The sequence below is a fragment of the Chiloscyllium punctatum genome, chromosome 6 (genome assembly GCF_047496795.1).
Source record: "Chiloscyllium punctatum isolate Juve2018m chromosome 6, sChiPun1.3, whole genome shotgun sequence".
In the NCBI taxonomy this organism is placed as follows: domain Eukaryota; kingdom Metazoa; phylum Chordata; class Chondrichthyes; order Orectolobiformes; family Hemiscylliidae; genus Chiloscyllium; species Chiloscyllium punctatum.
Genome location: NC_092744.1, coordinates 34,014,630 through 34,086,718, shown reverse-complemented (window position 1 = coordinate 34,086,718; position 72,089 = coordinate 34,014,630). Strand labels below are relative to the sequence as shown.

General features: G+C 41.0%; 1 protein-coding gene across 4 annotated transcripts; it reads right to left on the bottom strand.

The window, feature by feature from the left end:
- Positions 1–22,013: 22,013 nt before the first annotated feature.
- LOC140478853 (NACHT, LRR and PYD domains-containing protein 3-like) lies at positions 22,014–58,727 on the bottom strand. 4 transcript variants are annotated; one of them, XM_072572371.1, is made up of 13 exons: positions 58,602–58,727; positions 52,104–52,165; positions 51,653–51,784; positions 51,514–51,537; positions 47,109–48,855; positions 44,506–44,592; positions 44,096–44,266; positions 41,655–41,825; positions 34,342–34,458; positions 33,924–34,094; positions 33,024–33,191; positions 25,324–25,491; positions 22,014–22,664 (listed from the first exon to the last, which is right to left on the bottom strand). In XM_072572371.1, exons 2-13 carry the CDS (start codon positions 52,126–52,128, stop codon positions 22,583–22,585), a joined length of 3,063 nt encoding a protein of 1,020 aa, XP_072428472.1. In that variant the 5' UTR covers positions 52,129–52,165; positions 58,602–58,727; the 3' UTR covers positions 22,014–22,582. The 4 variants fall into 4 exon arrangements, with proteins under 4 accessions (XP_072428472.1, XP_072428475.1, XP_072428474.1 ...); XM_072572374.1 differs by having other exon boundaries at positions 52,119–52,165; XM_072572373.1 differs by having other exon boundaries at positions 52,104–52,162.
- Between the last annotated feature and the right edge of the window lie 13,362 nt (positions 58,728–72,089).

Below are 72,089 nucleotides of genomic sequence, written 5' to 3'. Positions count from 1 at the left end.
TTGTGAAGGCATAGAACAATTTTTGAGATTTGTTTTGATTGCAATAGTTTTACAAAAGGTTTGTGGTTAATCTTCAGCACCTGAAAGTTCATTCCTATGAGGTAGTTCGTGCTCTTTTCACATCACCATGTAACTGCTAAAACACACTTCTCCATAGTTGCAATATCTTTCTGTTCAGTTTCAGTCAAAGTTCCCTGTGTAGAACAGATTGGTTTTCATGCTTTGTTAGGATACACTTGAATAAGGACTACCATGAGTTCTGTGGATGATTGATCCTGGACTGCCATCAGGAATATGCCTGGATTGATGTGCTAAACGATTGGTAGAAAGAAATCTCTCGAATCTTTTCAGGAGCTGGATTCAGTTCCTAAATCCATTACCATTGCTAGCCTTGTTTTAAAACATTGATGTGGATAAGACTGGTGAAGGTTCTGTCAGACCTTTAGTCTTATAAATTGCTTTTGTTCCTAATCGCTACACTTTAGTGCATATGGATTCCTAAATATCATAGGGTCTACCCTGTTCTGAGATTATTATTCTGTAAAAGGTATTCAGAGATAGACTTCTATATTCCATTAGAAAGTTAAATTATGTTAAATTGACATGACTTCCCCTTTACAAATTCATCATGGCTCTTTCTAATTAGTCCAAATTTCTCTAAAAATGCAGCCACATTGCTTTTTAAAATAGATTCCATTAATTTACCGAACTCTGATGTTAGACTAAGAGGGTTAAAATTTCCTGACTTCTTCTCCAAGTATATAAACCTGCTTTGACAAATTCGCAGAGGTTGAAGGATATCCAGCTGCCTATGCTAGGAAGGGGAAGGAAAATCAAAAGGTGCATAAACTCAGACTTTTTGTTAAACTTCTTTAGTGGTTTATGGCACATAATGCAGCATTATAAATTAATATAAAATTTACACTAAGGACTACACTTACAAATTGCAATATTGATCACTATAATGTGTATGTTTTAATTTGCAGCTGTTGGCTTGCTGTTCCTGAAGATTCTGCTGGGTTTTTTAGTGGACAGAATGTACTTTTTTGGGCATTCTTGCTTCCAGTCTTTTTGGTACTACTTATGAACACAGTGATCTTTGGTTTGATTATGTCCAAGATGGTTTGCAGCAAGAAAAACCTGAAAGCATACAAAGGGTGAGCTTTTTGAAATATTTTACACGTCATTTTGGGTTTATGTTGTGGCTCACAAATCAGTGGAATCTTACTAAATAATACATACAACAGTGTACATTTCCTCAATGAATGACTTTCCAGCATTGTGGAGTGTGATGATAATGACTTGTTGGAGAGCCAAGTACATTTGAAAGGCACAGCATATTAGTTAGTGAGCAAATTCTTGTGATCTTTATCTTGTCAACACCAGAACATTACTATAAAATTTGATTTTAACAAGACTCGAAACCTTCACAGAAGCTGTTTCTGTCTCTACAATCAGACAAAGATATTTCCATACATCACAATCTCCAAACATGGTCCCCACATAGTCAGTGAAATGTAGATTGATGGAATTCATGTGCCCCCAGTTTAATGTGCAACATTGAAGTTCGAGAGGACCAACAGTCATGATTAAAAATTAATTAATTACAAAGTATTCCTGAAAATTCCTTAAGAATAAAGAGATAATGTTATTAACAAGAAATTTCAATTATCTAGATTAAAACAAGTTTGAAGGCTCCAATAGATCTCTTCGGTATTATCATTGGAACCTATTGGTGCGTCACCACTGAGAGAGACTGAGACTATGATAATGTTATAGTAGTAGGGGTTGGTTAGCTCATTTGGCTGGCTCGCAATGCAGCGTGGGTTCAATTCCAGCACCAGTTTAGTTCTCATGAAGGACTCTCTTTCTCAATCTTTCTTCTTGCCAGAGATATGGTGACTCTCATGTTAAACCAATGCTAATGAGAGAGCAGCCCTCTGCGACTATGATAACTTGACATCACACCTGCAGCAGCTGAATAGGTGTCCATTCTCATCTCATTGTCCAGTTCCTGATCTGTAGCCTCACAGTTACAGTGCCTCAGATTCAGGTTTGTTTCAAAAGTGAGGATGTCCATCTCAACCACCAAATTGGGCAGCAAACTCCAGGCACCCACCATCCTCTGAGTGAAAATGTTTTGTTTCATGTGCTCTCTAATCCTTTCACCAATCAACTTACATCTGTGTCCCTGGCCTTTCCACTGTGGGAAGCAGGTATTTCCTGTCCACTCTACAAGGTTATAACCCAACCAGTTCATTTGAAATCACAAGCTTTGGGAGCGCTGCTCCTTTCTCAGGTGAAGTTGCTTCACCTAAGAAAGGAGCAGCGCTCCCAAAGCTGGTGATTTCAAATAAATCTGTTGAATTCGAACCTGACATCATGTGACTTCTACCTTTGTCCACCCACATCCAACACTGGCACCTCCACATCATGGCTGTCCATTCTAAATACTTAATTATTTTAGACACTTAAATTACATCACCCCCTCAGCCTCCTCTATCGAAAGAAAACAACTCTAGTCTATTCAGTCTTTCGTCATGACTCCAATTTTCAAGAGAAGGAAACACTGCTTTTACTCCCTCTAATATTCTTACTGTAATGCAGTGACCAGAGTTGTGCACACAATGCCAGTAATGGCCTAACCAATGCCTTAGTTCCAACATTATATCTTGCTTTTTGTATTCAAACACACACCCAGTGCATGCGGAGGAATCCTTTATCTACCATCTTGTCTACCGGTTGGGCCTCCTTCAGGGGCCTGTGCATACGCACTTCAAGGTCACTCACTTCTGCTCCGCTAAACATTTTTCTGTCTATTGTGTATTCTCTTGCTTTGTTTGCCTCCCCATGTGGGTAATGCTGCATTCCTCTGGATTGAATTTTATTTGACACTTGCCCAGGAACTCAATCAAAACTATTTTAACATCTTGCAGTTGACAGGCATCCTCTTCACTGTCAGCTACCTCACCAATGATCATCAATAAATTTCCCAATCATGTCTCCCACATTTCAGACCAAATTATTAACTTATGCCAGAAAAATGCAAAACACCCCTGTAAGTCACTTTCCATTTGCAAAAGCACTCCCAGGGACTGCTATGCAGTGTTTCCTGGCACTAATGCAAGGTTGGATCAGTTTGCTGCATTTCCTTATATCTCTTTGGTTTTACTTTGACTGAACAGTTTGCATGTAGACCCTTATCAAATGCCTTACTAAAATCCATATAGCTGACATCCACTGCACCTCCCTCATCAATCCTCCTTGTTACTTCCTCAAATAGTTAATTAAGTTAGTCTTTACAAAACCATGCTGATTATCCCTGATATATGACTTTCTAAGTAACAATTAATACGATCTCTCAATAATGGTTCTGGTAATTTTCCTATCATTATTTGTTGTCCAGTTACTTCATATCAGACCTGTAGCAGTAGATGTCACTGACTGTCCCTCTTCTCACACTTTGTCTGTCTGGAGATATTTTCATCTGGATGGTTGATGGAATCTCCCTTTGTTTGGCAGCTTGTGTTTTTGAATCATTCTTAGCTGAGAAGCTGAAATGGCCACTGTTACTCATGCAAAAAAACCTAAGTTACGTTGCAAGTAAACCATAGCATTCTGAAGACAACTTATCTTCCATCTATGTTTTCAGCTTTTCTTCTGGTCACTCTCTCTCAAAGTCTGGGCCTATCTCTCTGTTATCCATTTTAAACTTGCAGTTGTAGTCAGGTGACTCATAGCAGCCATGTTTTTAGCTTCTTGTCCAGTTACAGTAAGACAAAGCTTTGTTCTGCAAAAGAGGTAATCTGTACAACCTTTTCCGAAGGATTGCAGGATCATAACACTATTGTACAATTATATCTACACTTGTTTTGGCAACATAGGTATACCAACTGCTACAAAAAGTGCTGTAACACAAAATAAATAGTTATGGCATTTCTAGGAGTTATAATATTTCAACATAAACTTAAAGGAATGTACATTCTTCTGTTTGTCTTCCAATCTTGATTATGAATTGCAAACTCAATGCAATTTCTACATATTGTCCACTGCAGGGACTTTAAGAAAACTCTTCAGAAGCATTTCGCTATGGTCTTTGCCAACACAGTGACTTTGGGCATATGTTGGATTATTGGCTATTTGATGCTGATTGAAGAAACGTACAGCATATTCAGCACCCTCTTTTGTATACTAAATTCTCTACAGGTAAGGGAGAAGAATAAGTAACTGATTACATTCTGTGTTGTAAAAAATCAGCTTAGAGAAAAGCACTAAAAATAATTTCCAACTCCAACAGCTATTCTGATGAAGTATCATCAACTCTGCATAAATGCTAAATGACTTGCTGAATTTTTACAGCATTTTATGATTCTATTTCAGGTTTTCAGCACCTTTTTAACATTATCATATTAATTGTCAAAGTTTCTTGAAACCTTTTCAAAAATGCCTAATTATTTTGAGTCTTATATTGACAACAATAATGCTTCACTTATTTAACTCCAAGCTTCCCAAAAGACCACAAAAACATAATGATATAGGAGCAGAAGCAGGCTATTCAGCCTATTGCATCCGCTCTGCTATTCAATGAGATCATGGCTGGTCTGATAATCTTGAGCTCCATTTTCCTGCCTATTCTACATAACCCATGATTCCCTTACTGTTCAAAAATCTGTCTACTTCAGCCTTGAATATGTGCAGCAACCCATCTTGAACAGCCCCTTGTGGTAAAAACTTCCACAGATTGACTACCCTCGCAGAGAAAATGATCCTCCTCATCTCAGTCCTAACTGGGTGACCCCTGACTTTGAGATTATGCCCTCTGATCCTAGACTTGCACAAAAAGAGAAACACTCTCCTGTATCTATCCTGTCAAGGCCCCTAAGAATCATTTTTGTTTCAAAGCGTCTCCTGTCATTCTTCTAAACTCCAACAAGTACAGATGCAACCTTCTCAACCTCTCCTCCTAAGGCAATCTCTTTATAATCAGGACCTACCTAACGAACCTTCTCTGGATTACCTCCAATGCCAGGATATCTTTCCGTAGATAAGCGGACCAAAATGGTTCACAATATTCTAACTCGTGCTTTGTACAGTTTTAGCAAGACTACTCTATTTTTATACACCACTTTCTTTGAAATAAAAGCCAACATTTCATTTGCCTTCCTTATACCTGCTGAAGTTGTATGCTAGATTTTTGTGGACTTATGCATGAGCACTCTCAAAACTCTGTGCTGCAGCTTTCTCTGGTATTTCCCCATTTAAATAATATTCAGCTGTTCTATTCTTCCAGCCAAGATGGATAACCTCACATTTTCCTATAATATATTCCAACTGCAAAGGTTTTGACCACTCATTTAACCTATCTGTATCCCTCTGTAGATTATTTGTGCTGTGTTCACCACTTACCCTCTTACCTATCTTTGTGTCATCAACAAGCTTGGCAATAATATATTCACTTCTCTCAAAGTCATTAATATACATCATAAATAACTGTAGTACTGCACTAGTTACAGAGTGCTATCCTGCAAATGCTCCTCTTATTTGAATTATGTTCTATTAGTTAACTAATCTTCTATCCATGCTAATAAAATACCTCCATTACCATGGGTGTATTAACGGGAAAGGTTTAAAGAAACTTTAGCGATCTGTCTTTGTGGTAAACTCCTTTCTCAGTCTACTCCAGCTAGCCTTGCCCCCATTCCTTTGAAATTGCTTCTATTTAGGTTTAGCAGTTGTTTGTAATCCAAATTCCTTCCTCTCAAACTGAGTGCTAATTCTACTACATTGTGGTCACTGTTTCCAAGGGAATCTTTTAGTTTGACCGTGTTTATTAAATCTGCCTTAATAAACATCACCAGATCAAAGATAGCCTGACCTGTGGTTGGATCCACAACATAAATGCTTTTAGGAACTGTCCTGAATACTGAATGATTCCTCATGTCTACCTCTGCCAATTTGTCTTTCCCAGTCTACATCAAAACTGAACACACTTTCTCTTCATCATAAAGTCAGAAGTGGGGATGTTTGCCAATTAATACACAATGTTCAGCACCATTCGCCACTCCTTAATCCATGTGCAAATGCAACAAAACCTACAGTATGCAGATGTGGACGGAAAAGAATACAGGGAGAACTAGCCATTTGGATACAGAACTGGATACAGAAATGCCCATTAGCCATGATTGAATGGCGGAGTGGACTCGATGGGCCGAATGGCCTTACTTCCACTCCTATGTCTTATGGTCTTATGGTCTTATGGTTCAAAGGTAGAAGACAGAGGGTGGTGGTGGAGGGTTGTTTTTCAGATTGGAGGACTGTGACCAGTGGAGTGCCACAAGGATCGGTGCTGGGCCCTCTACTTTTTGTCATTTACATAAATTATTAGGATGCGAGCATAAGAGGTACAGTTAGTAAGTTTGCAGATGACACCAAAATTGGAGGTGTAGTGGACAGCAACGAGGGTTACCTCAGATTACAACCTGGACCAGATGGGCCAATGGGCTGAGAAGTGGCAGATGGAGTTTAATTCAGATAAATGTGAGGAGCTGCATTTTGGGAAAGCAAATCTGAGCAGGACTTATACACCTAATGGTAAGGTCCTAGGGAGTGTTGCTGAACAAAGAGACCTTGGAGTGCAGGTTCATAGCTCCTTGAAAGTGGAGTCGCAGATAGATAGGATAATGAAGAAGGCATTTGGTATGCTTTCCTTTATTGGCCAGAGTACTGAGTACAGGAGTCGGGAGGTCACGTTGCGGTTGTACAGGACATTGGTTAGGCCACTGTTGGAATATTGCGTGCAATTCTGGTGTCCTTCCTATCGGAAAGAAGTTGTGAAGCTTGAAAGGGTTCAGAAAAGATTTACAAGGATGTTGCCAGGGTTGGAGGATCTGAGCTATAGGGAGAGGCTGAACAGGCTGGGGCTGTTTTCCCTGGAGCATCAGAGGCTGAGGGGTGACCTTATAGAGGTTTACAAAATTATGAGGGGCAAGGATAGGATAAATAGACAAAGTCTTTACCCTGGGGTTGGGGAGTCCAGAACTAGAGGGCATAGGTTTAGGGTGAGAGGGGAAAGATATAAAAAAGCCCTAAGGGGCAACTTTTTCACACAGAGAGTGGTACGTGTATGGAATGAGCTGCCAGAGGATGTGGTGGAGGCTGGTACAATTGCAACATTTAAGAGGAATTTGGATAGTTATATGAATAGGAAGGGTTTGGAGGGATATGGGCTGGGTGCTGGCAGGTGGGACTACATTGGGTTGGGATATGTGGTTGTCATGGACGGGTTGGACCGAAGGGTCTTTTTCCATGCTGTACATCTCTATGACTCTATGACTCTATGAAACATTCATGTCCCACAAAGGTCAGGCAATGTCTATCTCCAATAATCTAACCATTGTCTTCTGAAATTCAGTGGTGTTATCACCACTGAATTCCACACTATCAACATCCTGGGGTAACCATTGACCAGAAATAAATACAGTGGCTACAGAGCAAGTCAGAGGCTAGGACTACTGCAGCAAGGAACTCACTTCCTGACTCCCCAAAGCCTGTCCACCATTTGCAAGCATAAGTCAGGAGTGTGATAGAACACTCCTCATTTGCCTGGATGGGCGCCACTCCAACAACAACTCTAGAAGCTGGACACCATTCAGGACAAAGCAGACCATTTGACTGGCACTACATGTACAAACATCTACTCCACCACCAATGACATTCAGTACCAGTAGTGTGCACTGCCAACAAGATACACTGCAGAAAATCACCAATGATCCTCATACAGCACCATTCAAACCTAAGACCACTTCCATCCAGAAGGACATGGGCAGCAGGTACCCGGAAACGCCATCACCTTGAGGTTCCCCTCCAATCCATTCATCATCCTGACTTGGAAATATATCACTGCTCTTTCACTATCTTTATATCAAAATCCTGAACTTCCCTCCTTAAATGAATTGTGGGTCAATCTACAGCACATGGATTTCTGCAGTTCAAGAAGGCAGCTCACGACCATCACTTCAAAGGCAACTAGGGACAGGCAATAAATGCTCACCCAACCAGTGACACCCACATTCCACAAATGAATAAAACAACTCGTATGGATTCTGTATCTTACAATCCAAAATAATTTCTCACTCTTGTACTTATTCCATCCTGCACCAACAAATGTATCCCATTGCATTTCCTTCCTGCCTCCCCTGAGAATTTAGTTTCAGCTTTAATCTCCTTGTAACCATCTCTTTCTAGCGGCTATAAAATCATACCCATTAACCTCTATTTGTGCCTTTAATTATTTTATTTGTTCCAAATGCAATGTACAATCAAGTAAAGAGGCAAATATTTTGCCTTTTTTAAAACATTGTTTTCTCCCTTTTACTCTATTTGCTGCTGTTTTATTCTCTGCACTCTCTGTCCCTTCTTGTCCCAATCTGGGAGTCAGTATCCAAATAACTGCCTGTAATACGGCTATATTCTTTTGCTTTGTAAGACTCCATTTCCTCTCTCCCAAACTCTCACCTCCCCTAGTTAGTGTAAAACTCTTTATACAGCCATAGTTATTTGACTCCACTGGTGAGCATAGCATCACTGCTCCTCATTTAAAAAAAACAAGTTAATAAATTAATGGGGTCAATGCACCTTCTAGGTCCAAGTACTAGCCTTATTTTCATCATGAAGTCCTTAATGAAAGCCAATCTGTTTCCTCAATGTTCCTGACTTATGACTGAACATATGTCAAAATGTATTACCTCACGTTACTGATTATGCTGCAGAATTGTAGCAAATGTGAATTGCTTCAATCCAATATAGTACCTCGATATAGATATTCACTTGCTTTGTCATATGCATTTGTGATGGAAGAGAATATGCAGTTCTAAATAAGAAACTTCTATCTTCTGTTTCTTCACAAATTTAATATTCTGTTATGGTTTGTATTTTTAGGGTGTTTTTATTTTTCTCCTGTGCTGGATGAATATGAACGAATTTAAAAATAGGATGAAGCAACCATTGAAAATATTCAAAAAGGAGAGAAGGACCATCATTTCAATGCGTCATCTTATCAGAAAAGAAAATTAAGATGCAACAAAATTAAAAAAAACATTTGAATATTTGCATATGTTGCCATGTCAGCCCTCCACGTTAAATTTGGAATCTCCATGAATTGACTAATTTCCATGGCACTGCAATGAGTGATTATGTAGCAAAATCATAAAGGTGTTAAAAATATGCAATATTTAAATTACTCTTAATTAGATATAAAAATATTTTCAATTGGGATGGAGAGATGGAGTTCAATGAGAATCAACATGTTAGGATGTTTTAAAACAAAATCTATCCTGTCCTTAAATACACTTTAATGGAATAGCTTGCTGGTCTATTCTGGAAGGCATTTAAAAGTCAACCACTTTGCTGTCAGTCTGGAATTGGATGTACAGTAGTCCAGAACAGGTGAAAGCAGCAGATAGCCTTCCATGGGATATTAGTGAACCAATTAAATTTTTACGACAAATGACAATTTCATGCTCACCATCATTGAGATTTTATTCCAGATTTTAAGTGAATTTAAAATCTTCAATCTGAAATAAGGGGATTTGAGCTTGCCCTAACAGCTTCTGGACTAGCAACCCAGAGACTTACAACGATATCACCCATCTCCCCAAACCTATGGAACACAGTCGTTGAAGTTGTCACAGAGCTGGTTTCTTTTATCTAAAAGCTGTTCCTTTTCTCAATGATACTATGTCCTTGTTTTTTATCAGAGGGGTAATAAACTGCTCTCTGTTCTGATTAGTCTGGGTTTGTTGCAGAGGTTAAAGGGTATTGAGAGGCCTTTTTGTTTATATGTAAACAGATGAGACTTCAGGCCAAAAATGGTCATGTGAGCTGCAGGGAAACAAACTCTCTCTCTCTCTTCTCTCTCTCTCTCTCTCTGCCCTCCTAACTTGAATCTGTAAGCATCTGTTCCTTTTTTTCTAACTGTGTTTCAAGAGGGTTTGCTTATTAGGACTGTTGTGTATATTGTGTATAATTAATTCCAGTTTGGACAGACTGAGTTCTGTGGAGGTTCATTATTCTGTTCTTTGTGTTTCATTCTGTAATTTTGTAAATAATTTTTTGTTTGTTTTAAAACCTGGTAATCAACCTAGCAAACTTACTCTGGGTAATGTTCACTGTACACTTACCAAAACAAATTGCAAAGTTATGGTCTGGGCTGTCTGCTTAAGAATGTCTTGAGTGGTCTGGCCTAGTCCATCGCAGACTGGGGGCTCTTTGCTAGATTTTAAACAGCGAGTGGTAGGTGCTAGTGTCTTTATTTCAGGTGTTGGTTGGTTGGGTAGACAAAGCTTGGGATAGTAATGGCTCCTTCAGTCGCTAAAAATTTTCTGGAAGTGGATGCGGTAACTTTGGAAGGTTTGCACAAAGTGAATAAGATCAAGCTGCAGGAATTAGCAGAGACATTGGAATTGGACCTGCCTGCTTCTGTAAGGAAAGCAGAGATAATTACAGCAGTAGTTCAACATTTAACCTTCCTGGAGAAACCATCAGAATCTATAGAGATGGCAAGAATTCAGTTGCAAATGAAACAGCTTGAGTTAGAGGTGAGAAATAAGGCAAGGGCAGTGGAAATGAAACAGTTTGAGTTACAATTAAAAGCAGAAGAGAGGGGGGAAAAGAGAGCAGTGTCTAGATTAGAGTGGTGCTGGAAAAGCACAACAGGTCAGACAGCATCCGAGGAGCAGGAAAATCGATGTTTCGGGCAAAATCCCGTCATCCAGCACCACCACCTAGACTCTGATCTCCAGCATCTGCAGTCCTCACTTTTGCCTAAAAAAAAGAGCAGCAGAACAGAAAGAAAAAGAGAGAAATTTTGAACTTTGAAAGCTGACACTTAAAAACGAAAGTCAGCATAAAAGATTGAAGATAAAGGCTGAGGGTAGGCTTAGTGAGGAAGAGAATGAGGATAAACAAGACCCTAGTACTCAGAAGCCTAGCGAGAAACTGTTTAAGTATGTTCAAGCATTGCCTAAATTTGATGAGAAGGATGTGGAAGCCTTTTTCATATCATTTGAAAAGGTTACTAAACAAATGCAGTGGCCAGTGGCAATGTGGGTTTTGTTGATCCAAATGAAATTCTTGGGTAGGGCTAGTGAGGTATTTGCATCACTATCAGAGGAGGTATCTGGGGAGCATGAGGAGGTGAAAAAAGCCATTTTAATTGCATATGAGCTTATATCAGAAGCATATAGACAATGTTTCAGGACTCTAAGAGGGATCCTGGTCAAACCTATATTGAGTTTGAAAGGATCAAACAGAACAATTTCAATAGATGGATAAGAGCTTTAAAAATTGAGCAAACCTATGATGCCCTTAGAGAGGTAATTATTTTGGAGGAATTCAATAATTCACTGCCTGAAGTAATGCAAACTCATCTGGAAGAGCAGAGAGTTAAAACAGCAAGGTTGGCAGCTGAAGTGGCTGATAATTATGTGTTGGTCCATAAAACACACTTTGGCTTTCAGAATCAATTTCAGTCCATGAGAGTTAGAAACTGGGGCAAAGAGAAATCCTCACGTGGAAAAGGAAAAGTCGATCTTAGTGAAGATCATAAGGATAACTTATCACAGGGTAAAAAATAAACCCTTGAGGGGGTCAAAGAAGTTAAAATACTCTGGTGTTTTCATTGTAATAAAGTGGGTCACACAAAATCATTGTGTTGGGGGGGCTAGGAGAAAGCCACATGTAGGAAAATTGGGCAAGCCTTGGAGTTTTGTTGGACTAGTAACAAAAAGCACAGGGGAAGATAGACAGCTGCCTCAGAGTGTACAAAATGATCAGAGGTTGATTAAGGAGGAATTGCCAGAAAATAAACCATTTTCATTTCTGATTAGTCTGGTTTGGTACAGAGATTAAAGGGTATTGACAGGTATTTTTGTTTATATGTAAACAGATGAGACTTCAGGCCGAAGTAGTCATGTTTTAGAAGTGACCTGTATAATGAAAGGGGAGTGGCCAGCACTCTAGCTGAGCAAGTTAGTTCAGTCTAGAACTGGTTGGGAGTTCCATTGTGTGGAAACAAACTCTCTCTCTGCCTTTCTTACGTGCACCTGTAAGCATCAGTTCCAATTTTTTTAAACTGTGCTTCAAGAGGGTTTGCTTATTAGGACTGTTATGTATAGTCAGATCAGCATAATTAAGTCTAGTTTAGATAGACTGAGTTCTGTAGGGGTTCTGTATTCTGTTCTTTGTGTTTCATTGTGCAATTTTGTGAATAAACATTTGTTTGTTTTAAAACCTGGTAGTCAACCTCACTAAATTAATCCGGATAATTTTCACCGTACACTTACCGAAGCAAATTGCAAACTTATGGTCTGGACTGCCTGCTTAAGAATGTTTTGAGTGGTCTGGCTTAGTCCATAACAAAGTTAAGAGGTGAGATGTTATTCCATTCAGCAATACAGTCAACCAGCATTGAAAACAGTAGTTTAGATCAGAGTGGTGCTAGAAAAGCACAGCAGGTCAGGCAACATCCGAGGAGCAGGAAAATCGATATTTCAGGCAAAAGCCGTCCCTAGTCTATTCTTAGGAGTGCTTGTTTACATTTATGCTTATGTCACAAAAAGAACAGTCTTGATATCTGTAGTCAGTTTGATCAATTATGTCAGGACACATGTCTGGAATAGGTGGGTCCCTCTCAGACTTGGTAAATCACTACACTAAGTCTGAAAGTTTCAACATAATTTTATTGTATTGTAGACAAGAGAACTCTGATTATTTTTGAAATATTAGAATGCAATAATATGTAGTATTCATGAAGACTTTGGTTTTGATTATGATTGAGATTGTTTTAACTTATGGCATTATATTACTCTGTAGATAATTAACTGAAATATAACTGTAAATATCTGTGTTTGACTCTTCTTTCGGTATCTGGCAAGTCGTATTATAATTTACTCATTATGTAATGGTAATCAAGCTCTCTAAAGAGCTGCCTTTATCAACCAGCAGTAACCTTTGAATTGTTTTATGTAGCATTGTTCGAATCCAGTTCATTTAGAAGTCAGATATTAACTCCTGCATCTAAAAGGGAAACTCAATTGCTTCTTTTATATGCAAGTGCTAGTGAAAGGGTTTCTGTCCCAGGTACAGTACTGATACTGGTCTTAATTTGGGCAGTATCATACAGTAAAGTCCCTTTGGCTCATTGAGTTTACACTGCCAAAAATACACTCCTGTCTATATTTGTCCCACTTTCTCACACTGGGCCCTTGGATGTGAATGTTATGATACTTCAAAGTTTTTAATCCATGTACATTTTAAAAGGTTATGAGGTTACTCACCTCAACTACCCTCCCAGACTTCTACCACCCTTCGGATGAAAAACGTTTTCCTCAAGTCCCTTCCAAACCTCCTGCATTTCATTTTGAAAATGTGGCCCCTTCTTCTTGACCCCTCAACCAAGGGGAACAACTCTTCACCCTGTCCATGCCACTCATAATCTTTTACACCTCTATCCAAAGCACCTAACCCTCTGACCTCTAAAGAAAATAACCTAAGCATATCCAGCCTCTCTTCATAACTGGAATGCTCCATCCCAGGTTGCACCCTGGTAAATCTCCTTTGCACAGTCCAGTTCAATCACATCATTCCGATAGTGTGGATTCCAGAACCGTGCACATTACTCCAGCTGTGGTTTAAACAAAATTCTGTACAACTCCGACATTACCTTCCAGTTCTAATAATTTATGCCTTGACTGATAAAGGCAAACATCCCATAACTTCCTTCATAACTACCGTATCAACTATGCTATTAATTTATTGGTAATGTGATTTTCAGACATGAACATCATCAGGGGAGATGGTTAGGGTCTCTCTTTTTGATTATTAGTGGCATTATAACTGCTCAATCCCCCAGTATCAAGGGCGTTTCCAATCTGACCGACTCCCATTTGCCAGCATTTGGTCCATAATCCCTCTAAATCCTTACTTTCATGCACTATCCAGATGCCTTTTAAATGTTGTAATTGTAAGTGCCTTCACCATTTCCTCTGGCAGTTTGTTCCATACACGCACCACACTCAGCATGAAAAAGTTACCCCTCTGGTCCTTTTTAACTCTTTCCCCTCTTGCCTCAAACCTATGACCTCTAGGTTTGGACTCCCCACCAGAGAAAAAAGACCTTGGCTATTCATTCTATACATGCCCCTCATGATGTTATAAGCCTCTATAAGGCCTCCCCTTGGTCTCCAATCCTCCAGGGGAAAAAGCCTCTAGCCTATTCAGCCTTTGTCTATTGCTTAAACCCTCCAGTCCTGGTGACATCCTTGTAAATCTTTTCTGCACCTCCTCAAGTTTAACAACATCCTTCCTATGGAAGGTAACCAGAATTGTATGCAGTGTTCCAAAAGTGGCCTCACCAATGTCCTGCACAGCTGCAACATGACATTCCAACTCTGACACTCAATTTTATGACCAATGGAAGCAAGAATGATAATAGTTTTCTTCACCACCCTGTCTACCTGCGACTCCACTTTCAAGGAACGATGAACCTGCACCCCTCGGTCTCTGTTTGGCTATACTCAGCAGGTCCTACCATTAAGTGTATAAGTCCTGCCCTGGTTTGCCTTACCGTAAAGCCATACCTCACATTTATCCATATTAATCTCCATCTGCCACTCCTTGGCCCAATGACCCATCTGATCAAGGTCCCATTATACTCAGATAATTTCCTTCACTGTCCACTATTTTGGTGTCATCTGCAAACTTACTAACCATACCTCCTGCATTCACATCCAAATCATTTATATAAATGACAAAAACCAGAGGACCCAGCACTGATCTTTGTGGCACATTACTGGTCACAGGCCTCCAGTCTGAAAGAAAACTCTCCACCACCACCCTCTGTCTCCTACTGTCAAGCTAATTTTGTATCCAATTGGCTAGCTCCCCCAGATCCCATGTGATCTAACCTTACTAATTAGTCTACCATGTGGAACCTTGTTGAATGCTTTGTTGATGTCCATATAAAAACTTTCAGTGCTCTGCCTGTGTCAAATCCTCTTTGTCAACTTGTCAAAAAACTCAATCCAGTTAGTGAGACATGATTTCCCACGCACAAAGGCATGCTGTCTATCTCTAATCAGCCCTTCCCTTTCCAAATACATGTAAATCCTATCCCTGCTCCAACAACTTACCCACCACAGGTTCATTAGTCTATAGATCCCTGGCTTTTCCTTACAGCCTTTCTTAAATAATGGCACCAAATTAGCCAATCTCCAGTTATCCAGCACCTCACCACTGGCTATCAATGATGCAAATATCTCAGCAAAGGGCCTAACAATCTCATCCCTAGCTTCTGTGTCCTTCTCCACAGTAAATGTTGATGTAGAATATTCATTTAGTATCTCACCCATCTCCTGTGGTTCCACACATAGACGGCCACATTGATCTTTAAGGCACCTTATTCCCTCACTAGTCACTGTCTTGCCCTTAATGTATTTATAGAATCTCTTTGAATTCTCCTTAGCCCTATTTGACAAAGTTATTTCATGTGCCCTTTTTGTCCTCCTGATTTCCCTCTTAAGTGTACTCCTACTGCCCTTATACTCTTTTAGAGAATCATTCATTCCTAGCTGTCTAAACCTAATATATGCCTCCTTTTTCTTGACCAGAGCCTTGATTCAAGGCATAAATCAGGAACGGGATGGAATACGCCCCTCTTGCCTGTATGAGTGCAGTTCCAACAATACTCAGTAAACTTGTCACCATCCAGGAAAACCACCCCAACCACCTGCTTCAACATTCACTCCCTTTCCCAGGGAGGCACAGTGATGGGAATGTATACCATCTAACAATGCACTGTAGAAACTTACCCAATAGGAGTTAGGATGCTCATTATAATCCAGAAACAATACATCTAACTATATGTTTTGTTAGTGGCTGATTATTTATCTTTGGAACTTCAAATGCCTTTTTGTGATTTTTAGCAATTTATTCTTGAATAGTTACCTCAACCCCGTGTCTGCGTGGGTTTCCTCCGGGTGCTCCGGTTTCCTCCCACAGTCCAAAGATGTGCAGGTCAGGTGAATTGGCCATGCTAAATTGCCCATAGTGTTAGATAAAAGGGGTGAATGTAGGGGTATGGGTGGGTTGCGCTTCGGCGGGTCGGTGTGGACTTGTTGGGACGAAGGGCCTGTTTCCACACTGTAAGTAATCTAATCAACCACCTTGTAAATACTGATGATTGTGATCTACTTACGTTAACCACACTTTGTATATATCATTAAGTGTTACTCACTAGGAAATCCTCTATATTGGTTTGCCATTGCTTTGCTTCAAATTATAAATAATTTTCAATCTGATTTTAGAAGTCATTACACATTTTAAACAAAAGTCGCAGTAAAGGGTATCGCCCAACAAGAGGCCTCCCAAACCAGATTGTTTGTTTTTGAATTTCTCTGTATTGATCTGTTCATAGATGAATTGATACCAACGAAGGAAAATCTGAGACAAGAAGCTAATCATATTTTTTTATCCTGGAATGATTGACATCAGGGGGTGATCATGCTCATTGTACATGCCTCACCAAGTGAATCATTGATTGATTGATCAATTTATTTATTGTCACATGTATTTGTTACCATCTTAAAAACACAGTAAATGCTCCAAGATAGAGGATGTAAATGCAAAATAATAAAGAAATAAAGTTAAAAGTTCAACATCACAATCTTTCTTGTAAAGTGCTTTAGTTATGGGCTTGGATCTGGGGTCTTTCTGCCTGATGACAATGTTCTGTCCAATACCAGCACAATGCAGTCAGCCAGCCTTGAGTCCCTTTGCCAAGCCACCACTGCTAGAACAGTCACCATTCTTTGACACCATTTTGCCTTCACCGACATCATCACTGCCATGTATCCATGTCTGTCTGATCTTGGCAATGCAGCAGAAGCTGCTGGGTCCTGAACCGGGCATGCCACGCCAAAGCAGCCACCATCATGCTGCCTGGTCCCGCACTTGGCATGGGCCCCAAACACATCTCCCTCTGTCGCTACTATTGGGAACACAAACTTGTCTCCGATGTGCTGGATACCTCATTGTCACCAAGGCCGTCTGAACTCTCCACTAGAAGGTAAGTAGATAAAGGGAAAAGGAAAAGAAAAATGAAAGGAAAGGTTGATGGAGCAGATGAACTCTGGGCCCCTAGGCTCAGGAACCTGAATGTTGTACTGCTTACTCCACTGCCATTTTGATCGGAAGACTCAGACTCAGAATCCAATCATGCACTACTGGACCAGTCAGATTTCAGGGAAATCATTGGTAAATCTGGTCTCAACAAAGTTGCATGGTAATGATTTCTTATTTGGTCAGGACCTGAGTCTTAATGTCAACTTGGATTTCAGAATCCTATAGTAAGACCCCTTCAAAATCCCCTCCAAAGAGTCCGTTTGACTGGCAGCTCAGCTGCACAGCTTTGCCAACTCCTTGTACCTTGTGGTGAGTGTTATCGGACTGACCAGACCCAGAGAAATCCAGAGCCAGCTCTAGATGAGAGGGAGAGCCTAAATTCTGAAACATCAGCCAACCCTCAAAGACTGAGGAACAGCCCATCCCAGCCTTATTGAATGTGTTTTAACAGCCTTTTCTGGCAAGCAGTTCTAATACAGAAGTAGGGTATAGTGAGTATAGTGAGGCCTCGAAAGTGCATACCAGAAGTAGACAGTTAATGCAGGTTTGAGACTGTTTACTTAGAGATTTAAGACAATTTACTGAAAAGTTCTATGCAGAGGTTGTTTAGCATGATGTAGTTAAAGTGCAATAGTGCAGTCTGATAATATTGTTTTTCCTTGACAAAGAGTTCAATAAAGTTATGTTGGACCTTCTTCCAACTCTTATTCCCCTTGTCTATCTCACCATGTAATGTGACTAAGTTAAAAACAGTTACTGTAAACTGGGCAAGGTTAGTCAGAGTACATTAGCCAACTTTCACTTTATAACAGAGCTGAAAGAAAGAGAGCCTTGAGAAGAGCTTACACTGCTCTTTCTCTATCTTCCCTCTCAAACAGCATGTACTCCTCTTTACTAGCTGAGAGAGGGACCACATTATTGCTTGTCAGTGAAACATTTAGTCATTGTATCCTCACAAATATTTTTTACTTTTTTTTTATTGAATAGCTATAAAACTTTGATTAATATATGATGAACATTAGGGGACTAGAGCCACAAGGTTTTCTTGCAGGAAAGATAGAGCAATTTTATGACTTATTAACCCTGAAAAAAATACAGACACTCACAAACACAGGCAATGAACTTGAAAATAAGACGTGGGGAATCTAAGAGGCAGGTAAAGGCATTTGCAATTTAAAGTTCTACAGTTGTAAAAATAGCCTGCGTCCTGACAGTTGAGCTGTGTTTTGTTTCGACGGCTGTTTGTAGACCATCTTGGCTGTTGTTCCCTAGTTCTTTTTTTATCGCAAAGCGTTTGTTTTTAAGGATAATGCAAAAGAGGTCAGAGAGAGAGAGAGAGAGAGAGAGGGTGTCTCTAGTTCTTGCTTATGACTTGCTTTTCCTTGCTTCTGCGCTGCCTCTCCAAAGCAGTTGCTGAAATATGGTTCATTGTGCATCTCAGAGACTAGGTCTTGTGGGCAGAGTCTTATATGGATCTGAGGGACATGGGCTGTGGTGAGATTGGTGGTAGAATCATGTGAGAAATGCAAATAGGCCTATTTCAATGAAAAGAACATCTCCCTCCACCTTTTATGCATCTGTTGGATGATAAGATGAATTTCTCACCGGGCAGTGGTGAGTCACCAATTCACGGGATTCTAGCTTATTAAATGCCTTATTAACAACCCAATTCACTTCTTACAATTGTGACATTTTACAAAGGAGAAAGTATGGACTGCAGATGCTGGCAATCAGAATCAAGAGTGTGGTGCTGGAAAAGACTGCAGGTCAGGCAGCATCTGAGGAGCAGGAGACTTGACGGTTTGGGCATATGTCCTTTATCAGGAATGAGGTTTGTGGCTGAGAGATAAACGGGGCTGGGGCTGAGAGATAAACAGGAGTGGGTGGGGCAGAGGGGAAGGTAGCTGGGAATGTGATAGGTAGATGAAGAGGTTGATCGGACGGAAGAGTGCAGTCATCAATGTAGCGGAGGAAGAGGTGGGGAGTGGTGCCGGTGTAATTACGGAAGATTGATTGTTCTATGTAGCCAACAAAGAGACAGGCATTGCTGGGGCCCATACGTGTGCCTATGGCTGCCCCTTTGGTCTGGAGGAAGTGGGAGGATTCGAAGGAGATGCTCTTTGTTGGCTACATAAAACAGTCGATCTTCCGTAGTTACACCGGCACCACTCCCTACCTCTTTCTCTGCTACATTGATGACTGCATTGGCGCCATCTCATGCTCCTGCGAGGAGGTTGAGCAATTCATCAATTTCACCAACATATTCCACTCTGACCTTAAATTTACCTGGACTATCTCTGACACCTCCCTCCCCTTGCTGGACCTCTCCATCTCCTTTAATGACAACCGACTTGACACTGACATTTTTACAAACCCACCGACTCCCACAGCTACCTGGATTACACCTCTTCCCATCCTACCTCTTGCAAAAATGCCATCCCGTATTCCCAATTTCTCCTCCTCTACTGTATCTGCTCCCAGGAGGACCAGTTCCACCACAGAACACACCAGATGGCCTCCTTCTTTAAAGACCGCAATTTCCCTTCCCACGTGGTTAAAGATGCCCTCCAACGCATCTCGTCCACATCCTGCATCTCCACCCTCAGACCCCACCCCTCCAACCGTAACAAGGACAGAATGCCCCTGGTGCTCACCTCCCACCCTACCAACCTTCGCATAAACCAAATCATCCGCCGACATTTCCGCCACCTCCAAAAAGACCCCACCACCAGGGATATATTTCCCTCCCCACCCCTTTCCGCCTTCCGCAAAGACCGTTCCCTCCGTGACTACCTGGTCAGGTCCACGGCCCCCTACAACCCACCCTCCAATCCTGGCACCTTCCCCTGCCACCGCAGGAACTGTAAAACCTGCGCCCACACCTCCTCCCTCACCTCCATCCAAGGCCCTAAAGGAGCCTTCCACATCCATCAAAGTTTTACTTGCACATCCACTAATATCATTTATTGTATCCGTTGCTCCTGATGCGGTCTCCTCTACATTGGGGAGACTGGACGGCTCCTAGCAGAGCACTTTAGGGAACATCTCCGGGACACCCGCACCAATCAACCACACTGCCCTGTGGCCCAACATTTCAACTCCCCCTCCCACTCTACCGAGGACATGGAGGTCCTGGGCATCCTTCATCGCCGCTCCCTCACCACCAGACGCCTGGAGGAAGAATGCCTCATCTTCCGCCTCGGAACACTTCAACCCCAGGGCATCAATGTGGACTTCAACAGTTTCCTCATTTCCCTTTCCCCCACCTCACCCTAGTTCCAAACTTCCAGCTCAGCACTGTCCCCATGACTTGTCCTACCTGCCTATCTTCTTTTCCACCTATCCACTCCACCCTCCTCCCTGACCTATCACCTTCATCTCCTCCCCCACTCACCTATTGTACTCCATGCTACTTTCTCCCCACTCCCACCCTCCTGTAGCTCATCTCTCCACGCTTCAGGCTCACTGCCTTTATTCCTGAAGGGCTTTTGCCCGAAACGTCGATTTTGCTGCTCCTCAGATGCTGCCTGAACTGCTGTGCTCTTTCAACACCACTAATCCAAAACCCTGAGTTCATCTGCCTTGCCTGTTTAGTCCTTGTGCATTGAAACAAACGCAGTTAATCAGTACCACCTTGCTCCTTGTCTGAATTAGTCCATACTGAGTGCCTCTGGCTGCCAATGCATGGTTTCAAGAATCAACCACACATCAGGCCTTTCCCCTCTTCAGAACCTTTCACTTTATCTTTGTGACAACTCTGTCTATTCTATAACATAATGTTGGGTTGTGTATACAGATCACACCAATCCTGGAAACCCTTGTTGGGAATATTGATAAGTGTGTGCAAATCAACACCTTGGAACATTACATTAAGCCAGACCTGGCTTGCTTTATTGTTTCCTTGATGCTAATGTGGCTGACTCCTGTTGTACCATTCCTGAGCATCTGCACTAGAATTCCTCAATGGCATCATCAACCATGTCTTCAATGAGTATTGCTTTATCTTATTTTTGTCTTATCACCCAGGAGACAAGCAAAAATGCTATTTGATGGGCAGAGCATGTGTGCCACATGAGACATCCAATGGATGGAAAAGCATTGACAGTCCCTAGAGACCTGGTATTGGCATTTCTTTCTACTCACAGCTTCAAAACAGCAGGTGAGTCCCAGGGAGACAGAGACAGTGATACCCTCACTGGCATTTCCACAGACACTTGGGAATCATTGGCTCATAACCTTTCAAAGTGGAGGGGGAGCATCTGGGAAGGACAAGTGAGAGGAGTGTGCCAGCGCACCAAAGCCCCAACTACCCCTTTTTGTGACCATCGCCTGCTCCAAGTGTAACAGAACTTGTACCAGCTGTATCGATCTGTACAGCCACCTACAACCTCACCCTGAGAGTGGAAGAGAACCATCCTTGTCAGCAAGGGACATCTGATGACGATGACGGTACTGACATGTGGTCTTTCTGTGGTCACTGACAAGCTGTACATTATGGGAGAAAACAAAAAATGCTGGAAATCACAGCAGACGAGCTCTGATGAAGAGTCACCTACAGTTATCTTGATTCAAAACATTAACTTGCTGACATACAGCTAATTTTATTTCTTACGTTCTTCTACTCATTCTCAATTCAGTATGAGGGAGCCATACTTCCAAATTAAATGGGAGAAACATATACGTATGTAAAAATGAAGTAATTCAGAGCTTCTAACAAAATGTCAACATTGGAAAAGATAAGAATATGATTTAATACAAAAAATCATTTAAAACAGAATTTACAATATAAAGCAAACATCAATTAATGTTATAAAATGAAACATTAACAAAGGGTGAATGCTTTTCCATCAATTTAATCATATTATTCACTGATCAAATCATCAGGCCAGCTTTCAAAATGCACTGGCTTTAATTTGTTTAGATTTAATCAAATCTAAAGACAATACAAATAAATCATTGCAAGAGTGCATAATGTCATGAGTTAACCACTCATGGTTTTATACATTCCACAATCATTCTTTACCAACATCTTTTCATTCAGACCTAATAAAAAGTGTTGAGCAAATTGTTTTTCAGTGCACAACATTCTTCCACACCTTTTATGAGATCTACAAAATCAAGAATGGGAAGTTTGGTTAATCTTCCCTTTCTAATTTGTGGTACTGTGGTTGTGTTGAGATCAGAAAACAGTTGACACATACCAGAAATCAAACTTTGGTCTTCCCTGAATTGTATGGTTTAGACACTCATGAGGTTATCTTGCTCAACCAATATTTAAAGAAAGAAAAATGATGTCACATCTTTGTACAATTGCAATGAGTTTGCAACTTTTACATTTATAAATGATTTATACATCTTTCCATTGTAATTCCATTATTGTACAGAACAAAAGGCTTTAAGTGCATTACTTATGGAGATCATCCTTTTTCATCTTCAGGTCCTCTAGAGTTTTGTATCCTTTTGCTGAAAACCGATTCTTCTCCATCCTTTACCAGAAATGTGAAATATGGTTAGTAATTACATTTATAAATAGAAGACATTTTGCAATGCAACAGGTATGTTATCTTAGGGATGACATTCCATGGAGATTTTCTACCACCATATCTTTGAGAGGAACTAGCAAATAGGCTGTGATCTATCAAGCCAACCTATCAAGATCCCCAGACTGGAATCCGGTTTCTAGTAATGACATCTGATAGGCCCAATCAGAAGCTAATCAACTGGGATCACAGCAGTAGGTAATCAGCTGGGATCACAGCAATAGGTAATCAGCTGGGACCACAGCAGTAGGTAATCAGCTGGGACCACAACAGTAGGTAATCAGCTGGGACCACAGCAGTAGGTAATCAGCTGGGACCACAGCATTAGGTAATCAGCTGGGATCACAGCAGTAGGTAATCAGCTGGGACCACAACAATAGGTAATCAGCTGGGAACACAGCAGTAGGTAATCAGCTGGGACCACAGCAGTAGGTAATCAGCTGGGATCACAACAGTAGGTAATCAGCTGGGACCACAACAGTAGGTAATCAGCTGGGATCACAGCAGTAGGTAATCAGCTGGGACCACAACAGTAGGTAATCAGCTGGGACCACAGCAGTAGGTAATCAGCTGGGACCACAACAGTAGGTAATCAGCTGGGACCACAGCATTAGGTAATCAGCTGGGATCACAGCAGTAGGTAATCAGCTGGGACCACAACAATAGGTAATCAGCTGGGAACACAGCAGTAGGTAATCAGCTGGGATCACAGCAGTAGGTAATCAGCTGGGACCACAACAGTAGGTAATCAGCTGGGATCACAACAGTAGGTAATCAGCTGGGACCACAACATTAGGTAATCAGCTGGGACCACAACATTCGGTAATCAGCTGGGACCACAACAGTAGGTAATCAGCTGGGATCACAGCAGTAGGTAATCAGCTGGGACCACAACAGTAGGTAATCAGCTGGGAACACAGCAGTAGGTAATCAGCTGGGACCACAACAATAGGTAATCAGCTGGGACCACAACAGTAGGTAATCAGCTGGGATCACAGCAGTAGGTAATCAGCTGGGACCACAACAGTAGGTAATCAGCTGGGATCACAACAGTAGGTAATCAGCTGGGACCACAACAGCAGGTAATCAGCTGGGATCACAGCAGTACGTAATCAGCTGGGATCACAGCAGTAGGTAATCAGCTGGGATCACAACATTAGGTAATCAGCTGGGACCACAACATTCGGTAATCAGCTGGGACCACAACAGTAGGTAATCAGCTGGGACCACAACAGTAGGTAATCAGCTGGGACCACAGCAGTAGGTGATCAGCTGGGATCACAACAGTAGGTAATGAGCTGGGACCACAGCATTAGGTAATCAGCTGGGACCACAACATTAGGTAATCAGCTGGGACCACAACATTAGGTAATCAGCTGGGATCACAACAGTAGGTAATGAGCTGGGACCACAACAGTAGGTAATCAGCTGGGATCACAACATTAGGTAATCAGCTGGGACCACAACATTCGGTAATCAGCTGGGACCACAACAGTAGGTAATCAGCTGGGACCACAACAGTAGGTAATCAGCTGGGAGCACAGCAGTAGGTGATCAGCTGGGACCACAACATTCGGTAATCAGCTGGGATCACAGCAGTAGGTAATCAGCTGGGATCACAGCAGTAGGTAATCAGCTGGGACCACAACAGAAGGCAATCTGCTGGGATCACAGCAGTAGGTAATCAGCTGGGATCACAGCAGCAGGTAATCAGCTGGGATCACAACAGTAGGTAATCAGCTGGGACCACAACAGAAGGTAATCTGCTGGGATCACAGCAGTAGGTAATCAGCTGGGATCACAGCAGTACGTAATCAGCTGGGATCACAGCAGTAGGTAATCAGCTGGGATCACAGCAGCAGGTAATCAGCTGGGATCACAGCAGCAGGTAATCAGCTGGGATCACAACAGTAGGTAATGAGCTGGGACCACAACAGTAGGTAATGAGCTGGGACCACAACAGTAGGTAGTCAGCTGGGATTACAACAGTAGGTACTCAATATGATTCAATATGATCAAAAAGAGTATAATTTACTTATGTCAAAAATAAAAGAGAAGCTATTTCTCTTATAGATTACATTACAGTGTGGAAACAGGACCTTCGGCCCATTCTGACCTGTCGAAGTGTAACCCGCTCCTACCCCTAACCTCACGGGCAATTTAGCATGGCCAATTCACCTGACCTACACATCTTTGGACTGTGTGAGGACACCGGAGCACCCGGAGGAAACCCACACAGACACGGGGAGAACATGCAAACTCCACACAGTCACCTGTGGCGGGAATTGAACCCAGGTCTCTGGCACTGTGAGGGAGCAGTGCTAACCACTGTGCCACAGTGCCACCCAATCTTAGTGGATGCTATATAACAGGGCTCTCCTACAATTGGATTTTGACTGTACACATACATCAGGAAGGACTTTTGCCCGAAACGTTGATTATCTTGCCCCTTGGATGCTGCCTGACCTGTTGTGCTTTTCCAGCACCACTCTAATCTTGATTCTAATCTCCAGTACCCATTTCTGCCTATACATTTCAATTGGAAAATACTTGGCAAATGGAGCTATTAATTTTGTCTTTCATTAATAATGAGATGACATCTCACCTTATGGTCTTTAGTTTGGCACAACCCACAATGAAATCAGAAAAGCGTTGAACCGATTTGTCTGTAAATTTGTTATGACTTAAATCAAGTTCCACCAGTTGATTTGATTTTGCAAATGTGGCTTTGAGATCAATTGACCAGGCATCTGTGAGACCAGTTTTCGATAATCTAAGAGGACCAGAAATGCAAATATGACAGAAATAATTTCCAAACTTCTAACGAGAAAGGGCAGAATGATACCTAGATTTGATATTATAAGGTGTGAAATATGAAATTCTCATATGAACTTATTTGTTTCCAATGTTTGCAAACGTGTCAACACACTTGTTTTGATCGACTTAAAGAGTGATTTTTATACTTACAGTAAAAGTTGACAGCATATTTCTCTGATATGAACCTTGAACCAGCTGGACATTTTACATCCTAGAGGTTTGTGTCAGCAGGAATCTGTAGGTGAACTTTGTAAAAATTGTACAAAGACTTTCTAGAGATGCCTTGAAATTGTGTGAGATTTAGAGACGGAGGTGACAGACTGATGAGAATGTCCCAGGTAGTGATGGTACTTGACTGGATGAAGTAGATATCTACATTAACCTTTGATCTAGAGTAGATATAAATACTTGTATGAAGCAAGACTGGAATTTGATTAATGACGATACAAATGTGAGTGGAATGGTATAACTGAATTTCTCCCTATCTGAGTTTTATCCCAGTCTTACTGGAGAGATACTTTTGCTGTGCCTGCTTGAATATGTGGAGAGAAAATGGTCTGCAAAGAGAAAAAGATTAGTTCAGCCAAATGTAGGTCCCATACTTTCAGAAAACTAGTGAATAAAGAGATCAGCGAACAATTAAGGACATATTTTTGGTTGTGTCTTTTCAAAGAAAGTCAATAATAACATCCCAAATATATTCGGGAACTCAGGGTCCAGTTAAAAAAAGGGTGCACAGAGCAAACTGGGAACTACAGACTGATTAGCCTGATGTGGAAAGTGGAGAAAGTTTTAGAATCCATTAGAAAAGATTTAATAGTACAGCTTTTGGGAAGCTGTGACAAGTTTGGACAGAGTCAACATGGATTTATGAAAGGGTAATCATGCTTAACAAATCTACTGGAACGAATAGTCAGAGGGAAATTGAGAAACAAATTTGGAAGGAGATTTCAGTTATCTGTAAGAATAATAGGGTGGTTATGGTTGGAGATTTTAACTTTCCAAACATATTTTGGGACTGGCATAATTGTAAGGGTCTGGATGGAGAGGAATTTGTTAAGTGTGTACAAGGAAATTTTCTGATTCAGCGTGTGAATGTACCTACTAGAGAAGGTGCAAAACTTGACCTACTCTTGGGAAATAAGGCAAGTTGGTGACTGAGGTGTCAGTGGGGGAGCACTTTGGGGCCAGCGACCATAATTCTATTAGATTTAAAATAGTGATTGAAAAGGATAGACAGGATCTAAAAGTTGAATTCTAATTTGGAGGAAGGCTAAATTTGATGGGATTAGGCAAGAATTTTCAAAAGCTGATTGGGGGCAGATGTTCGCAGGTAAAGGAACAGCTGGAAAACGGGAAGTCCTCAGAAATGCGATAACGAGAATCCAGAGACAGTATATTCCCATTAGGGTGAGAAGAAAAGCTGGTAGGTATAGGGAATGCTGGATGACTAGAGGAATTGAGGGTTTGGTTAAGAAAAAGAAGGAAGCATATGTCAGATATAGACAGGAGAGATCGAGTGAATCTTTAGAAGAGTATAAAGGCAGTAGGAGTACACATAAAAGGGAAATCAGGAGGGCAAAAAGGGGACATGAAATAGCTTTGGCAAATAGCTTTAAGGAGGATCCAAAGGATTTTTATAAATACATTAAGGACAAAAAGGTGACAAGTGAGAGAATAGGACCCCTCAACGATTAGCAAGGCAGCCCATGTGTGGAGCCACAGGAGATAGGGAGATATTAAGCTAGTATTTTGCATCAGTGTGTGTATCACTGTGGAGAAAGACATGGAACATATAGAATGTGGGGAAATAGATAGTGACATCTTGAAAAATGTCCATATTACAGAGGAGAATCTGGATGTCTTAAAACTCATAAAAATGGATAAATCCCTAGGACTTGATCAAGTGCATCCAAGAACTCTGTGTGAAGCTAGAGAAGTGATTGCTGGGCCTCTTGCTGAGATATTTGTATCATCGATAATCACAGGTGAGGTGCCGGAAGACTGGAGGTTGGCTAATGTAGTGCCATTGTTTAAGAAGGGTGGTAAGGACAAGCCAGGGAACTATAGACCGGTGAGCCTGACCTCGGTGGAGGACAAGTTGTTGGAGGGAATCCTGAGCGACAGGATGTACATGTATTTGGAAAGGCAAGGACTGATACGGGATAGTCAACATGGCTTTATGTGTGGGAAATCATGTCTCACAAACTTGATTGAGTTTTTTGAAGAATAACAAGGAAGATTGATGAGGGCAAAGCAGTAGATGTGATCTATGTTGACTTCAGTAAGGCGTTCGACAAGGTTCCCCATGGGAGACTGATTAGTAAGGTTAGATCTCATGGAATACAGGGAGAACTAGTCATTTGGATATAGAACTGGCTCAAAGGTACAAGACCAGAGAGTAGTGGTGGAGGTTATTTTTCAGACTGGAGGCTGTGACCAGTGGAGTGCCACAAGGATCGGGGCTGGGTCCACTACTTTTTGTCATTTATATAAGTGATTTGAATGTGAACACAGGAGGTAGAGTTAGTAAATTTGCAGATGACACCAAAATTGGAGGTGTAGTGGATAGCGAAGAAAGTTACCTCAGAGTACAATGGAATCTTGACCAGATGGGCTAAGGGGCTGAGGAGTGGTACATGGAGTTTAATTTAGATAAACGCAAGGTGCTGCATTTTGGAAAAGCAAATCAGAGCAGGATTTATACACTTAATGTTAAGGTCTGGGGGTGTCTTGCTGAGCAAAGAAACCTTTGAGTGCAGGTTCATTGTTCCTTGAAAGTAGAGTCGCAGGTAGATAGGATAATGAAGAAGGTGATTGGTATGCTTTCCTTTATTGATCAGAGTATTGAGTATAGGAGTTGGGAGATCATGTTGTGGCTGTACAGGATATTAGTTAGGCCACTTTTGGAATATTGCATGCAATCCTGGTCTCCTTCCTATCTGAAGGATGTTGTGAAACTTGAAAGGGTTCATAAAAGATTTACAAGGATGTTGCCAGGGTTGGAGAATTTGAGCTATACAGACAGGCTGAATAGGCTGGGGGTGTTTTCCCTGGAGTGTCGGAGGCTGAGGGGAGACCTTATAGAGTTTTATAAAATCATGAGCGGTGTGGTTTGGATAAATAGACAAAGTCTTTTCCCTGGGTTGGGGGAGTCTAGAACTAGACAGCATAGGTTTAGGGTGAGAGAGGAAAGATATAAAAGGGATCTAAGGGGCAACGTTTTCACACAGAGGGTGGTGCGTGTAAGGAATGAGCTGCCAGAAGAAGTGGTAGAGTAGAGGCTGGTACAATTACAGCATTTAAAAGGCATCTGGATGGGTATATGAATAGGAAGTGTTTAGAGGGATATGGGCCAAGTGCTGCCAAATAGGACTAGATTAGGTTAGGATACCACGTTCGGCATGGACAGTTTGGACCGAAGGGTCTGTTTCCCTACTGTTCATCTATGACTTTATGACTCTATATGTCGTTTATTTGGACTTTCAGAAGGCTTTTAAAAAGTACCCACAGAAGAGATTAACATGTCAATGTGTACTGGCATGATAAAGAGTAGCAATAAGTGAAGCTTTTTCCGAGTGGCAAGCAATGACTGGAAGGGTAGTGCATGGATCCCAGCTAGTCACAATATATATTAATGATATAGGTGTGGGAACTAAATGTAATATCTCCAAGCTTGCAGATGACACAAAGCTGACTGGGAGGGTGAACTTTGAGGAGGATTCAAAGTTGTTTCATTGTGATTTGGACAAATTGAATGAGTGGGAAAATGCATGGCAGGTGAACTGTATTGTGGATAAGTGTGAGGTTATTCACTTTGGTGGCAAAAATGGGAATCCAGATTATTGTCTGACTGGTGATCAACTGAGAAAAGGAGAGGTGCAGTGGAACCTGTGTGTCCTTGTACTCCACTATGGTGCTATCAGCGATAAAGATGGCAATGGTATGCTGACCTTCGTAGTGAGAGGATTTGAGTGCAGGAGCAGGGATGTCTTGATGCAATTGTACAGGTCCTTGGTGAGATTATACCTGGCGTATTGTGTGCCATTTTGGTCTCCTTGTGGAGCCATGGAGTCATACAGCATGGAAACAGACCCTTCAGTTCCAACTAGTCGATGCTGACCATGTTCCCAAACAAAACTAGTCTCACTTGCTGCATTTATCCCACATCCTTCAAAATATTTCCTATTCATGTACTTATCCAAATGTCTTTTAAATGTTTTAACTGTACCTGCATCCACCACTTCCTCTGGCAGGTCATTCCACGCATGTACCACTCTGTATAGAAAAGCTGACCCTCATGTCCTTTTTAAAACCTTCTCCTCTCACCTTAAAAATTTACCACTATTTTTGAACTCTCCTACCCCAAACAAAAGACCTTTGCTACTCACCTTTTCCATGCCCCTCATATTTTTATAAACTTCTATAAGGTCACCCTCAACCTCTTACGTTTCCAGTGAAAGAAGTCCTCGCCTATTTTGTACAACTCAAATCATTCCCGGCAACAACATGATAAATCTTTTATATAACCTCTCCAATTTAATAATATCCTTCCTCACAGGGTGACCAGAACTGGACACAGTACTCCAGAACAGGCCTAACCAACATCCTGTACAACTTCATCATGACTTATCAACTCCTACACTCATAGGTCTGAGAAATGAAGGCAAGTGTGCTCAACTCCTTCTTAACCACCCTGTCTACCTGTGATACACATTTCAAAGAATTACACACCGGAACCCTTAGGTCACTCTGTACTTTGTTGGCCTCCAATTAGAAGGATCTTGTGAAACTTGAAAGGGTTCAGAAAAGATTTATAAGGAGTTAATAACACCAGGGTTGTATGATTTGAGTTATATAGAGAGGATGAACAGGCTGGGGCTGTTTTCCCTGGAGCGTCAGTGGTTGAGGGGTGACTTTATTGAGGTATAAAATCATGAGGGGCATGGGTAGGGTAAATACACAAGGTCTTTTTCCTAGGATGGGCCTTTCTCTGGGGTAGGGGAATGCAGAACTAGAGGGCATAGGTTCAAGGTGAGAGAGGCAAGACATAAAAGAGTCCTAAGGGGCAACCTTTTCATGCTGAGGGTGGGACATGTATAGAATGAGGTGCCAGAGGAAGTGATGGACGCTGGTACGATTACAACATTTAAAAGGCATCTGGATGCGTGTATGAATAGGAAGAGTTTTAAGATCGATGGCCAAGTGCTGGCAAATGGGACTAGATTAGGTTGGGATATCTGGTCAGTATGGACGAGTTGGACCGAAGGGTCTGTTTTCATACTGCATATCTCTATGACTCTCTGGCTCTACCCAGGGTTCTACCATTAATTGTATTAGTCTTGCCCTTGTTTATTCCACCAAAATGCAATATTTCTTTTTTATCCAAATTATCTGAGAAAGGATGCTGTGTCTGTGGAGGGAATGTGATGAATCTGATTCTTGAAATGCCAGGACTGATGTGTGAAGAGAGACAGGATCGGTTATGACTATATTTACTCGTATTTAGAAGAACAAGGGGAGATAACACAGAACTATATATAAATCTAACAGGACTAGACAGGGTAAATGCAGGAAGTATATTCCTGGTGACTGGGGAGTCCAGAACCAAGGGTCACAGTTGAAGGATACGAGATAGGCCGTTTAGGAGTGAGATGAGGAGAAACCTTTGTACCCAGAGAGTGGTGAGCCTGTGGAATTCTCTGTTACAGAAAGTGGTTGAGACCAAAATATTGAATGTTTTCTAAAAGAAGTTAGATATAGTTCTTAGGACTAAAGAGATTGAAGGCTGTGGGGAGAAAGCAGGAACAGTTGGAAAATCAGGCATAATCACATGGAATGCAGAACCGGGTCAAAGGGCCAAAAGGCCTTGCCTGCTCGTATTTTTTATGTTGCTATGAATAATGAAACTTGAAAGGGTTTAGAAAAGATTTACAAGGATGTTGCCAGGGTTGGAGAATTTGAGCTACAGGGAGAGGCTGAACAGGCTGGGGCTTTTTTTCCCTGGAGTGTCGGAGGCTGAGGGGTGACCTTATAGAGGTTTACAAAATTATGAGGGGCATGGATAGGGTAAATAGGTAAAGTCTTTTCCCTGAGGTCGTGGAGTCCAGAACTAGAGGTCATAGGTTTAGGGTGAGAGGGGAAAGATATAAAAGAGACCTAAAGGGCAACCTTTTCAAACAGAGGGCGGTATGTGTATGGAATGAGCTGCCAGAGGAAGTGCTGGATGCTGGTACAATTGCAACATTTAAAAGGCATTTGGATGGGTATATGAATAGGAAGGGTGTGGAGGGATATGGGCTGGGTGCTGGCAAGTGGGACTAGGTTGGGTTGGGATATCTGGTCAGCATGGACGGGTTGGACCAAAGGGTCTGTTTCCACGCTGTACATCTCTATGACTCTAAATTATCATAAACTTGTAACATTTCTCTGGTAGCTAATTATTTGAAGTTGCCACAACAGAATAAAAAATGGGTTAATGGGTCTTAAAAGTTCTAAGCAGAAGAAATTTATATGATCACATGAACAGGTCCACTGTTAACATGACAGAGTGTGATTTGAGCACATTGGTTTTCACAATGCAGTAAAAGCAGAAGACAAATATCAGCCATCAGTTAACATCAAAGTATCCGCATGCTACCAAGTTTTCACATCTAAGGTTTAGCTTCAGAGCAAACCAAGGCTGGTTAAATGAAAATCTTCTCTGTTAATTGGAGTTTTATGTGATATTAATTTGGACATTCATCCGAGCATACCTGCCAATCAGCTCAACATTCATTTCATTCATGGATTAGTGGCTGGAAGAGCACAGCAGTTCAGGCAGCAACCGAGGAGCAGTAAAATCGACGTTTTGGGCAAAAGCCCTTCATCAGGAATAAAGGCAGTGAGCCTGAAGGGTGGAGAGATAAGCTAGAGGAGGGTGGGGGTGGGGAGAAAGTAGCATAGAGTACAATAGGTGAGTGGGGGAGGGGATGAAGGTGATAGGTCAAGGAGGAGGGTGGAGTGGATAGGTGGAAAAGAACATAGGCAGGTAGGAAGCAAATGCAGCTGTGGTAGTGAGTTTGTTTCAGGACATGGTTGAAGAGCTTCAGGGCAGAGGAAATTACCTGGGCGTTGCAGTAGGAGAGGGACTCACATAAATTAGAATTCTCTCGCACAGAGAGTGGCTGATGTTTGAAATGATAATAGCAATACTATTTCAGGAGGGTACTAGTCATTTTTATTCTTGTTTTATTGATTTGTGTGGTGTTGTATAGGGAAACAGGGCAACAGACAATATTTTAACATGTGGCATATTATTTTCTTTCCATTACTGTGAAACTTTACAGTAACAGGTGTAAACATTGAACACCAGATACTGTAGTGGGATCAATGTCTCATTCGGTTTATTCCCTGTATGGAAAAATTTCAATGTATATGAGCAATACAGTTCAGTGTGAATTATAGGGATTGTTCAAGCATAAAAGATTACACCTCTTATATACATACCCAAGCCTTTGCAATTGACATTGTGAATCCTTCAGTGAAGACAGCAGCTCGGTCACTCCATCATTGCCCAACTCATTCATGCTCACATCCAGTTCTGTCAAGGTCTTGATGTTGAACACAGAAGCAAGTTTCACACAACATTCACTTGTTAATTTAGCATTTGCCACCCTGTGAAAATAATGGATTAGAAACGTAAGATTTCGAAATTAGCCACAAGAGATGTTGAAGCTGAACTTCTTCTTCAGCTCCTCTTTGGCAAATGACAGTATCAATATGTTTCACTAAAATAGCAATACTTCTACTGTAAATAAGTCTAAATTCTGCTTCTTTCATAAGATGGCTTTTTACTAAAATATAAACAGGAGGAACCATGAAGTATTTTCAACCTGAGGGGACAGTGCAGACATGACTTCTACAGACATAGCAACTCCACAGTGACTTCAACAGTTTCTTGGGCTGGGTTAACTGTGTAAAGCTTCATTTCTGGACAGCAAAGTGGGTGCCTGTCAGGGAGGAACTGATATGACAATGTTAGAGGTGACTAACCTTGAATTTTCTATCCAGTCATTTGGCAGAACTTTCATCTCATGAATGGCTGGGGCATTCCTAACTTCAAAAGGAATTACAATATGACGACACTGCTCCCCTCAACATATGCTGCCACCTCTCTCCTGATAGTGCCTATGTTAATTCATCACAGTTGTGGAAAGATCATTGTGTTCCCAACTTCGGTCAGTTACAGGTAGTGAAGTGGTATTGGCTCAGGCAGCCAACTCCCTTACAATATGTGGAGGCCCTTGCTGCTACATTTTCCTTTGTTTTAATACCGCAATGCCAATTTCAAGAGACATGTAGCAGCAAAATAGAGCTTCACAACATGATGCATTTCCAGGTACTTACTTCAATGATTGCATTTTACAGCCTGGCTCTGTCAGAATGTCACACAATTCAGTCATTCCATCATTTTGTAGATTGTTAGAGCCAATGTCCAGCTCTGTCAGTGTCTGATTTCCTTTCAGGGATTTGATGAGCTTAGCACAACCATCTTGTGTGAATGAATTCTTTGCCAATCTGTAAAATACAAACAAAATGTTGTCAGCTTGAAATGAATCATGTACATTGGGAAAGTAAATTAGAAGTTGTCGAAAAATAATTCACTGAAAAATAATTCACAACTCAAGCTTTAGAAAAACAGGCACGGCTTGTGAATTGTCAGACTGCACAAATGTGGGGATGTAGATAAAGACACACATTTATTATATATACACAGATCACAAGATTTTTCTTCTGAATGTAGGTAGCTACAAAGCAAACTTACCCTAGACTCTGTAATTTACAATTTTGGCTTTCCAGTATATCACAGATTATTCCAGCTCCAGAAGCATCCTCATAGGTGCCCATTATTCCGAACTCAAATGCAAATATAGAATTTAACCTTAACAGAATGCAAATAAGTTTGAAAATAAGGTGCATTACTTCAACTTTTGTGATTGATTATTTTGATTCACAACATTTGTTTAATGCTGTGAATAAAATGGCATTTAATTTAAATGAATTATGAGCATTCATTCACCGAATATATTACAGTCGGATAGCTACTTTGTGTTCTACCTTGTTTGAGCTATCAGGGGATAACTTTCAGCTAACAATCTTCCAATGTTGGTGGCGAAGATGTGGTCTTGAGCTGAAATGCCTGGTCAAGGAGTTAAAGCTGCTGTGAGGAATGGCTGCCTGGTGATTCACTAAATGAATAATTGTCACTGCTAAGGCTCAGTCAAGAGACTGAACAATATCTTTATGGATTTTGTATAATTGAATACTGTCTCCTAACAGTGGTGACCTGTTTAGGAACATGTATTTCGCTGATAGTGATTTCAAGGATACTCATTATTTTTAAATTATTGTTGCTGGAGAAGTGAAAAGGAGTGGTGGTACACAATGAAAGACTTCGTAAAATGCATTTGTAAGATGTAAGCAGCACTGAATAGGCCAACATTTATTCCTGATCTTTATTTGAGTTTGAGAAGGGACTGGTGAGCCACGTCCTTGAGTCATTGCAAATCGATGCAACACCTTGCCAAAACTTCAGCAACATTTATTGTGGTAATTCTCTCTGGGCTTCACCAAAAAGAATGTACACCATGTTATTTAAGATGTTCCGAGTCACAAAGAGAAAAGGAGTGCCTGGTTGTGGGCTTCTATGTTGGATGACTCCCTCAGTCTGGAGAGGAATAGAAGACCAGGCAGAGCTACAGGAAAAAACACAAGCAGAGGAGAGTGAGGTAGTACTCTTCTCTCTGATATGTACATCTTTTCCATCCTCTTTTGATCTGACAGGGCCCCCAGTGCCTCATCCCTGCACACTGTCTTGGGGTCCCTATACAATCTATAGTGTCAGCCAGAACACTCCACACATTGGGCTGGATTTAGTGTTGCTCAGGTGGACATGTATTCAGTAGGGGCATGAGGGTGCATGAAAAATAGTGTGTTACCTTCCTGCAAACCCCCATAATACACTAGGAATGTGTGTGCTGAAATCAGCTGACTGACCACGACAGTAGACCAGGTAATTAAAGTTCAGTTAAGCTTGTTATTGTGCCCATTCACCTGGATAGTAACCCACTGACCACACAGCTGCCATCATTGCTTTTTTGCCAATCACCTCAAACTGATGCTCTCTGATTCTTGATACTTTTCACAATGGAGATGTCTCCCACTTTCAACTCTGTCTGGATCTCTCATGATTTTGAACACTCCATCAGATGTCCACCCAACTTTCTCCTCTCTAAGCAGAATGAACACGATCTCTCCAATTCAACCAACCTTGTAATTAAAGTTCCTGTTCCTTGAGGCTGCAAACATATTACAATCGGAGTTCAGACATGTACAAAAGAGCTGAATTCCAGAGGAGATGTGAGAATGACTGTCCTTGCCATCATGGCTGCATGTGACTGAGTGCGGTATCAATAAATCCTAGCAAAGCTCAAGTCAATGGGAATCGGTGAAAACTTTTTGCTGGTTGGAGTCATATCTAACATTTTTTGGATGTTGTTGTTGGAGGTCAGTCATCTCAGCTCAAGGGCATCTCTGCAGCTGTTCCTTAGTGTAGTGTCCCAGGCCCAACCATTTACAGCTGGTTCATCAATGATCATCCTTCCATCATAAGGTCAGAAGTGAAGATGTTTGCTGAACAGTGCGCATTGTTCACCAGCTTTCGCGTCGAGCCCGGTCTATGTTCAAAAAGTCTGAACAATATTCAAGTTTGGGCTGAGAATTGCCAAGTACATTCATATCACTCACACATACCAAACAACAACTATCCCCGAAAAAAGAGACTCTGGCCATTGACTATTGACATTCAGTGGCATAACATCATGGAATCTCTTACTATCAAAATCCTGGGGGTTACCATTGGCCAAAAACTGATGTGGACTAGCCATGTAAATATTGTGGTCACAAGAACAGATCAGAGACTCATCCCACAATGAGTAACTTTTCTTCTGATATGGTCCTTCCATATGCTAAGCTGTTCCTGTGGTATAAATTTAGGATCAATCGTTCTTCTGAACTTTTCGGTCATTCACCTAAACGTTTTCCTTCTGCGATGTGAAACTTTCCTGTGGTGCTCAGCCTCTGACTGACTCCCACTGTGGTCACTGTCATTCTTTAGGGGGGTCACTCAGCTGGAGCAGATAGTTACTGCCTGAATGCTGTAAAATTGGTGATAACTGTTTTGATTCAAATTATTTCAATAACTTTAAAAATTTCACAACACCAGATTATAGTCCAACGGGTTCAATTGGAAGCACTAGCTCTCGAGTGCTGCTCATCCTCCCTCACATCACAGACACATGTCTCCTACCTCTTTATGGGAGGCGCTAACTATTCTGTCCAATACATTAAACCCTACAAATCTCAATGTGACACTTAGTAAAGGACAAATGGCAGAAATTGGTTATGGTTCATTGCCCAGCATTCCATTGAATTTTGGGACTGAAATTAAACAGAATCTTGAAATGAAATAAATCTATGGAATTCCTTGCCTAGTGAAGTAGTTGATGCTACTTCAATAAAGGTTTTTAAAGCTAAGATAGTTTTTTTTTAGCAATAAAGGAATTAAGGGATATGGTGAGAGTGCGAGTAGGTGGATCTGAGTCCGCGAAAAGATCAGGCATGATCTAATTGAATGGTGGAGCAGGCTCGAAGGGCCAGATGGCCTGCTCCTGCTCCTAGTTCTTATATTCTTATAAAACACAGATGCAACAAAATGATTTCTTGAGTCAAGGGATGGCAGAAGCAATCTGACATTACACATTGATATACAGAGGAACCTCAATTATCCAGCATTCAATTATCTGAATTTCAGATTATCCGCCAAGATCGCAAGGTCCTGACGCTTGGCTAAACTATGTTATCCAACAGTCCATTATCCAAACATTCGAATATCCGAACTAAACAATCACCGTCTGTTTTGTTCGGATAATCGAGGTTGCTCTGTATGTTTAATTCATTTGTTCTCACTGTAGTCTTAGTAGGATCACAGACATCACCTTGCTTCTTCTATGGCTAGATTCCAGCCTTGCTTTGTCTAAGTCTGCACATTATCCACCATTTGATTTTTCTCCTTCTGTTTTTGTTAGCAATCTTTCCATCAATTGCTGCCAGGCTAAGCCTGTCAAAGCTTTGTTTCCAATAACAATATTTCTCAATCACTCTTTCTCTCTCTAACTGTACTTTGCTACCCTTTTGATTCCTGAATTTCTATTCTTGATCTTAGTCACTCTTTCTATCCATCGACTGATTATGGAGCATCCTCTTACATCCAACATTTCAGAAGCAGTTAAACTTCTCTCAGTGTTTTCTCTTCAGACTCCTGCATGCATAGAATGCATCACTTCACACTAGACACTTCATACCACACAGACGTCCAGCCTCATGTTGATTATTATTGACTTCCAGGCACTACTTAAGTTAGTGATTTTTTGAGAAGATTTGTAGCTCAGGTTGATGATAAGTATGTAATTTAGCTCATTGAGCTGGAAGGTTTGTTTTCAAATGTTTTGTCACCATGACTAGGTAACAATTTGTAAATGACCTTAGTTTTTGGTTACTTTGTGTCTGCTTGTGCCCAATAAGCACAATCCGCCAATTCCTCAGAAACAAACCCAAACAAGCAGATGCAATGTAACCAAAAACTATAGCCACTATTACCTTACATCAAAGATATATCAGACATGACTTCCAGACTACTCAGACCCCTTGGCATCATGCTAGCCCATAAAGCTACCGACACACTTAAACAGTGACTAATGAACCTAAAAGATTCGTTAGAAACTATCAGCAAAACTAACGTCATTTACAAGATACCATGCAAGAACTGAAAAAAAATTACATCAGATAAACAAGCAGGAAACTTGCCACCAGGATACATGCACAACAACTAACCACCAAAAGACATGACCCATTATCACTAGTTTCCATACTTACAGACAAAGGAGAGCACCATTTTGACTGGGACAACATACACATCCTAGGACAGGTGAAACAAAGACACGCACAAGAATTCTTCGAGGCGTGGCATTCTAATCAGAACTCCATCAACAAACACATACCTTCCCTTGAAAGAAAAACCAGAAATGACAACACCTACCTTAAGAAACCAAGACCTATAAATAGAGAGGCAGGACATGCCACCAACGCTTCAGCAGAGACTCTCACTGATGATGGTACCTCGTCATGGTGACAAAACGTCTGAAAACAAACCTTCCAGTTCAGCGAGCAAACCTATTTACTTCACACTATTTAAGTCTTTGGTCATGCCACCTGCTGCATCAAATCTGTTTTGGATTTTGTTCTTGCACCTATCCAAGTGTTAAGTGACTTGTTTTGACCATTCAACTTCTGTATCTAAACTGCAAAAATGTGACTAGCAGAAATACTTGCAAGTTTATAAACTGTGGGTTCCACTGTTTGGATAACTACATTTCATAGGAATGCTACTAACTAAAACTGTTATTAAGTGAGACTCAGTCACCAATCTGATGGTGCTGATAAATCATATAATCATAGAGAAGGGAAGAAGCTCTTTGGCCCATCAAGTCTGTACCACCAAAAATATGCTACCACCAATACTCATCCCACTTTTCTGCACTAGGCACATAGCCTTGAATGTTATGACATTTCAAGTCTTTATCAAACTACTTTTTCAAGGTTGGAAGGTTTCCCACCTCAACTGCCCTCCCAGGGAGTGTATTCCAGAATCTACCTCATTGAAATATGTTAATGCACTACTCAACAAACCAGGATATGAATAGGTTTAAAATGAAAGAAGATACAATGAAAAGCAGGAAGAACTTGGGACAATCTATGTCAGAGATGTGATTTTTGATAAAGAAAAATCTTTAGGGACAAAGGCTGAGATTTGCAAATTAACAACACATGGAGATGATCATCCACACATGGGAACACACTCTGAGTAATGAGCAGGAGAGGTGTTGTTTATAAGTTACCAAATGGCATCTGTAGTGTTGCTTTATCTTGCTTGGAGCTGGGTAATGATGTTTGTGAGTTATCAATATGACAACCAGCTGTTAAAAAGCTATTAAGTTGTAGAAAGAACATTGAAAGACAATACAACATAGGGAGTACAACTCTAAACAGGGTGCAGGAGCAGACGAACCTTAGTATATACGTGCACAGATCATTGAAGGTAGCAGGACAGGTGGAAAGAGTAGTTAGTAAAGCAAGCAGTATCCTCAATTTTATTAATCGATACATTGTATGCAATAGCAACCAGGTGATTTTGAATTTGTTTAACATACTTGTTAGATCTCAGCTAGAATAGTGATGGGCACCACATTATAAATAAGCTGTGAATGCAATGAAGACTTTGCAAAAGCGATCTACAAGACTGGTTCCAGGAATGAGAAATTTCAATTGTGTAGTTAGATTGAAGAACTTGGAACTATTCTCCTTGGTGAGAAGAAGGCTAAGAGGATATTTCATAGAGGTTTGTTTTCAAATCATGAGCGGATTAGCTACAGTAGAATGAAAAAGGGACAAGAACAAAGACTTAAAGTAACAAAGAGCAGAAGAAGCAAGGGTAAAGAGAAAAACGTTATCACAGTAAGCAGGGTATGGAATTCACTACCTGGAAATATAGTGGAGACAGATTCAATTGAAGCATTGAAAAGGACATTGAATGATTACTTGGATAGAAATATTGTAGGGATATGGGGAAAAATCAGGAGATTGGCTCTCGGTAATGATTTGAAGAGCTAGTGCAGGCAATAGAAGTTGAATGATTTCCTTTTGTCCCACTTCTGTGATACTGTAAAAGGAAACGGTGCTGTACTGAATTGTAAGCCTGGAGTGGTGCCTCCAACCGATGAGTTCAGGTCATATTTCGAGTAAAGCAGGGAAAGTGCAGGTTCACTTATCTGCAACCTTTTGGTTTCTGCATTCCTGGAAGAACTGTGCCATTTTGTTTATATTGCCTCACCTTATTAATCCTACCAATGGGCAGCACGGTGGCTCAGTGGTGCCTCACAGCACCAGGGACCCAGGTTCAATTCCCGCCTTGGGCGACTCTGTGCGGAGTTTGCACATTCTCCCCGTGTCTGCGTGGGTTTCCTCCGGTGCTCCAGTTTCCTCCCATGGTCCAAGGATGTGCAGGCCAGGTGAATTGGCCATGCTAAATTGCCCATAGTATTAGGTACATTAGTCAGGGGCAAATCCTGGGTCGGAGAATGGGTTTGGGTGGGTTACTCTTCAGAGGGCCAATGTGGACTTGTTCGGCCGAAGGGCCTGCTTCCATTCTGTAGATGATCTAATCTCATATCATTTTGTATTTCTCTGTAGTATGTTTCATCTGCCATATGTCCTTCCTATTCTAACAGTCTGTATTTTGTCATCTTGAAGTTTATCATTAACATTTGCACCTTGTCTTTCTAGATGAAAGTGGCTAGAGGTTTGGAAGGTGTATTCAAAGGAGCCAGCTGAAATGCTGCACTGCATTGTGTAGATGCACATTGCTGCCACTGTGCCTTGGAGGTGGAGGTAGTGAATATTTAAGTAAACTGGATTCCTGTCAAATAGGTTGCTTTGTTCTGGATGGCGTCAAGCTTCTTGACAGATATTGCAATTGCACTCATCAAGGCAAGTGAGCAATATTCCATCAGACTCCTAACTTGTGGCTTGTCTTTGATAGACTGGCTTTCAGGACTTAATAGCTGAGTTGCACAGTTATCAGCCTCTGACCTGTCGATTAATCAATCATATGGATTGTCCAGTTAGGTTTTTGGTCAATACTAACAGCCAGGATGTTAACAGTTTTGGGTTTAGCAATGGTAATGTCGCTGGTTGTCAAAGGGAGGTGTTTTGATTCTCTCTTGTTGGTGATCATTGATAGTCATGGCCTAGCACCTGGAGTGCATGAATGTTGCTGGATACGTGTTGGTAAATTGACAGAGGTACAGTATTTATAGCATGTTATCACTACAAATTTACTGATAAATAATTTTAAGCAGGTCATGTACAATTAAGATTAAAAAGATCTCAAGATCTCAGAAAACCAAAAAAGAAACAAAAATGCGAACACCACGATAGAATTCTTTAACAATGGTTACATACCCGAGTTTTTGTAGCTTCCAATTTCCATTCTTCAGTGCTTTGAATAGGTCTTGTAGTCCACTCTCACCTATTCTATTATGACTCAGATCCAGCTCTAGCAGGGTCTTGTTTTCACTAAGCATATCAGCCAAGTCCTTACAACAACTGGATGTTAGTTTATTACCACCAACACTATGGAGATACAAAATACTTTCCAAAATAAAATGAAAGACACAAGTATACTGAAAGACACAAGTATACGATTGCTGTGTTTGCAAATTTCATGTTAATGTAGTTCTCCCAGATGATTCCTATTCGTTCAGCCACCTTGACAGACACAACTAAAAAAGTACTTTATTTTTGATGGCTTGGTGATCAACCCCACAAAGTTTGAATATGAACAAGTATTCCCTAATTGCACTATCAATTTTCTGATTTCAATGCCTTTCTTAAATTGGGATGCCTCTCCCCATGAATATAGGTGACTAAGGAATAAAGGCAGATACAAAAAAGGAAAAGCACTGTTTGCTTTTGAAAATTACTTTCTCTTCAAATTATCTCAACGTAAAAACTTAACTTGTTATAATAGTATTAACCTACTGTCACATTGTAGAGTTATGATGTATAGGTTTTGTAGGCATGGTCTTTTTACACAATGGGCCTCAGAAATGGCACCCAACAATCATATGAATTTACCTCTGCACTAAGCCAAGCTTTTAAAACATGCTCAGTGGATTACAAATAAATAGATCCAGTATGTAAAGTTAAACAGAGAATGGTTTTCCCTGGATATGAGAATAACTCTGTCCTCTCTCCACAAACATGGAAACATGGGGCATTCAATTAATGGCTGTAAACTTGTAGAATTAATTACATAAAGTAAGAGACGATGAATGAAATTAAGTTTCAGACCAATGCTAACTCACTTCCTCATCGATAAACAGGATTTGACAGCTTGGGATGGCATCTACCTTTGGGTTTCATTCTTGTTAAAAACGCAAGAAGAAGGCTACCTGATATGTTTCATGCATTTCTATAGCGTAGCCCATACAATAAACAGGGTATATCACAGAGTCAGGTTTGTAATGAATTACAAATCTGGACATTTACTAACAAATAATCATGCACTAATACATCATCTGAGATATACATATGTGGTCTGCATTATATGATTATTAGATTTCAGTTATGTTATACCCATAGTTGACTAACTGGCTGCTTGCTTAACTCCTGGCTACTAATTGAATGAATGAACACAGAGTATGATGGAGACCTTTTATACAACAGCACCACATGTTCTGCATGCCTTTAAGTTGTAGCATCTTTCTGAGATCTGGACAGTGATACAACACTGCCTACTTAAGAAACATCTTGAAACATCATAAGACAAACATCATGAAGGGAAACTATTCTAAATCTAAGGCAGTGCTGCAGAGGCACAATGAAGAAAAACAACTGTCTAAGACATTTTCAGCCTGAGTACAGTAAAGGACTGAAAACTGTGGAACTTGTTGGGCTGATTGCCTGACAAGAAATATAAGTTGTAATCATTGAGAATACTGGAATTGCATTGAGCATCTCAGAATGTAACAAGAAAAGTTTGTATCTACTGCTCTTTTTGTGATTTTCAATTTGTTATTTTTGGCCTTAGGCTGTATAACTGACATGGAATGTGCACTCTATATAACAAGTGATTACAATCATATTGAGACACCTAAGAGTCGAACATGCTGCATGAAGTTATGTTAAATTTTATTGCACTTCCTGTGATTTTTAAATTAAATTATCTTATAATGTATTTCTATAAATTTTATGAATAAAATATATTTTTGGAAAATGCCCGTGATAGGGAGAAGAGAAAAAGGACACCTGGGGACCAGCTGCTGGTTTGCTGTAAAGGAGCTGAACATCGGAAAGTGCTGCTCCTGCACAGCAAAAAACAAGAAACCTTCCATCTTACTTCAAGTCTGTTTCCAAATCCATCAAGCTTACCTGCTAAATCAATCCCCTGCCATTTGATGCTGGAAGGCAATGTAGAAAAGTCTACAGTTTCAAAGCTTTCACCTCAGTCAAGCAACATTTCAACTTTAAAGTATCAGGCTTGCATGAATGTCATATAGACTGAAGTGATCCAATTTTTGTAACTTTAATTTTTAACAATATCTGTAACCAATCTTTGTGCATCTGTGTTGCTAAGTTCATTATTTCTTAAAAGCTTTGAGTGTGAGATAAACTAACGTTTCCCATTTTAAGTCTAAAGGATTTCTGCAGGGTTAATCTACATTGAATTTTTGATTTCCAACAGTAAAATATGTGCACATAGTCATGCAAATTCATTGCTCATGCATGACCTGCAGGAAACAATTTTTAAAGCTTCCATTAAATAATGTAAATAAAAAATTGTGTACCATTAAATTTATCATATATTTGCAACATAAATACAGCCTTAGGAATTTGCTCACCTTAACATTTGTAGTGAGCACTGCTCATGTTTTAGTGCATTGCAAAGTAAACTGACACCTTTGTCTTGTATGTTATTATCAGTCAAATCCAAGAGGATTACGTTGTGGTTTTCTGTCAGAGCGGCAACAAGTTGCTCACAACTTTTATAAGTAAGATTGTTTCCATCTAACCTATAGAACACACACACACAAAATCAATAGTACATAGGAAAGTGTCATTCAGAAGAGAGGATTTTATTTTAAATACAAACACTCCTAAATACAAAGATATCTTCTCCATATCTGCCTTCTCTTGACTTGCACTTACATAAAAGTTTTCTTTTACTTAACAATGCTGAGAGTGTCCACAGTGAAAAGGTGACATCATAGAACTTTGCTTAATATTTTACACACCGCATGTTCGAACTTACTTCACATTTTGTAATTTGCAGTCCGGGCTTCGCATTACATCAGTGAGTATTTTCAGTCCACAGTCTCTAATGTTGGCTCCAGATAATCTAAATATGAACAAGTTGGAAAGTAAAACTAACAGTGTAACCTTAATTAAATCACTATTCATTACTTTTGTATGACAATGTGTTACTTATGCTGATGTAGGATATTTAGATAATTACCTGCATTTATCCACTATCTTTCCTGACATCAGCATGTTCCAAAATGCTTTACAGACTATTATCTAAACTTATAATTTGGTTACATTGGGCTTCTCTTCAGAAACGTTTTAATATTTCATATGATTCTTCACTGAGATATGTCCTGCTAAATTTCTTGACTGTGAACTATAACCAGTGGCAGAAAGCATTGCAATATTAGGACGATAGTGTTCGCAGAGCATTCCCCTCAATCAGTAATGTTTAGAAAGCACATCAACATTTCCTGTTGATTACTCTAGCCTGCCATATGCTTGACCAGAAAAACTCTATTGAGTAAATTGGAAACATCTTTGTCATTTAATTCTGCTCCAGGCATTTGCTGGTCTGAGGCTTGTAATGAATATGTTTTTCATGTTTATAATGAATGTCATACAAGCTGAAAGGATGCTTCATTGTTTATGGGTTGTCATAATTCATATGATGAGTTCTACTCATGCTCAGTGGACATGTATCTTGTTAGATATCAAGCCTGATTTCAGAGTAAGGCTTCAATCTGTAGCACTACCTGAAACAGCTTTCAAACTACAACTTTCAACCATGGAACAGGAATACTAACCACTAATCCACAGGCCAGCTCCACTAATTTGTCATATGATGAAGCCAGTATTAGGGTTTCTAACTCTCTGTGGTTGTCCATGAGTCTCTTGGGCTTTATTTCTATTCATACATGCTGGCTGGCCAGCAAATTTTGCACATTCTAGCTGTCCTTCAGAAGGTGGTAGTGAGCTGCTTTGTGAACTGCTGCAGTCCATTTAGTGTAAGTGCAACCAGAATACTATTAAAGGGAGAGTTCCAGGATTTTGACTCAGTGACACTGAAGTTATGGCCACATACTTCCAAATCAGGATGGTGAATCGTTTGGAGCGGAATTTGTAGGTGGCATGAGTAATGCAGGAGAAAAATCATTGAGGCATTAAACTTTTACTTTGTTGTGTTTTCTTTGAAGATTGCCCATGTGGGTGGCACAGTGGCTCAGTGGTTGGCACTGCTGCCTCACAGTACTACATACCCAGGTTCGATTCCCACCTCAGGTGACTGTCTGTGTGGAGTTTTCACATTTGCCCTGTGTGTGCGTGGGTTTCCTCCGGGTGCTCCGGTTTCCTCCCACAGTCCAAAGATGTGCAGGTTAGGTGAATTGGCCATGCTAAATTGCCCGTAGTGTTAGGTGCATTAGTCAGGGTTAAATATAGGATAAGGGAATGGGTCCAGATGGGCTACTGTTTGGAGGATCGGTGTGGACTTGCTGGGCCAAAGGGTCTGTTTCCATACTACAGGGACTCTAATACAATTTTGTTTGCTTGTTACAAAGCAATTGAAAATGAGAGTAAAAGCTGTGTGGGAGGGCTGATTGGAGTCATTTCAAAGGGGAGAGGTAATGGCCTAATGGTATTATTGCTAAACGCTTAACCCAGAGACCAGGTAATATTCTCAGGACCTGGACTCAAATTCCACAATGACAGATGGTGTAATTTGAATTCAATAAAAGTCTGGGATTAAGTGTTGAATGATGACCATGAGTTCATTGTCAATTGTTGGAAAAAACAATCTGGTTCACTAATGTCCTTTCGAGAAGGGAACTGCCATCCTAATCTGGTCTGGACTACATGTGACTCCAAACCCATAGCAATGTGGTTGACTCTAAACTGAACTGGGCAGTTAGGGATGGCAAGAAATGCTGGCCTAGCCAGTGACCTGAATGAACGAAAGAAACCCTGCAGGAATATGGTCAGCCAGAGTTAGGAAGCCACTACTTCTGGTATACATTGGCTAGTCCCAGCCTGGGATCGTCAATTCTGCAGTCTATCCTGGGTCTGCTTTACTAAGGGCTCCATGGGCTTTGTAGGGGTTATCACAGATGTGTTTCAAGATAGTAATATACGCTTTTGGGTGTGTAGTATTTTCCTAACCAACCTGTTCAGAGATGTTGCAATACAGTACACCCCGGGAGCAAGTGGGATTAGAACTTGAGGTTCAAAGGTAGGGACACTGGGCCACATGAGCCCTAAGCCCTTTGCACGTAAAGGGCTTTTGTCTGAAACGTCGATTTTCCTGCTCCTAGGATGCTGCCTGACCTCCTGTGCTTTTCCAGCGCCACACCCTCGACTCTAATCTCCAGCATCTGCAGGCCTCACTTTCACCTTTGCATGTAACACTAAATTGCCTGGTGGCGACTGGATGGAACAAGTTCCAAATAAGTAACTGGAGTTGAAACACCCAAAGCGCATCAGAGCAGATAAGGAACCATTTGGAGCGATAGAGAATAACCTGAATATTGCATAAATTCAGAACTGAAAACAAAAACCTGACCGTCGCCAGGATAGAAAATGATCTGACCCACTGGGGGATAAGCGAACACTCACTTTATCCCGGTGAAACTGTTGGCGGTTAACAGCAGTCTGCGTATGCCAATCGTCGGCAGTTTGTACAATGACAGATCCAGCTCTTGGTAACTCTCTTCTGACATCTGCAGAACAAAAGCTAGCGCCGAGCATTGAGCTGGCGACAGAGTCCCTGAGGAAAAGCTCCCAGAATTGAAAGCAGTTTTGATTTCCTCAAGGGCAGAAATATCATTCAGCTCATTTAGACAGTGCAAAATGTCAATGGTTTGTTCTGGGGGAATGTTTGCCTGCAAGGTTTTCTTCAGGAATTTTGCGATTTTCTTCGAGTCGTCTCTCTCCTTGTTTTTCCCATCACCGGCCAGAAGAAGTCCTTCCAAAATGTCTTGACTTTTTGTCGTGCCCAATCCACAAAGGAATCGGAGGAAGAATTCCTGGCGACGTTTCCCGCCCTTGATGGCGGAATCACATGCCTCTTTGCATATCTGGGAATAGCCCTGTTTTTCAAACAGTTTGAAACTTCTCCCGAAAGCATTTTTGTTCTGGTTGTAAAAGGCAAGAAAAACATAGAGGGCTGCAAAATATTCCTGCAGTGCCAAATGGACAAAGGAGTAGTTCGATTTGTCGCCTTTAGCCTCTTCACAAAGCCCACTGCAAACTAAGGAGAGCTGGATGTTGTTCTGTTTTAACTCTTCCACGCTGAATGAGACTGTCTCGCAGTCTTTGAGGTGGCCTCGTTCAAAGGACAATTTCCCCAGCGCCAAGATCGAATCGCGCTTCGACTGCAGCGACTTAACCTGCTTGTTTTTATCTACAAACTCGAGTTTTTCCTCTTGAAATAAGATCAAACACACCAGGAAGTGAGAGTACACTTCTGTCAATGTCTGGGGGATCTCATTCTCGGCGCTCATCGATTTCAACACGGTTTCCAAAACAGAAAACAGAATCGAGCAAAAAGCGGGGACCGAGCACATGAAAAACAAGTTCCTCTGTCTCTTCACGACCTGGGACATCTTCCTGCCCAATGCCTTATCTTTGCATCGCCTGAGGAAGTAATCTTCCTTCTCCTGGTCCTGAAATCCTTTGATTGTCGTCTCCCTGCTGATGTATTCAGTAGGGATGCCGTTTTTGGACCCGGGTCGGGTAGTAATCCAAATGGCAGCCTTTGGGACTAGCTCCTTTTTGATGAGATTGACCAGGAGGGCTCCCAGAGGCATCGCCCCGGACACATCTCGGTGGACAATGTGTTTGTTAAAGTCCACTTCCAGGTCGCCGTCGGACAACCCGTCAAAGATAAACAGCGTTTGGATCGATTCATTGGCCAGGATGCTCGCAGGTCTTTTGATCTCGGGGTAATACTGTTTGACCAGGTCAGGCAGATTGATTTCTTTCTTCTCTGCGGACAGCAGACTGAGCTCCCGGAAAGGGAACTTGAAAATGAAATCATATTCAGACAGAGCAGCGCCAGTAGCCCAATCATAGATGAGTTTTTGGACAAGCACTGATTTTCCCATCCCCGCTAGCCCCTTCGTAACGACAGTCACAGGCTCCCTGCTCTGTCCTGACACAGGACTGAAAATCTTCCCATATTCAATCACTCTCTCTTCAGCCTTCTCACCCTCACTACTGTCTCCCTCAGTGATGCGCACGTTAATAAATCGCTCACGCAGTAAAACTCGCTTTTTCCCTGTCTTCTCATATTCCATCATGTATTCAGCCGCCTCTTTTGATTTACTTTTATGGATGGCCTTGAGGTTTTTCAGATCAGCCCCTATGATGGAGACACAAAATGGTAGCAGTTAAAGGAACGACTATCCACACATCTCCGATCTGTCAATTGGTAAAACCTTCAGGTGTGGTTTTTGCGATCTGAAAGAAATGTTCAAGAAATCTCAGGAAACCGAGAGCGGAGCAATTGGTGTAAAGGCACCCGACCCCAGAAGTGAGGAAGGGAGTTAGAGAGGAGCAACGATTCTATAGCTGGACAAAGGGACTAAGATTTGACAAGGAAAAAAGTCATACAGTCATAGACATGTGCAGCATGGAAACAGATCCTTTGGTCCAACTCGTCCATGCCCACCAGATATCCGAAATAAATTTAGTCCCATTTGCCAGCACCCGGTCCATATCCCTCTAAACCTTCCTATCCATATACCCATCCAGGTGCCTTTTAAATGTTGCAATTGTACCAGCCTCCACCACTTCCTCTGGCGGCTCATTCCATACATGTACCACCCTCTGTGTGAAAAAGTTGCCCCTTAGGTCCCTTTTATACCTTTCCCCTCTCACCCTAAAGCTATGCCCTCTAGTTCTGGACTCTCCCACCCCAGGGAAAAGACTTTGTCTATTTATCCTATCCATTGCCCCTCATGATTTTATAAACCTCTATAAGGTCACCCCTCAGCCTCCAATGCTCCAGGGAAAACAGCCCCAGCCTATACAGCCTCTCCCTATAGCTCAAACCCTCCAACCCTGGCAACATCCTTGTAAATCTTTTCTGAACCCTTTCAAGTTTCACAACATCCTTCCAATAGGAAGGAGACCCAGAATTGCACACAGCATTCCAAAAGTGACCTAACCTGCATCCTGTAGAGCTGCAACATGACCTCAATACTCTGAAAATGCAGGGAAAGTTGCCAAGCCCCTTCTTCACTATCCTGTCTACCTGCAACTCCACTTTCAAGGAGCGATGAACCTGCACTCCTAGGTCACTTTGTTCAGCAACGCTCCATAGGACCTTACCATTAAAGTCCTACTAAGGTTTGCTTTTGCAACACTTTGTAAAACTGGACAAAGATGTTGAGGGAAGTCAAAAGGTGTCATTAAAATATGGAGTTCAATGCAGGAAGTTGAAAGGAAGTTCTAGCAAATAGAGTACCATATGGAAACATGGTCCATTTGGCAGAAAGAATAAAGGAAAGGCATATTATCTAAATAGTGAGAGGTTGCAGAACTCTAGGATGAGGAGAGATCTAGGTGTCCTTGTGCATGGATCATAGAAAGTTAGTACTATAGTACAACAGTCACAGGTTCCCTGCTTTGTGCTAACACAGGACTGAAAATGTCCCCATATTCAATAGTCCTCTCTTCAGACATTTCACTCTCACTACTGGCGCCCACAGTGATGCACATGTTAATAAATCGCTCATGCAGCAAAACTCACATTTTCCCTTTCTTCTCACATTCTATCATGTATTCATCTGCCTCTCTTGATTTATTTTTGTGGGTGATTTTGAGATCTTTCAAAACAGCAAGTAATCAGAAAAACAAATAGAATGTCATGGTTTATGGTACACGGAACTGAATACAAAAGTAGGGAGGTTATACTTCAATTATACAGGGCATTGATGAGACTATCTCTGGAGTATTGTGTAGAGTACTGGTCACTGTACTTACATTAGGATGTTATTGCATTGGAAGCAATTCAGAATAGGTTTACTGAACTAATACCTGGAATGAGCAGATTGCCAAATGACCAAAGGCTAGACAGGCTAGGCCTGAATCCTCTGGAGTTTAGAAGAATCAGATGTGATTTAATTGACATATTTAAGATCCTGAGGGGACTTGACTAGGTAAATATTGAAAGGATGCTTCCTCTTGTGGAAGAATCAAGAACTAGGGGTCACAGTTTGAAAATATGTGCGCGCCTATTTAGAACAGAGGTAGGAAACATTTTTCTTTCAGATAGTTCTTTGTAATTCTCTGCGTCAAAAGATAATGGATGCAGGATCTTTAAATATTTTTAAGGCAGAGGTAGAAAAGATACAAATGACAATCGGGGATATGTAGGAATGTGGAGTTGAGGTTAAAAACAGATCAGCCAAGATCTTTTTGAGTGGTGGACCAGGCTCAAAGGGCAGAGTGGAATTCTCTTGGTCTCTGTTTACAGGTTTGTAATTGTAGACATGCTGCAGTTTGCATGCAGTGAAGTTTGGGAGTGATTGACAATGACATTAATGTAGTTATTGGCATCAATGGCTATGCAACTAACGAATGGCGTAATCTAGGTGAAACAGATGCAGAGAATGTTGGAGAAACTCAGCAGGTTTGGCAGCATCTGTGGAGAAAGAACCAGAATTAACATTTTGGGTCTAGTATGACATCTTAAGAAGTATAGGCAAGCTTGGAAATCATCTTGATATGGGAGATGGCACACAAAAACAGACAGGACACCGTTGTGTCCAGGTTGAGTATACAGATTGCACAAACAAAGCAATTTGGGGCTAATGGGGCTAACTACTAGTTAGCTCTGGGGAAAAACAAAGTTAAATTATTAGAGTGACAGTGAATTTAGCACCTAGAAGATACAATATGAAGAAGGTTACTTTTCAGAAGGTATCAGAATCAATATTTTCCTGGCTGTTAATTTCATTTACCTTTCTCGCTGCAACTAACCCACAGCTCCAATTTAATTCATTTTATCACGTACCTGAAAGTTTCTTTTCATAGGCCCCTGAAATGAAAGAAAACACGAATAATACATTCAAATGGTAAATCCAAATCGAAAAATAAAGTTTTAAAAGTATATAAATTGTTGGACAACAGGTGATAATAATAAGTAAAATTACCTCCATAGTGGTTCACAATTGTCTTGTTGCCCATGGAGATGGTCATAGGTCCAGAGGAATGATCACTTTGGATATTGGGTGCAAACACTCTCCCACCAGTTGAAACTGACAGATTATTTTTAATTCTGTGGCCTTAATTATATAAACAGTTTAAAATAACAGGTACATTTGGTAAGAGCATTGTTTCATTTGCAAATAAATTTGTTGAGCTAGTCAAAAAACTAGCAAATGTATCAAATATGCATAATTCTCAAACTTGTTGATCTTGTCAAAAGAAGCAAAAAAAAATTTCATTAATTTTTAGTCATTTTGATAATTTACAATAAGATGCTTCTCAGGGCACATTTTCTAGTCATGTTCTGGAAATTTACCTGTGTATATATGTTTATGTTAATATTAACTTGCTTGTAAATAAATTGATTGGTTTATTCATTTACTGGTTTTGTCTCACCTGGTTTTGACTCACCTGCAGCCATGGTGCTGATTTGTGGAACAATAAACTTGAAACTTCTTCTGAAAGGAAAATTTTCCACAGATAAAAGTGCTTTAAATTTGAATAGTGCTGCAATTGTATTTTATTTTTATTTATTACATGATCACAGTAGATAAAGAAAAAATCTCCTTTCATAGAAACATACAGTTGGAAACAGGAATAGATAATTTGGTCCTTTGAGCCTGTTTAATAATTCAGTAAGGTCATGGTTGATCTGTTCTGAACTTCATTTTCCCGTCTGTATCCCATAACCATCAACTCCCATGTCCATCACCTAACTCAGCCTTAAATAAAACTCATTCCAAATTCTAATAACATTTCTATAGAAGCAAAATTGGCTTAACCCCTGTCAAAAAAGGGAAAGTTCTTATTCTTAAACTATGTTGCCTAGTTTTAGACTCCACCATAAAAATAACTATCGTTCTGATGTGTGACCTGTCCAGTTTCCTCCAGGTCTTAAAAGCTTCAATAAGGTAACCTTTCATTCTTCTAAACTCAAATGAATATAGATCTAATCTGTTCAACCTTCCTTCATCCGAAGAATGAGTCTAGTGAACCTTCTCTGATCTGCCTCTGAAGAAATGATCTCATTTTTAAAGTAACTAAAACTATAGTAATGCTTCAGATTCTGTCTTATCAAGGCACTTTAACTACTAAGCCATCATGCTGCCCCCTCAATCTCTGCCCACTCAACTAACCTGATTAAAATGCTTTGCAAACTATCTACCTCTTCTTGACAACATACTTTCCTGCCTATTTTGGTGTCATTGGCAAATTATCCAACCACACAATCAGTCTCCTTCATACAAATCATTAATATTAATGTTAATAATTGAGGATCCAGCATTGTTCGCTGTGACACTTCTCTAGTTACAGTTTACTGATCTGAAAAATATTTGTTGCTCTTGCGTATTCACCTTTGATATGGCTCATTAACAAATGACTTTTGGAAATCCAGCAACACCATGACTACGACTATCCCTTTATCCACCTTGAGTATTATTTTGTCAAAAAAGCTCTAATCGATTGCTCAAACACAATTTCCCTTTCACAAAGTCATGTTGGCTCAGCCTGATCACATTATGATTTTCTAAGATCACTTTTTTATCACGTTAGGATACCAGATGGTAAGTGTCATTTGGGTTGACCTCAAATGGTTGAAATATTATGTGATTAATCTTCCAACAATATTAGAAAACAGAATTGGTAATCCAACACTGGGCTTTGAAGTCTCCTGGTAAATCTTACTTGAAGAATAAGATAGAACTAGATAGAATCTATAGCAAAAAAGCAGTTCATGTGGCACCACAGCACTTAAACTCCATTCTAACTTCCAACCATTCTTCCTCCTCTAACCCCATCTGCATTTTCCTCTATTCCCTTCCCCCTCATATGCTTATCTAGCCTCTGCTTAAAAATATTTTTACAATTCACCACAACTACCCCATACTGGTTGCGAGTTCCACAATCTCACTGATCTCTGTGCAGAGGATTTCATTTTGAATTCTTATTTGATTTCTTAATGACTAATTTAATTGATTCCAATGTTGGCCTTCTTCACATTGGAAATAATTTAACAGAGCTAAAATGTTTTAGGAGCACTTTAAAGGCAATCACCTTCAGGGATCCATTAATTGAGTTCAATGTTGTAAAACATATGGCAATTTGAATGAAGGTTCAGCATTAAAGTAGCTAGTTTGCCTTGCCAAGTATTAAATAGTGGGTGAAAATGGCTTTTGTAAGCAACATTTCTCCCTTTAAAGCTGAAGATTTCCAGATCTTGCAGCAAGAGATCCATCAATGGAGAATGATCCTATTTGGAACTGAAGGACAGGAATCAGCAACATAGTGAAAGGGCCACTTGCTGCAAGGAACATGTAGACTTATCCAGAGAAAAGTGACATTTTGAGCCCTTCGTTATTGCACACATTATTAGAGCACATCTTGCTCAGTGCTTTTTTTTTGTCTGGAGCCTGTATGTTTTTCACCCTGAAGCACCCTGAAAAACTTCCATCCCTTATTGTAATTAATACCATTATGAGAATTTTCACATTTTGGAGAATGGACTTTGCTTATAATTAGCAAGCTTGAAAACTTAATTTCTGCAGACATGGAATACACAACCAATCCATATTTCAAGGTGCTTTTTTGGTAGGTGCAATTTCCTTTTAAAATTATCCATGGAATCAGCTTCTGCCATCTTTCTGGGAAGAATGTTCCAGATCCTAAAAAATTCCCTGAGTGGATAATATTCTTATTTCCATTTTGAAATTCTTCCAATAATTTCAGATCTATCATCATTAGTGATTGATTCGTCAACTAGAGGAACTATTCCCCCCAACTTATGCTATCAAAATTTTTCATCATCTTGAAAAGCCCATTTGGTAACCTCTTAATCCTTTCTCTTCCATGGAGAACAATTCAAATTTTTTAAACCTCTCCTCATTAATGATTACCAGAATAATTCTGGTAAATATCATGTAACTTAATGCTTTTTTATCTATTATGGTCTCTGAGACTGTCTGGAAGAACTTAGATGAATCCTAATCAGTGACATATAAAGTTTATGATCGTGTTTTCTTTTAATATTTTGCTCCTGTATCCACAAACACAAGTAAACATATACTTTATAACCCGCTTATCGACTTGGCTTGCCATCTTTAACGATTTGTGCATATGGATGCAAAGGTCTCTTTGTTTATCTACAATTTTCAAACTTGTGCCTGTCATAATAATACTATTGATTTTTGAGTTCCTTTGGCTGATTTAACACGTATGACTTTGGCTGGCGTGTTTCCAATGTGTCTTCAGGCATCACCTGATCCACACAGATTGGCCATGTTACATGAAAACAAGTTGAAGTAAAGAAAAAATAGAGCTGAAATGAACATTTTACCCAAGTGCATTGAAATCAGTCAGCCATAATGTGAGGAGTGAAAAAACTTCCATCTCTTATTGTAATTAATACCATTATGAGAATTTTCACATTTTGGAGAATGGACTTTGCTTATAATTAGCAAGCTTGAAACCTTAATTTCTGCAGACATGGAATACACAACCAATCCATATTTCAAGGTGCTTTTTTGGTAGAATAGGAGTAAAGTAGCTTTATTTGTTGTTTCTACCGTATACAGCTGGTACAATAAAAAAGAGACAGCGTTCCTCCAGGACCAAGATACAATATGAACACACAGATTACATGAGAATACAATCATACACACGGCAGCGTAAATGCATAGAAAAGTGAAAAACATGCAAGACAGCACAATAATTCCTGACAAGACAAGACAATAGGCACAGTGGTGGACAAATTACAGTGTAACAATGAATGGAGAGATGGATTTTTAATTGCAGAATTGAACACAGGTTGGAGGAGACTTTCTCTTGATTTCTCAAGAAGAAAAGTGCCTGTTTAGAATACTGATTAGGAAGAAATATCAGGAAACTCAGCACTTAAAAAGGAACTGCAATATTTGCTTCTGCAGATAGTTCAAGAAATCAACTCACCAATTGTGGTCAAAGGTAAAAACATGAGGTTTTAACTTGAGACCCCAAAGGGTTCTGAGATTTATTTTATCTTTCTCTTGAACCAGATACATCGTACAAAGGCTTTGTGCTTGAAATAACTTCTTACCTATTTTTCTGGGCATTTGCAGGCATTAAACTAAGAACAAAGAACAAAGAACAAAGAATAAAGAAAATTTACAGCCCAGGAATGGCCCCTTCAGCCCTTCAAGCCTGAGACAATCCAAATTCACTGTCTAAACCTATCGCCCAATTTCTAAGGATCTATATCCCTCTGCTCCCCACCTACTCATGCATCGGTCCAGATGCACCTTAAATGAATCTACCATGCCTGCCTCTACAACTCTGCTGGCAACGCGTTCCAGGCACTGGCCATCCTCTGTGCAAAGTACTTTCCATGTGTATCTTAAACTTTCACCTCTCACCTTGAATGTATGACCTCTCGTTATTCAATCCCTCACCCTAGGATAAAGCTTATCTCTATTCACCCTGTATATACCCTTCATGATTCTGTAGACCTCAGTCACGTCTCTCCCCAATCTCTTTTTTTCTAATGAGAACAATCCTAACCTACTCAACGTCTCTTCATAGTTAGCACCTTCCATACCAGTCAACATCCTCGTAAACCTTCTCTGCGCTCTCTTCAAAGCATCAACATCCTTTTTGATAATGTGGCGACCGGAACTGTACACAGTATTCTAAATGCAGCCTAACCAAAGTCTTGTACAACTTTAACATGACCTGCCAGCTCTTATACTCAATACCCCATCCTATGAAGGCAAGCATACCATATGCCTTCTTGACCACACTATCCATCTGTACAGCCACCTTTGGGTACAATGGACCTGAACTCCCAGATCTCTCTGCTCATCATCGTTTTCCAAGGCTCTTCCGTTTATGGTACAGTTTGCTCTAGAAATAGACTTCCCAAAATGCATCACCTCACATTTGCCTGGATTGAACTCCATCTGCCACTTCTCTGCCCAATTGTCCAGTCTATCTATATTCTCCTGTATTCTTTGATAGTCCCCTACACTTTCTGCTACTCCACCAATCTTCGTGTTATCTGCAGACTTACTGATCAGACCAACAGTGCCCTCTTCCAGATCATTTATTGCTAATTCAAACAACAGTGGCCCCAGTACTGATCCCTGTGGAATACCACTGGTCACCTTTCTCCATTTCGAGAAACTGCCTTCAACTACTACTGTCTGTCTCCTATTGCTCAACCAGTTCTTCATCCACCTCGCTAGAACACCCTGCACACCATGTGACTTCACTTTCTCCATTGTATGTACCATGGGGAACCTTATCAAACACCTTAGTAAAGTCCATGTATATGACATCAACAGCCCTTTCTTCATCAGTCAGCTTGGTCACTTGCTCAAAGAACTCTATTAAGTTGGTAAGGCATGATCTCTCCCGCAAAAAAAATGTTACCTATCACTGATAAGCCCATTCTTTTCCAAATATAAATAGATTTTATCTCTCACTACCTTCTCCAGCAACTTTCCCACCATTGACATCAGGCTCACTAGTCTGTAATTACCTGGCATATCTCTACTACCCTTCTTGTACAGGGGGGCAACAGTAGCCACCCTCCAGTCCTCCGGCATTTCACCTGTGTTTAAGGATGCCACAAAGATATCTGTCAGGGCTCCAGTTATTTTCTCTCTCACCCCCCTCAGCAAACTGGGATAGATCCCATTCGAGCCTGGGGATGTGTCCACCTTAATATCCTTTAGCCTACCCAACACATCTTCACTCCTTATGTCAACGTGATCCAGAGTAAACAAACTTCTATCTCTAATCTCAACATTCATCATGTCTCTCTCCTCAGTGAACACGGAGGCAAAGTAGTAATTGAGAATCTCACCCATTTTTTTCAGGTTCGACACACAACCTTCCTTCCGTATCCTTTAGTGGACCAACCCTTTCTCTAGTTACCCTCTTGGTTCTTAAATATGAATAAAAGGTCTTGGAATTCTCCATAATTCTGCTTGCTAAAGTTATTTTATGACCCCTTTTAGCAGATTTGATTCCTTATTTAAGATTTGTCCTACTCTCCCGATATTAAAACATAGAGCACAGAACAATATAGTGCAGAACAGGCCCTTCGGCCCTCGATGTTGTGCCGACCTGTGAACTCATCTAAGCTCATCCTCTACGCTGTCCCATCATTATCCATGTGCTTATCCAAGGATTGTTTAAATCTCTCTAATGTGACTGAGAAATATGCCTCCAAGGCCAGTTCTGTTCGTAGCTGCCTGGACGTTATGTACGCTTCCCTTGACAACTTTTAATGGTTTGGGTCACAGCTATATACTGATGGTTGGATTTCTAAATGTAAGGAAAAAAAAGGCAACTGTCTGGTTTTGTTGCAGGTTACAAATATGGGACCAGGAAGTTATCTGCCAGTGTGAAGCTGTTATTGCAGAGCATCAGGCCTGCATGGTTGGTGGGGAGGTAGTTGTGTGAGGTGGGAGGGTCGCAAGGCACTGGTGATTTATAAATTCTTTGTGAAGCATTTGTGCTCTCCTTAGCCTTATGAACATAAATTTTGAAATCCTTAGATGGCCTTCTTATCTACCTGGACATCCACATCCCCACTCCCTCACCGCTTTACCTTATCACACCCACAGAAGGTAAGCCAATAAAATATTATTCAGGTTCTGTGGCCATCTTTGGACCTTGACGAGCTGATATGAATGAGAGGATCATCAGTTCACTGCTATTTTAATTATTTGCTCACAGTGCTCCAATAAAGTAGGCTGGTTAGGGCATCCCCAAAGAAAATTATTTCATGAACTATATTTCTTCAATTCTATGACATCAAAAATGTACACTCCTGCAGAAAATTAATTAATGTGTACAAGTATTCCTTTTTTAATTAAGTAGTCAATGTAATATAAATTTACGGATTTGACTTACCTCAAATAATGCAGCTCTGTCTGTGGAACAGATCTGTCACAGTCAATCTTTCACGGCATTAACTGCAAATGCATAAGCAACAAATTCATCAACTTTTCAGATTTCTGCGTGCTAAGTTTGTAGTTGATGAACTGAGAGACATGGACAATGCAGCTCTGGTTAGATTTGCGAGGTTTGATTCTGTTTTTCACTTTGTTTGCTGTAAAGATTAAATATTAACTCCAACAACACTGCAATTACATTTATAACCACTGCTTTATTGCATGTATAGATTTATTATGTGTTTTCATTGCTTTGCTATTTTTTGCACTTCTGTAAATTTGTTTATCTCATTAAAAAAGGGCTAAGGTCCAAACATTTCTATTTTGACATAAGTAAAATGAAGTGATGGAATATACTTATTTTCTATTTGTTAAGATTGTTGAAAAATAAATTCACAGTTATTAATATTTGGATCCTGGCTAATCCTAACATACAGAGTTACATTAATGATCAAGGCGAAGGCATTGAGGGCATTCTGGCAGATGATACAAAGATAGGTGGAGGGACAGGTAGTATTGAGGATGTGGGGAGGCTGTAGAAAGGTTTAGACAGGTTAGGAGGGTGGGCTATGAAATGGCAGATGATATACAATGTAGGAAAGTGTGAAGTCATTCACTTTGGTAGGAACAATACAGTATTTTCTAAATGGGGTGAAAATTCAGAAATCTGAAAAACAAAGAGACTTGGGATTCAGTGACCAGGTTTCTCTTAAGCTAAACTTGCAGGTTGAGTCGGTAGTTAGGAAGGCAAATACAATGTTGACATTTATTTCGAAAGGACTAGAATATAAAGCAGAAATGTACTTCTGAGGTTTTATAAAGCCCTGCTTGGGCCACATTTAGAGTATTGTGAGCAATTTTGGGCCCCATACCTCAGGAAGTTCATATTGATCCTGCAGCAAGTCCAGAGGAGGTTACATAGAATATAGAACATAGAAAAATACAGCAAGAACAGGCCCTTCAGCCCACAATGCTGTGCCAAGAATTATTCCTAATCTAAAATAAATAACCTAACCTACACACCTCTCAATTGACTGCTGTCTATGTGCATGTCCAGCAGTCGCTAAAATGTCCCGAGTGACTCTGCTTCCACCAGCACATCTGGCAATGCATTCCATTCATTCGCAAATCTCTCGTAAATCTCTCTGATGTCTCCTCTATACCTTCCTCCTAATATCTTAAAACTATGACCCCTTGTGCCAGTCAATCCTGCCCTGGGGAAAAGTCTGTGGCTATTGACTCTATCCATACCTCTCACTACCTTGTATACCTCAATCAGGTCACCTCTCTTCCTCCTTCTCTCCAGAGAGAAAAGTCTGAGCTTAGTCAACCTCTCTTTGTAAGACAAGCCCTCCAGTCTAGGCAGCATCCTGGTAAGCCTTCTTTGCACCCTTTCCAAAGCCTCCATATCTTACCTATAATACGGCGACCAGAACTGGACACAATATTCCAAGTGATCTCACCAGGGACTTGTAGAGCTGCAGCAAAACATCGTGGCTCTTAAACTTGATCCCCCATTAATGAAAGCCAAAACTCCATATGCTTTCTTAACAACCGTATTCACTTGTGTGGCAACTTTGAGGGATCTATGCACTTGAATACCAAGATCCCTCTGTTCCTCCACACTGCCGAGAATCCTGTCTTATTCCTATATTCACCATTCAAGTTTGACCTTCCAAAATGCATCATGCATCACTTCACATTTATCCAGATTGAACTCCATCTGCCATCTCTCAGCCCAGCTCTGCATCTTGTCTATGTCACGCTGCAGCCTGCAATAGCCCTCGAAACTGTCAACGGCACCTCCAACCTTTGTATCATCGGAAAAATTTATGAACCTACCCCTCACCCTCCTCATCTGAGTCATTTATAAAAATGACAAAGAGCAGAGGCCCAAGAACAGAGCCCTGTGGGACACCACTCAACACTGATCTCCAGGCAGAATACTTTCCATGTACAACCACTCTCGGCCTTCTGTCAGCCAACCAATTCTGAATCCAGATAGCCAAATCTCCCTGTATCCCATACCTCCTGACTTTATGAATGAGTCTACCATGGAGAACCTTATAAAATGCCTTGCTGAAGTCCATATACACCACATCCACTGCTCAACCTTCGTTGATCTGTCTTGTCACCTCCTCAAATAACTCAGTAAGATTTGTGAGGCACGACCTGCCCCTCACAAAGCCATATTAACTCCCTTTAATCATGCAATGCTTTTCCAAATAGTCATAAATCTTATCCCTCAGAATTCTTTCCAAAACTTTGCTGACCACAGACGTAAGACTGACTAGTCTGTAATTGCCAGGGATTTCCCTATTCCCCTTCTTGAAAAGAGGAACAACATTCTCCTCCCTCCGATCCTTCGGTATGACTCTCATGGAGAGTGAGGAAGTAAAGGTCTTTGCCAGTGGCTCAGCGACCTCATTTCTCATTTCCTGGAGCAGCCTAGGATAAATCTGGCCTGGCCCTGGGGACCTATCAATCTTAACGTTTGCTAAACTTTCCAGCACATCAACTTCATCAATCTGGATCTGTCCAAGCCTGTTTCCCAGCTCCTCAAAGTTCTCATTCACAACAAGGTCCCTTTTCTTAGTGAAAACCGAAGCAAAAAATTCATTTAGGGTTTCCCCTATCTGCTCAGACTCCACGCACAAGTTCCCTATGCTATCCCTAAGCAGCCCTACCTTCTCCCTGACCACTCTCTTATTCCTCACATTTGAATAAAATGCTTTTGGGTTCTCTCTAGTCCTTCCTGCCAATCCTTTTTTGTGTCCCCTCCTGGCTCTCCTCATCCATTTCTGAGCTCCTTCCTAGCAAGCCTGTAATCCTCTAAAGCTGTGCTAGTTCTTTGCTTCCTCCACCTTACGTAAGCTGCCTTCTTCCTTTTGACAAGAAGCTCCTCTGTTCTTGTCATCTAAGGCTCCTTAATCTTACCCCTTCGTGCCTGTCTCAGAGGAACAAATTTGTGCATCACTCACAACAACTACTCCTTAAACAGTCTCCACATGTTTGTTGTACCCTTTCTGTGGAACAATTGCTTCCAATCTGTACTTCCCAACTCCTGTCTGATAGCGTCATAATTTCCTTTTCCCCAATTAAACACCTTCCCTTGGTAAAGGCTCCTTTCCCTCTCCAAGGCTATGGCAAATGTGAGGTAGTTGTGATCACTGTCACCAAAGTGTTCTCCTACCGCGAGATCTGACACCTGTCCTGGTTCATTGCCGAGCACCAAATCCAAAGTGGCCTCTCTCCTTGTCGGCCTGTCTACATACTGAGTAAGGAAACCCTCCTGAACACACTGTCCAAACCATCTGCACTTAGGAGGTTCCAGTCAATATTGGGAAGTTGAAGTTACCCATAACAACAACCCTGCTACATCTGCATTTTTTCAAAATCTGCCGGCCTATGAATTTTTCAATTTCTCTATTGCTATTAGGGGATCTGTAGGAAACCCCAATGAGGTGGCTGCTCCCTTGCTGTTCCTAACTTCCACCCATACTGACTCAGTAGACAAGCCTTCCTCGACAATCTTCATTTCTGTAGCTGTGATGCACTCTGATTAGCAATGCTACACCCCCTCCTCTTTTTCCACCCTCTCTGTTCTTTTTAAATGTTCTAAACCCTGGAACATCTAGCAACTATTCCTGCCCCTAGTGAAACCCGCGTCTCCGTTATGGCCACAACATCATAGCCCCAAGTTCTGATCCATGCTCTAAGTCCATCGCTCTTATTTCTGACGCTCCTTGCGTTAAAGCAGACACACTTTAACCGATCCCTTTGTTTCATTACATGAAAACCCTTTCCGATAGATTCACCACATCCTGTCACTGCCCCATCTACAACTACCCCCCTCTCAGATATGTAACTCTGGTTCCCACCCCCTTTACAATCTAGGTTAAACCCTCCGGCACCACACAAACAAATCTCCCACCCAGGACATTTGTGCCCCTCCAGTTCAGGTGCAACCCATCCTTCATGTGCAGGTCCCATCTTCCCCAGAAGACATCCAATGGTCTAAGTATCTGAAGCCCTCCCTCCTGCACCAGTCTCGCAGCCATGTGTTAAGCTGGACTCGCTGAGTGTTCCTCACCTCACTGTCTCGTGGCACCGGTAGCAAACCTGAGATCACTACTCGACTCGTCCTGCTCTTCAGCTTCCAACCTAGCTCTCTGTAGTCTCTTTTCAGATCCTCAATCCCTTTCCTGTCTGTATCATTGGTGCCAATATGTACCATGATTTCTGGCTGCTCACCCTCCCCCTTCAGAATCCTGTAAACCCAATCGGCGACTTCCCGGATCCTGGCGCCAGGGAGGCAACATACCTTCCGGGAGTCCCGTTCCTGACCACAAAATCTCCTGTCAATCCATCTAACTATTGTGTCTCCTACCACTAGCACTTTTCTATTCTCCCCCTTTTTCTTCTGAGCCACAGTGCCAGGCTCAGTGCCAGAGACCTGACAACTTTGGCTTCCCCCTGGTAGGCCATCCTCTCCAGCAGTATCCAAAACAGTATACTTATTGCTGAGAGGAATGTCCACAGGGGATCGCGGCTCTATCTGTTGGTTCCCTTTCCTCCCCCTGACTGTAACCCAACTGTCCATATCCTGTGTCTGAGGAGTGACCACTTCCCTGTACATCCTTTCAATTTCTCCCTCAGCCTCCCGGATGACTGCAGTTCATCCAGTTCCGGCTCCGGTTCCCTAACTTGGTTTTCGAGGAGCTAGAGTTGGGTGCGCTTCCCGCAGATGTAGTTGGCAGAGACATTTGTCATATCCCTCACCTGCCACATTCTGCAGGAGGAACATGCAACTGCCCTATTAGCCATACCCCGCTAATCTGAAAGCCCACACACGACTAAATAAAGGAAGAGAAAAAAAAAGAGAAAATATGAAAACTTACTGAGTTTACAGACTCTTAGCAAGATTAGAGGAGGTGGGTGGGAGGGAGGCCCCATGGTGTAAAGTCTCAGATTAGATCTCACGCACTTAAAAGCTTCCTGGTAGCCCTTGTTTTTCTCTGTCCTCTCTCCTGGCTGCTCTGTTCAAAATTGAGGCCCGATTCTCGAGGTAAATCTGATTTTAAGTGGGAAAAACTGACCTACCCTGCAAACCTCATTTCTCTCCGCGCTCTCTCCTCGTTGCCAGGTTCATGAGAAAGATCCCAGGAATGAAAAACTTAACATCTGAGGAACGTTTGAGGACTCTGAGTCTACACTTGATGGAATTTAAAAGGATGAGGGTGGGGTCTAATTGAAACTTACAGAATACTGAATGGCCTGGACAAAGTGCTCATTGGGAAAAAGACTGGGACACAAGGGCACAGCTTTGGAGTAAAGGGAAGACCCTTTAGAACAGAGATAAGGAGAAGCGTCTTCAGCCAGAGAGTGGTGAATCTATGGAATTCGTTGCCACAGAAGACTGTGGAAGGCAGGTCATTGAATATAGTTTAGACAGAAATAGTTTCGTTCTTGATTGTGAAGGGGATCAAAGATTATGGGGAGAAAGCAGGAGAATGGAGTTGAAAATCATATCAGCCATAATTGAATGGGTGAGTGGACTCGAAAGGCCAAATGTCCTAGTTTCTGCTGCTCTGTCTTATGGGACAGTCAGCTGGATGCAGGAATTAATCCTCTGCTGTTGGTATTATTTTGCATTGAAAACCAGCTGTCCAGCCAATTGAGCTAAACCAACCCTCAAGTAAAAGTGCTCTCAGATTAGATTAGCAATTTATTGTCATGCATACTTTTCCAAAAATAAGCAAAACGTTTGACAAGTTGCCAAACCACACCACCTAAATTAATGACATAAGTCATAAATAACAAGAAATATAAATTAAAAATTCATCACAGTTCAATTAGCGACTCCTGGGTTCAGGTTACGATGGAAAACTGGGCTGAAACTGCCGGCTGGGGCTAGACCTCCATGTTGGGAGGTCCACAAGCCATCTCTGCAGCAAAGACAAGACCTCCCCGCCAGAACTAGACGTTTATTCCGGGCTGCTGGAAGGCACAAAGTAGGCCTCCATAATGGGATGAGACCTCCACCCTGGGACAAGAGTGCCACTTCAGGTTATGACCACCCCTTCCTTGTCTAGTGAGAGACTCCACCAGGCATCAGGCTGGACTGCCATTCCGGGCCCTTGGCAGCCATCTCATTGCTGGGTCTGGATCAGGAGAAAACACCCTCTGCTGAAGTCATTGAAAGAAGGTAAGGTATCAAAATAAATGGAAAGATGAAAAGAAATCATAGAAAGGAAACAAATGTAAAGCGGACAGAGTAGATGAGCTCTGGGTACCTGGGCTGAGTCAAAGAGCCACATCTGCTCAGATCAACTTCCATACATAGCAGAAGTTTTTTGTGGCAGAATTATCATCATTTTGAAAGGTAAGCGAATTTGATGTTTGGTCAGGCATTATCGTTTTAAGCAGAATGAGAATTATAATGACTTCTGGGCTCCTTGAACTTGTTGCGCATCCATGATTAATCCCCTAGATTATCAACCAGTAGCAATCATGTTTCTTTACTGATGCTCTGAATCAGCTTTCATCCACTGCTATTGGTTAACCCATGTCTTCCATAATCTCCACTTTACCATTTTCTATGTTCTTCTGCTTTCAATGATGGCCAAATTGAGCCATATTTAATACTTAAATTTTTTTTTAACCAACATTTGCTTCTTATTGAGCCAGATCCTGACCGTGTACTCATGGATTATCAGCTTTACCTGCCTCTACTATGTTTCAAGGCCAGCAAATGTTTTGCTGCATTCTTCTTGTCACTTAGAATATCTACCTATTCCCATATTTAAAAGAATATTGAATGTTGAATTGACATTCAATACATATGTGGTAAGGGCATATATTATCAGTAACTAGCAAACCTCTCTACTGAGCAACAAGACCTGCTTTGACCTCAACTTCCTACATAGGTTGTTGGAACTCAAAAACACTACAAAAGTACTTTGAGCTCAGTATCACAAATAGTTTACTGGATTGGGAAAACTTGAATTGTTACTTTGAAAGCTGATGTCAAATCTGTATGTCTCTATATATGCAGGACAATCCCTCATCCATAAAAGGAAAAGGTAAAGAAACAGTTGGATGATGTCGTCAATATGGGGTTATCTTCCCAGTGACTGCACTTACAGAGTAATGCTCAGGGATGGTCACATTTCCCAAGCCTGATGAGTCAACACAAATTGATATGGTTCTCATACAACTCTATAAAGCAGTTGCTAGAGTCTTTGACCTTATATTCCAAGTTCATGAGAATTTGGTTATATTTTTGAAGAGTATTTTTGATGCTTAACACCAATTGTGGGTTTCTGACAAGTCCCTCTGGATTAGACATCTCATTTCCTCACCATCTTCATCACCCCTTATAGTTGATGCTGTTTTAATAGACTACCCTTGGGTGTATCACTTTGCCCTGGAGATTTTGCAATGGTCTATGTCCAATATTTTTCAGGGACTAGTTAGATACAGTGTGTAGGAAATTACTATATTGTTTGCCACATGGTGGATACATGCTGAAACTGCCCAGTTCCAAATTGGGAGATTACCTGATGTCTTGAAACATCTACAATTAGCAAGCAAAACACTGGATGACAAATGTGTATTTTTGAGGATTCCATCTTTTTCTTAGGTCACATCTTTTTCTTAGTTTGCAAGAATAGGATACAAACTGATCCTGAGAAAACTAAAGTAGTCAAATATTTCCTGACTTTAAAGTTGGTCTATGATCAGCAATGATTGCTGGATACAGTGAATCAATTGGCTAAGTTTTTACTGTACCTCTCCTCTATTCCAAAAGCCCTGAGGATTTTCTTAAGGAAGTCACCAGCTTGATATTGGCACATGTAACCAACAGATGGCCTTACAGAATGTCAAGGACATGTTGACCTCCATTATTACAGTTCATCATATTCCACAATTACTATTGCATGTGCCTTGGTAACATGTGTTGGGGGTTTTCAGAAGGATATCACAAACCCATATATTATACTTCAAGTGTGTAACTGAAAACTGAAAACTGTCATTGATAAAGAAGCTTTAGAATTTAACTGGGCCTACAAAAAAATTTCTGATTACATATTGGGCCACAACGTTGTGGTTGAGAGCATTCATAAACCTTTGACATCCTTTTGCGATGTAAAAGAGTTTGCAAAAAAAGTCTCCTTCTACATGATTGTACTTTGGGCTGATGAGATTTTCATAAGAAATACAGTATTGCCAAGGCAAGCATCAGACATTGGCAGATGCTGTTTCCAGAGCACTGGTTGATATTCTCACATCTGACGACAATGATTTGGGGCGGAAATACACTCTTGTGTTCAGGCAGCAGCATTACTTTGGCCAGTCCCACCAAACAAACTTAACCTCATCACGGAGGAACTAAAGAAGTACATCATTGAGTGCAAAGTTGGCCTGGAGTTCAGTTCATTAGCTGTGCCATAAAAAACAAACTTTGAACACAGGCAACACTTTCTATCATTGAGGATTTATTGGTTTTTGACAATTGCCTGGTAAAACAAAAACCTTTTGAAATTACATTCTTCAGATGATTCACCAAGGACACTTAGGTACCACTGAGTGAAGAGCAAGGGTTCATGAGTCTGAAGGGCCAGGGATTTCCAAACATTTATAGGATCTTGTCATTAAATTTAATAATATGCTGTACACAGTAAAGAACAGTTGGAACCTTTCCTTCCTACAGAATTTTCTGACAGGCTCTGAACCCATTTGGGCACTGATCTTTCCATCTATGAAGGCCATTTTTGCCTGATCATGGTCGATCATTATTCACAATGCTTTGAAGTAAAATGTTGGCATCAATGACCATTAAAACAGCTGGAAGCACTCTATGGGAAGTTTTGATGCTCACAGTATTCTGGATATTAATGTGTCCAACAAGAGCTCACAGTTTGCTAATGAGATGTTCGACGAATTCACAAAGGCGCTGGGCTTTCACTGTGCCCTGGGCTGGTCGAGACACCCTCAGCTAAATGTTGAGGTGGAATGAATGATTCAGATAGCAAAGGCTACCCTGCTCATTTACCATTGCACTGTGCTCTCCTCAGGGCTATTCCTGTCAGAACATCTGATGGGCCACAGATTATAGAGGCCTGTGACTAGCAGTGTGCTGCAAGGTTCGGTGCTGGGTCCACTGCTTTTCATCATTTATATAAATAATTTGGATATGAAAATAGGAGCTATGGGCGGCACGGTGGCACAGTGGTTAGCACTGCTGCCTCGCAGCGCCGGAGACCCGGGTTCATTTCCCGCCTCAGGCGACTGACTGTGTGGAGTTTGCACGTTCTCCCCGTGTCTGCGTGGGTTTCCTCCGGGTGCTCCGGTTTCCTCCCACAGTCCAAAGATGTGCAGGTCAGGTGAAATGGCCATGCTAAATTGCCCGTAGTGTTAGGTAAGGGGTAGATGTAGATGTAGGGGTATGGGTGGGTTACGCTTCGGCGGGGCGGTGTGGACTTGTTGGGCCGAAGGGCCTGTTTCCACACTGTAAGTAATCTAAGTAATCTAAGAGTCACCTTGCATCTCTGAGAAGGTGGATTCATGTCCTTCATGGTTAATAAGTTTGCAGATGACACCAACATTGGTGATGTGGTGGACAGTGAAGAAGGTTAACTCAGAGTACAATGGGACCTTGATCAGATGGGTCAATGGGCTGAAGAGTGTCAGATAGAGTTTAATTTATATAAATGTGAGGTGTTGTATTTTGGTAAGGCAGGACTTACACAGTTAATGGTCGGGCTCTGGGGCGTGTTGGACAAAGAGACCTTGGGATGCAGGTGCATAGCTCCTTGAAAGTGGAGTTGCAGGTAGACAACAATTATTGTCCATCCAGGGTTTCCCTTGAGAACGTGGCAATGAGCTGCAGACCTTTTGGTGTAGGTGGGTCCATAATACTGTTGGGATTTTAACCCAGCAACCCACTGAGAAACATTACTGTACCAAAATTTGCCTACTTTCAAAGAAATCTGGAGAAATGATCTTCTTAGAAAAGATACTGTCAGAGATCAACTGACAGAGAGCTAGTTTTGAAGAAGAATCATATCAGACTTTGAGCATTCCTTTTGATTCTGTCTCCACACATACTGCCAGACCTGCTGAGTTTCTCCAATAATTTGTGTTTTTATTTCAGATTTCTGGCATTTGCAGTATTTTGTTGATATTACTGCCAAGACAGCACTGATTCTATCTTTTAGCTACATACATCCTAACCATCGCACTGTCACCTCATCGCATTGTTTGAGCCTATCCACGTGCCTTCCTTACTGTAAGAACCACTTGCTCCACTGGTATAGTCAGGCACCAGCAGCAGTGTGCTATGAAGCACCATTACCTTCATAGGATCATAGAGTCAGACAGCATGGAAATAGACCCTTTAGTCCAACCAGTCTATGCCAACCTAAATCCAAACTAATCTGATCTCTTGTTTCATAATTTTGGTTCAGGGTGTGTTATCAGGCCACCTGAAAGCCAGCAGAGAGAAAAGGAAACCACTGACTTTATTCCCAAGTGTTTCTGTACTTGAATCAAGTCAAAGTCTTGTGATGAGAAAGATATGGAGAAATGCACAGTAACTGCTGTGCAAATAGACAATCTAAGGAACTCAATTAAAATATGTGAGAGAAAAGTCAGAAAAAGAAAGCATGGGCAGGGATATTGTGTTAAGACTTTAGGTCCATGGTGTAAATTCAATGATGTCACAGGGTCTAAATAGCACAGAGTGGGTGGAGTTATTTGGAGATTTGAAGAGGGGACCACTTTCCATAATGTAACAGAAAGATTAGTGTTCTGTATATTTTGGATGAACATATCAAGTAATGGTTAGTACTGATGTGCAGTGATTAGAGTTCATCAGTCTGTCTTGATCCTAAACCCTTGGATGTGGGCATAAAATCTCATAGGTAAAAACAATGACTGCAGATGCTGGAAACCAGATTCTGAATTAGTGGTGCTGGAAGAGCACAGCAGTTCAGGCAGCATCCAAGTAGCTTCGAAATCGATGTTTTGGGCAAAAGCCCTTCATTCCTGATGATGGGCTTTTGCCCGAAACGTCGATTTCGAAGCTTCTTGGATGCTGCCTGAACTGCTGTGCTCTTCCAGCACCACTAATCCATAAAATCTCATGACAAGTAGTTGACAATCTGGAGGAGGGTGTGATATGAGTTATTGTTAAATTGTGGGGCCTTCTATGCATATTGTTCTGCGATTTCTGATGGATAAAGGTTGTGGTTAACTCTCTACAATTCCTTGTAGTGTGTGACCTTCTGTCCTCAGCCTCCAATGTCTCGATGAATCCAGATTGAGAGACTGACAAGATTCCAATAGCCCCTTTGCCTGCAGTTGCCCTTCACTGCCTATTTTTGCACTAGACCTCAGACTTCCTTCTCCGGGCCATGCCTGGAGCAGAATAATATTGTCAGCATCGCTTCAATGACTTCTGCCCATGAACCCAAGTCTGTCAGCTCCTAGAAGCCTGCTTTGGATCTCTCTTCTGTAGTTCCTGCTGGTTAGTTGTTAATCAGTTAGCTTAGACATGATTGGTGTGGGAAGACTGGACTGGGTGGGAATGGATGGTACACCAGCTTCTGCTTCTTCTCATGTCACCTACTCACTTCCCATAAAAGGTCTGCTTGTTGCGTGATTATTCAATGCAGACCATTGAGCATGGTGAGATAAAAACAGCAAAATTGAAAATAGAGATGGTCAGAACTCCACTGCAGAGAAACATTTGCTGATAATTTCTTATTACACCACTTGCTCTAATGTTTATCTCATTTCCAAAGCTATCAGTTACAAAGGTATACTAATTGGTGACTTTTGGATTCAGTTCAGTATTTAGTGTATTTTTAACACTCAGTGTATTTTTAAAGTTCACATTGCAATATTTAACAGAGCCATAAACAGAATAACAGAGCCAGAAATAGTTGTAGTTGTACCAAAGTTAGTTTTAACTTTAGGTTAGATATGTTAGCTAATTGAAACCTGCTGAGACCTGGTTTTGCTGGCTTGTTCAGCCTCATGTCTTTAAAGAACTCTTTTTCCTGTATCTGGCATCAGAACAAGTTAGCAAATTGAATTGACACCAACCTGCCCAATTTAAATGATGGCGACTGTATCACTGTTTGTATTTTTTTTATAACATTGGTAGATTTTTGAGTGGGTAAGTCATTGGGAATCTATTTCTAATCTTTAAGGAGCCGATTAAAAAAATGCAGGATTTTGAGCTATGTGGACATTTGCTGGATTGAAAATGAGTTTACTGTGTGATTTCTTGGGAAATCTAATCAACAGTTTAATGCATGCGTGGTTTACCTGCTGTTTACTGCAAATCATATGACTTTTGAGAACAAGCCAAACAATTCTTTTAAGGAAGATAAGAGAATAAGTTGATGGTTCTTAATTGCTTGGAAAGCTGGCTTTGAAAGATAGACGGACTTTGTGCTAGTGATTATTTAATAACCCTTTCTGGATTTGTTGTTCAGTTTTCTAAAACTAGTTGTGGTTGGAAGAAAGAAAACTTCAGAAACTGTAAGCCTCTCTCTGTCTCCCTTTTCATTAGTTTATAGTTTGCAGAAATTTGATTTTGTCAACAGGAAACTTGGTGGACCAAAATAAATATTCAAATTCCATCATTTGTTTAGACCCTTGGTCAACAGGAGTGTCTTTTTCCCTATTGTCTGTTTTATTTTAAACATAATATCTCAATTGTATCTTATGCCATGTGAGTAAGTAAATGTTTGGGTTGAAGGGGATGTTGCTATAATTCCAAAATTATAACTTAGAATTAACCAGTGCTTGCCTTTTGTTTCGAGAATAAGTTTTGTTTTATAGTAAATATATTATTTTGAGTTCTGGCATGGTGGCTCAGTTGTCACCATTGCTACCTCACAGCCTTATGGCCCTTGGTTTGAATCCAGCTTTAGGTAATTGGCTGTATGGAGTTTGCAAGTTCTCCACATGCCTGTGTGGATTTCTACTGGGTGCTCTGATTTTCTCTACCATCCAAAAATGTGCAGTCCAGGTGGATTAGCCATGTCAAAAGTGGAGTTACAGAAATAGAATGGGGGTGTGGGATGCTCTTTGGATGGCCAGTGCAGACTCAATGGGCCAAATAGCCTCTTTCCATACTGTAAGGATTTAAAATCCATTTTATTATGAATAGTAGTATAAGAAGAAGCAATTGTCTATTAGTGTGATTGAATCAATAAATTACCCAAATGGTGTGACTGGGGTTTGATTACCAGTCCACTCCTTCAATCACAGTCATTACATAATGAATTGGTTTCACTGTGGTTTGTCTTTGACATATCAGTTCTGCAGTATCAAGTCTCTCTTCACCGTTTTGAGAATTGATGAATAGACCATAAGAAATAGGAAAAAGAGTAGGCCATTTGCCTCCTCAAGCCTTCTCCACCATTCA

Excerpts from the sequence above, each read along its gene's own strand:
- LOC140478853 (XM_072572371.1), bottom strand. The coding sequence starts at position 52,128 with ATGGCTGCAGGTGAGTCAAAACCAG. Across the intron at positions 41,826-44,095 it reads TGCTCACTACAAATGTTAAG|TGTTGGTGGTAATAAACTAA; the intron begins GTGAGCAAATTC and ends GTATCTCCATAG. Across the intron at positions 33,192-33,923 it reads TGTAAAATGCAATCATTGAA|GGTGGCAAATGCTAAATTAA; the intron begins GTAAGTACCTGG and ends TTATTTTCACAG.